The sequence below is a fragment of the Pelodiscus sinensis genome, chromosome 27 (assembly GCF_049634645.1).
Source record: "Pelodiscus sinensis isolate JC-2024 chromosome 27, ASM4963464v1, whole genome shotgun sequence".
Classification (NCBI taxonomy): Eukaryota; Metazoa; Chordata; order Testudines; family Trionychidae; genus Pelodiscus; species Pelodiscus sinensis.
The window spans coordinates 17,823,069-17,891,497 of record NC_134737.1 but is presented as its reverse complement, the minus strand read 5'-3'; the positions used below and the strand labels follow the sequence as shown (position 1 = coordinate 17,891,497).

At 59.1% G+C, this 68,429-nt stretch overlaps 1 protein-coding gene across 1 annotated transcript; it reads left to right on the top strand.

Moving 5' to 3' along the window:
* The first annotated feature begins 16,211 nt into the window (after positions 1-16,211).
* Positions 16,212-63,505, top strand: KCNC4 (potassium voltage-gated channel subfamily C member 4). Its single transcript, XM_006132408.4, has 4 exons — positions 16,212-18,240; positions 32,446-33,382; positions 39,469-39,654; positions 62,791-63,505. Exons 1-4 carry the CDS (start codon positions 17,590-17,592, stop codon positions 62,808-62,810), a joined length of 1,794 nt encoding a protein of 597 aa, XP_006132470.1. The 5' UTR covers positions 16,212-17,589; the 3' UTR covers positions 62,811-63,505.
* Positions 63,506-68,429: the final 4,924 nt, after the last annotated feature.

Sequence of the window (68,429 nt, the reverse complement as noted above, 5' to 3'; positions counted from 1 at the left end):
CTAAATCCCAGCCCGTTGTCTAGGCTGCTTCCTCCATGATACCAGACAGAAACTAACTCACTTCCAGCCTTGCCCCCAGCCAGGGGCGGCATCCACCTTCCTTTGTTTCTCTCCCTGGGGGGTAGCTGGTCAGACAGGTTGAGAGACCCTTTTTGCATAATGACTCATCCCCTGCCCTGCTGGGCCATGCTGCAGCCAGCAGCCAGTGGAGGTCACCCACAGCCCACTGCCCAGCATAGCAACCAGCAAGGTACCCCCACTACTTCACAGGCTGCAGCATAACCTCCCTGTGATGTGGCATTTGCCCCACACTGGCCCTACAAGGGTTAAATCCAGACTATAGGGATGCTGAGTAATGGGCAGCCCCAGGTGAAGCTGCAGATAATTAAGGACCAGCTGGGGCTTTTGCAGGGGTGGAAAACTCTCTGGCTACGTCTACATTGGCAAGATTTTGCACAAATACTTTTAACATAAGAGTTTTTGTGTTAAATATTTGCGCAAGAGAGCATCTGCACGGGCATGTGCCTTTGCGCAAGAGCATCCGTGCCAGTGTAGACGCTCTCTTGCGCAAGAAAGCTCCGATGGCCATTTTAAGCATCAGGCTTCCTTGCGCAAGAAATTGATGTTGCCTGTCTACACTGGCCTCTTGCATAAGAACAGTTGCGCACGAGGGCTTATCCCTGAGTGGGAGTGTCAGAGTATTTGTGCAAGAAGCCCTGATTTCACACATTAGAACGTCAGTGCTCTTGCGCAAGTACTCGTGGCCAGTGTAGACAGGTGGCAAGATTTTGCGCACGGCCTGAGGGTGCTGGGGCTGCAGGAGACAAATGAGGGGTCACCAATTAAAATTAATAGGTAGCAGGTTTAAAACAAGCAAGAGGAAGGATTTCTTCATGCAGCACAGTCAACCTGTGGAACTCCTCGCCATAGGAGGTTGCAAAGACCAGGACTTTAACAGGGCTAAAAAAAAAGCTAGATAGATTCATGGAGGTTAGGTCCTTCAGTGGCTGTTAGCCAGGCTGGGCAGGGAGGGTGTCTGTTTGTCAGAGGCTGGGAAGGGGTGACAGGGGAGGGATCCCGTGAGGATTCCCTGTTGTGTTCACTCCCTCTGGGGCACCTGGCAATGGCCACTGTGGGCAGACAGGACGCTGGGCTGGATGGACCGTTGGTCTGGCCCGTCTGGCCGCTCTTGTGTTCTCAAGGCAGCAGGTTCCCAGCACTTGCCAATGCTGAATGGCTGTCAGGTGGCAGTGTGCCTGGGGAGGGGCTAGATGATGCCTGGCAGTGGGCCACTGAGTCCAGGGGGGAAATTGGGGGTTCCCCGGGAGGACCCAGAATGCAGGGCACTGCCACAGGGCAGTACTAGGAGGAAGGGACAGGCAGAGGCTGGGACACAGGCCAGCAGGGGGCGCTCTGAGGTGGGGCTGTCTCACACCCCTACTCAGGGTGAAAATCACGGGGGTGCCCCCCGAAATGAGTTCGCTTGAGTGCGGGGCATTGTCTTTGTTAAGGACGGTTCCGCTGACAGCCCAGCCGCGGCGGCTCGTGCTCCAACAGGCCGTGAATACCGCGGCGGGGCGGCTGCGTTCTGGTTTGGCGTCTCCCCGACGCCCTGCTCCCGCCCCGGCTCACTTCGGTTTGCGCTGTTCACGCTCCGGTCCGTGTGTGAGTCTGTCTGTCTGTCCAGCTGTTTGCTCCAGACCCCTGCTACCTGGGAAGCGCTGGGACCGCCCAATTCAGGATGCAGCTTCCTCTGCTCCTAGCTCAGCGCAGGCCAGGTCAGGACAAGGGCCGTGCTGGGAATGGGCTTGCTCCTCCTCAGAACCATAGAGAAGAGGCAGAATCGCTGTGCAGGTGAAAGGGCCCAGCTGGGGATGCCCCTCCCCACTGCAGGACCGCCCCAGCCCAGAGCCGCCCACCCCCGGCACCTTTTAGGAAAGGGGGGGCAGCCCCCCACTTACTTGTAAGGTGGCATTGCGGCTGCTCCCTTGTCAGGGAGCCACGGGAAAGTGCCAGTTTGCTCCATTCCCCAGTTTGGCTGGGGAGTGCAGGTGGCAGATGAACTTGGACCTGCCCCAGTCGGGGAACATGCACCCCCCCAGCTGGAGCTGCAGCGGCCATGGGGAGGCGCTTCTCGCCTGGCCCCGAGCTGCCGTGGGGTGGGGCTGGGGTTGTCCCCGCCCCGGGGCAGCCTGCACCCCTCGTTGCCACAGCAATGATTCAGACGAAGATGGAGTTCAGGACCCGAGCCATGCCGGGGAAATCTTCTGCGCTTCCATAAGCAGCAAGTCGCTGAGGAGTTGTCAGTAATGAGCCGTGCAGCCTAGTGCTCCTGTTCTTCCCCCTCGAGCCCGGGCTTACCACTGCCCTGTCCTAAACGTGTTTTCCCCAGGAAATTGCCAGCGCTGCTGGCCAACGGGGTGGGGGACAGTCACAGCTCCGTACAAGCAATACCCACTTGCTCCAGGGCAGGACGCTCTGGAGCCCAGGGCTGTGCGTGTGTGTGGCGGGATCCCTCTTCTCTGCAGTAGGGTTCGTTCCTGCATAGACTGGGGTCGGGAATGATGCAAAGGGTCTCGGACCTTGAGGGAAACATTGAAATCCAGCCAGTGTCCCCTGTCAGCCAAGCACTGGGGCAGCCACCCACGAGAGATTCCAGATTAGCAGAGTGCCCAGTCAGCAGCATGGCTTTCTACTGGTGGTGCACATCTGCACATGCATCAGTGCATGTCACAACATTTATTCCACACACGCAATGGAAAAAATTAGTGGGAACGTTGGCACTGCTCCCAGCCACCCCCCCACACACACTTTTTTCATGACACTTTAGGCTTTGACCTAGCCACAGTAGCTTGCTCAGCTCTGAGAGCGTCTGTGTCTGGAACCTGGGTGTGTCTGGGGTTGCTATACCCACTGCTTAGACTCCGTCAGCCTGCCCTACACCTGCACCTCCCACGCCACTGACCATCCACTGCAGGAGTTCCCCACCTGCCTGCCGTGGACCCCCAACAATTCGGCCATGAGGAAAACAAAGTGCACACCTTTCTGCTCTGCCCTGCGTCAGGTATGGCTGGCTGCTCCCAGCTGGCCTGCCCAGAGGGCCTGAAAGTGGCTGTTTAATGGCGCCAGCCCCAGAGCTGGGAGGAAACGCAGGGAGCTGCTCTATTTCCACCAGGAGGGCCCCTCCCGCTCAGATCTCCCTTGCTTGGCAGGGAAGCCAGTGGGTTAGGGTGGCCGGAGGCTGTCTTGTCTGCCCTCGACTCTGGGCTCAGGGTCGCAGGGGCTGCCTGGCTGGGGCATGGGCGGTGCAGAGCAGGGGACTTTAGAGCCACAGGACTTAGTCCGAGGCGTCTCCCTGCCCTGGGGAAGCTGAAGGCAGAACAATCCAGGCAAAGTTCGCGTGGGGGAGAGGAGCCTCCGAACATTTTCCTCCAGCCCCAGTGCTCTAGCATGGGAGTATCAGGATTCAGCCAGAGTTGATCCTTCAAGCTAAACCAAGCCACAAGGGGGCGCACGCTCCCTCCAGTAGACCTAGGAGTTGGACCCGCTGCAACCCCTCCCCCCAACCTCTCTGCAAGGTGCAGTCTGCCTTTGAACTCGCACACTACCGCCTGGCGCGGGCAGCCTAGGAGACGCTTAACGCCCGGAGTGGCTCTGGCGCTGAACCCCAAGTCAGAGGCCGTTAGGCGCCTAACCTTCCGCCTTGGGCCCAAACACTTCATCACAGCGTCCCTGCATCGGCTACTGCAAACCAGCACCGCGCCATCATCCGTGGGGGACTTGGCCCTGCCTACATGCAGGCATTAAAATGCAGCCACTTCTAGGGCGAAGCGTGGCTGCCACGTGACAGCGCACAGCAACAAGGCAAAGGCGATGAAGACTCCTGCACTGCCAGCCTTAGGGCAGGCAGGGAGAGGCCAGGAAGACGACGCTGGTGGAAACCGCAGGCAGAATTTAGGTCAGGGGCATATACGTCCCCTGGGTGAAATCTGGCCAGGACCCCAGACCTAGTCCTGATAGTTGCTCCTGGGGCAAGATCCCTGGGAGGTTTTGGACCCCCAGATACAACCCCAGAGGCACCGGAGCCCTTTGTAATGGAATCAGAGCAATTTGGATTTGAAAAGGTCAGCCAGTGAGACACCCTGGGCCTGCGTTCCTCTTTGTTCACAGTGCCGCAAAGTTGCTGCAAACCCTTCCCAGTCACAGGAGTTCCTCCTGGTTTTCACCCTCAGGATCAGCCCCATCTGTCATGGGGTAGAAATGTGAGATGCCGAGGGCCAGAGCCACAGAGGGGTTAAACTGGGGCCATTTCAGTGGCATGTAGCTGGGGCGTTTGGGACGTGCTTACTGGAGCGGTAGAACTGTTGGGGTATGTCTACACTACAATGTTAGTTCGAACTAACGGACGTTAGTTCAAACTAACATTCATAGGCGCTACACTAGCGCTCTGCTAGTTCGAATTTGAATCGAACTAGCGGAGCGCTTAGTTCGAACTAGGAAAACCTCATTTTACGAGGACTAAGCCTAGTTCGAACTTACTAGTTCGAATTAAGGGGTGTGTAGCCCCTTAATTCGAACTAGTGGGAGGCTAGCCCTCCCCAGCTTTCCCTGGTGGCCACTCTGGCCAACACCAGGGAAACTCTATGCCCCCCTCCCGGCCCCGGACCCCTTAAAGGGGCACGGGCTGGCTACGGTGCCCGTGCCAGGTGCAAGCCTGCCAGCACCCAGCTAGCAGACCCTGCACCTGGCACGGCACAGAGCCACCCACCCGATGTCCCCCAGCCCACCCCCTCTTCCCGGGACCAGGCTGGCGGCTCCCGGGAGCTTGCCCTGGACCGCAAGAGGCGGGCACCTTCCAGGGCTAGTGCGGACATCGTGGACCTCGTCCACGATCTCCGCACTAGGCACAGGAAAGTGGCCGTCTAGGGCAGGAGAGCTGCCAACCTGGCCACCCAGGAGCAGGTGTGCATGAAAATCAAGGGGGTCCACTGAGACCCCCGACCCTGAGCCCTGAGCTTACAATGGCCGTCCTGGGTCAGACCAAAGGTCCATCTAGCCCAGTAGCCTGTCTGCCGACAGCGGCCAACCCTAGGGACCCTGGGGGGGATGGACCAAAGACAGTGACCAAGCCATTTGTCTCGTGCCATCCCTCTCCAGCCTTCCACAAACTTTGGGCAGGGACACCACTCCTACCCCCTGGCTAAGACCCAACCTCCATGGACCCAACCTCCATGACTTGATCTCACTTCCCTTTAAACTCTGTTCTAGTTCTAGCCTTCACAGCCTCCTGCAGCAAGGAGTTCCACAGGTTAACTATTTGCTTTGTGAAGAACAACTTTCTCTTACTAGTTTGAAGCCTGCTACCCATTCATTTCCTTTGGTGTCCTCTAGTCCTTCTTTATGGGAACTCAGGAAGAACTTTTCTCAATGCACCCTCTCCACCTGACTCCTGCTTTTAGAGACCTCTATCCTGTCCCCCCTCCGTCTCCTCTTTTCTAAGCTGAACAGTCCCAGTCTCTGTAGCCTCTCTTCATATGGGACCTGTTCCCAACCCCTGATCATGTTAGTTGCCCTCCCCTCTCCCAGCCTCTCTCTTCCCCTCTCCCACCTCCTTTTCCCAGTCTCCCCCAGTTTTGTTCAATAAAGACAGAGTCAATGTTGGAAGAAACGTTATCTTTAGTTTGTACATCAGGAAGGGGGGCTAGGGAAGGGTAAGTGGAAGGAGGTGAGGGAGGAATGGGGCACGAGCCCCCGATGGGGAGGACTGGGCTAGCTCTGCGGGCTTCTGGGGGTGGAAGCTCTCCTGCAGCCCCCCAATTGCCCCCTCTTCTCAGATGGCAGCCTGCGGCAAGTGCAGCCGGTCTGATGGCTGAGTGCTGTGATGTGCCCAGTGTGGGCACTCCGGGCACTCCAAGCCAGGACAGCTTTGCAAGCGGGGCACCCCTGAGAACTGTCTGTCCGGGGTGGGGGTCGGGTCCCTTTAAGCGCAGCCCTCGGCTAGCCTGAGGCAGCAGCTCCACGCTCTAAGTCCTCCTCTGATGCCCTGCCGGCACTGCTTCTGGCCATCCTTAAGCCCTGTTCAGGGTCCACTCAATGTGGACATGCTAGTTCGAATTAGCAAAACGCTAATTCGAACTAGTTTTTAGTTCTAGATGCGTTAGTTCGAATTAGCGCTGTAGTGTAGACGTACCCTTGGATGGAATCACCCAGACACCACTGAAATGCAGCCACCTCTGGGGAGGAAGACAGCAACAAGGCTTGCTGCAAACCAATGAGGCGGCTTGGAGAAGGCCACTGGGGAAAACTCCATTTTCTCGCTCTTGGATAGGCCCTCGGGGGCTGCTAAGCAGCACCGCTCCAGGAATTTCAGTGGCCTCGCTCCTGAGCCATAGTGCCGACCATACATAACTTCGCGCAGCCCTGGGGAGCGGAGAGCCCAGCCCTGGGCAGTGGGGACACACACCCACTGGGTGCTGCGGGCCCTGGTGGAAATGGAGGCCAAACCAGGCCAAGCTGCAGAACAAACTGTCGGTTACTGAGATGTCTTAGCCCCAGATTGGAGAAAACCCTCCATGGAAGTGACCTGTGAGTCTGTACCCGCTGGCCAGCACCACCCCCGGGCACCCCAGAGGCACAGTGCTCGTCTGGTTCCCACTCAGCTCAAGGGGACATTCAGTGCTGCAGGCCCGCACCGGTTGCAAATATCAACTGTCCTCCCCCATGCTGGCCAGTGAGTGGGAGGGGCCAGACCATGGCCCCTCTGTGCACCAGTGGGGCCAGCTCCCTGCCCAGGGCGAGAAGCACTCCAGAGGCAGCTGCTGCTGCCAGATCCCGTCTTGCGGCCTGAGAACTGGCTAAGAGACAGGAGACAAAGGGAAGGAATAAGTGGCCATGTTTCCAAGTGCAGAGAGGTAAGTGGGGTCCCCCAAGGGTCTGTCCTCGTGTGATGTAGTTGGGGATACCTTGCTGGTTGCTATGCTGGGCAGTGGGGTTGTGAGTGACCTCCACTGGCTGCTGTCTGCAGCACGGCCCAGCAGGGCAGGGGATGAGTCATTATGCAAGGGGGCTTTGAACCTGTCTGACCAGTGATCTCCCAGGGAAGAAGGGGAGTGGAGCCCTGGCTGGGGGCAGGGCTGGAAGTGAGTTAGTTAGGTTTCTGGCTGGTATCATGGAGGAAGAAGCCTAGGCAAAGGGCTGGGATTTAGGGGCCCAGGCTCCCCCATCTCAAGGGGGCTGAGGCCTCCTAGGCCTGCCCTGTAACCAGATTCCATCTGTGCTGTATCCTGGAGAAGCAATAAACTCCCTCTGTTCTACTGGCTGGTGGAGTCTGTCCGTGCCATTACGGGGGTGCAGGAGACAGTAAAACCCCAACACGCCGTCACACCTGGGACCCATCCTGTTCCACACATTCATACAGGATCTGGAGAAAGGGGTAAGCAGTGAGGTGGCAACATTAGTACATCATACTGAACTGCTCAAGGGAGTTCAAAGCAGAGCAGAGCTTAGAAATTAATGGAGATTGCCTATCTCCTAGAGCTGGAAGAGACCTTGAAAGGTCATCGAGTCCACTCCCCTGCCTTCTCAGCAGGACCAACTACCATCCCTGACAAATTTTTGCCCCAAATAGCCTCTGCAAGGATTGAACTCACAACCCTGGGTTTAGCAGGCCAATGCTCAAACCACTGAGCTAACCCTCCCAAGGCTCCCTCAAAACTAGGTGACTGGGCAACCAACAAATGAATTTTAATGTGGCCAAATACAGCGTCCTGCACATTGGAAAACTACACAGACACCACACTGGGACTAAGTTAGCGGTTACGGCGTCAGAGAGCGATCTGGGCGGGATCTCTGAAAACAGCCACTCGGTGGCAGCGGCCATCAAAAAAGCAAACAGCATGTGAGGAATCGTTCTAAAAGGCCATAAAGGGCCCCCCATCAGCGGGTGGGGCACCGCTGACTCCCTAGAGTGCCCACAAAGCATGAGGCACACGTCAGCCTCCTCGCTGGCCGAGCGACAGTTCGCGAAGCCCAGCCCGGGGTCAGGATGGGCGGACAGACAAGGGGTTAACACAGGCAGGGGCAGGGCGACACGTGTCTCACCCGGGGCTCTGGCCGGGTCCCAGTCGGGCAGGGGGTCGGGTCTCTTCCCTCTGGGAGAGCCGACAAGCACAGGGGGTTTGCCCCACAGGAGAACCTGCCACTCAAAGGGAGAGGTGGCAGGGGAGGAAGTGGGCCCTCCCAGCTCCTTGCAGCCACTAGGTCGGTGGGGGTCCAGGCCCCTACACACTGACGAGGTTGAGGGGCAGCGGGGTCCAGGCCCCAATGCGCTGCCCGCCCAACCTCCAGGGTCGGCTACCCTGGGCCGCTTTCCAGCCCTCTGCGGGCCCACCCGATCCCGGCGACGCTCTGGTGGGTCCGCGGGCGACAGCGGCTGGCAGGGTGTCCAGGGGCTCCGGTTCAGGCAGTGCTGTGGGTGGGCCAGCCCAGGCATCGGTGCACAGCAAGGGTCCCTGGCGTGGGCTCAGGTGGTGGCCAGGTCCTCAGCAATCCAGTCCAGTCCAGTCCAGTGCAGTGCAGTCCAGACCAGTCCAGTGCAGACCAGACCAGACCAGACCAGACCAGACCAGTGCAGTGCAGACCAGACCAGACCAGTGCAGTCCAGAACAGACCAGACCAGTGCAGTGCAGTGCAGACCAGACCAGTGCAGTGCAGACCAGACCAGTGCAGTGCAGTGCAGTCCAGTGCAGTGCAGACCAGTCCAGTGCAGTGCAGACCAGTGCAGACCAGTGCAGTGCAGTGCAGTCCAGTCCAGTGCAGACCAGTCCAGTGCAGTGCAGTGCAGTGTAGACCAGACCAGTGCAGTGCAGACCAGACCAGACCAGACCGGTCCAGTCCAGTCCAGTCCAGTCCTCTGGCCAGGGGCAGCACGGCCAGGCCTTTGATGCAGGAGCCAGAACCAGGCATCAGCTCCACTACCTGGCTCTGACTGAGCCCATGGCTCTTATAGTCCCAGACCCGCCCTCTGGCTTCCTGTGGGTCGGGCTTGGTGGGGCTGGACCGGCCCACCAAGGGGTCATAGAGGGTGCTGCCTCTCCTGGGTCAGTGGGCAGCCATGTTGCTGTCCCAAGCTCATTACAAAGGGATAGAGAATAAGACAGAGAATATCATATTGCCTCTGTATAAATCCATGGTACACCCACATCTGGAATACTGTGTACAGATGTGGTCACCTCATCTCAAAAAAGGTATCTTGGCCTTGGAAAAGGTTCAGAAAAGGGCAACTAAAATGCTGAGGGGTTTGTAACGGGTCCCATGTGAAGAGAGATTTGGACTTTTCAGCATAGAAAAGAGGAGACTAATGGGGGGATCTGACAGGTCAATAAAATCGTGAGTGATGTAGAGAAAGTGAACAAGGAAAAGTTATTTACTTATTCCCATAACACAAACTAGGGGTCACCAAATGAAATGAGCAGATTTAAAACAACCAAACCGAAGTTTTTCTTCACACAGCACACGGCCAACCTGTGGAACTCCTTGCCAGAGGAGGTTGTGAAGGCTCGAATTTTAACAGGGCTCAAAAAAGAAATAGACACATTCATGGAGGTTAGGCCCATCCATGGCTGTTAACCAGGGTAGGAAGGGTGTCCCTGGCCTCTGTTTGTCAGAGGCTGGAAATGGATGACAGGGAGGAATCACTGGATGATTCCCTGTTCTGCTCCCTCCCTCTGGGGCACCTGGCCCTGGCCACTGAGGGCAGACAGGACACTGGGCTGGAGGGGCTGTTGGTCTGACCCAGCCTGGTGACTCTCATGCTCTTTTTAGGGGTGATATTTGTTTCTCCCAATCCAAAGAGCTCAGGGTCAGTCATCACCCGCTGCGGGACCTTCCCCACTCCCCCCAGCCTTTCCCAGGGGCATGCTCCGTAGCCTGTGAGCTGAGCACTCTGACCTCGGGGTTGTCAGCTGGCCGCATTGCACGGGAGACATAATCAGCAGCACGGAGGGGTGACCCCAGCTCTCTCTAGGGCCATGCCAGCTTGCGATATTGTCCCTCTCCAAGCCCTGCTGTTGCCCCAGGAAAGCACAAGGGATGGAGGACGGAGCAGCGTTCCGGGAGCGCCTCTGCATGACCCCGGCGCCTCCTCTCTGATTCAGCGTCGTTTGTGCCGCAGCAGCAAGCGGCTTCCACGGCTGTAATTGAGTGAGGCGATGAAGAGCCGCCTTGACCCGTGTGGCGGAAAGAGCGGAGCGAGGTTCTATTAGCAGAGGCTCCAGTTGAAGGGGACTGATAAGGGGAAGCAATTAAATTAGAGGCCTGGGCATTGGAAATGGGGCTGCGACAGCACTGGGAAGATACAGGTGCCCTGCACCGCCAGCCCCGGGCTCTGCCAGCAGAGGTGCCTCCCAGCAGGACTGGCCCACGAGCAGCGCCCGGGACAGGAGTCTCCCCGTGCTAGGTGCTGCACAGACAGCAGCGAGACGCGCGTCTGGCCCCGAGCGCTCCTGGAGAGGACCGGGCAAGGTGGGGGATTCTCCCTGCAGTACAGCCAGGGGCACGCAGGAAGTGACTTGCCCAAGTTCTCAGCTCGGGGAAGGCAGGGGATTCGTGAGTGAGCCGCCGCTTTCTCAGAGTCCGATGGAACAGCAGAGTGTGCCGAGAGCCCCTTTGTTCGCTGTGCCGCAGAGAGGAAAACAGCTTACTACTGCTGCCAGCTAGTGGAGTCACCTTGGCTCACGTGGCAGAGCCGGGCACTGGGCAGCAGGTCCTGGACCACCCGCACTGCGGGGCGCTTACATTGCAAAGGGTTTGGGCAGCATCTCTTTGGGATGAAGGGATTCCAGAGCCTCTCGGACCCACCAGGGGGCAGAGTGTTCCCATGCAGCTCTGCATGCCGGACCCCCACTTCTGCTGTTTAACCCCTATGCTCTCTGCCCATCCCCCCAGTGTACCACCCCCACCCCGCTTCCTCAGCCCTGCCTCCCTCAGACCCCCACCCGTCCGGGCTCCTCTCCCATTCTACTGCCTCTGTGTCTGTCCCCCTGCCTGCTCTGTCTGGCATCCTTCCCGGCCTGCTTCTCTTCCTCACTCACTGCCGCTCCTAGCTCCTTGCCCCAGTCCCGCTCCAGTCCCCTTCCCCGGCAAGGGACCCAGGACGCCTGGCTTCTGTTTCCAACTCTGCTACGCTGGGCTTGTCTTTCCCCTCCCCCCGGCCCTGTCCTATGTCAACTGTAACCTCTTTGGGGGTGGGCCCTGTCTCTTCCTGTGTTTGTACAGCACCGCACACAATAACTATCCCTCCCTTTTACGCATCGGTTCGCCAAGTGCTGTACAGAGGAAATCAGCATCAGTGGCCCCGTTTTATAGATGGGGAAACTGAGGCACGGAACGATGAAGTGAGTTGCCCCAGGGCACACCATGACAGAGCAAGGAATAGCGCTCAGGTCTTCTAAAGTCCAGTTCAGTGCTCTACCCACTAGGAAACACTACCTCCTGGCTCTCAGGAGTTGCTAGCTGTGACAGCGCGTCGGGGAACCCCCCAATCCTGCACCCCCATCTGCAGCAAGGTGAGACTCTGCCAGCCAGAAGAACAGAGAGGTTTATTGCTTCACCAGGATACAGCACAGCATAGACATGATGTGGTTACAGGAGTCAGGGCCAGGCAGCCTCAGTTGGGGTGAGGGTCCACAGGCCCCTGATCCCCCAGTACTCAGCTTAGTCGCTTCTCTTCATGTCATCCCAGCCAAAAATTGCCCAGCTCCCAGGCCCTGCCCCCCAGCCAGGTGGCCGTCTCCGCCTCCCCTCCTGTGTTTCTCCCCTGGGAAGCCCCTTGTTATCTGCTCAGGCTGGGACTAGGTGTCTGGGCCAATCCCGTGTGGATGAGTCAGTGCGAATCACAGCCCAGCGCAGGGGACCCCGGGTCACAGAGCAGACCCCCCCCATGTCACACTGGCTACTGCCCTTGCATAAATGATACTCAGCCATGTGCTTGGGTCATTCCTGAGGGGTGTAAACAGGGTGAGCTGCCCAGGCGTGCTGGCTAGAGGTCAGTCTGTGTGGGGACAGGTGTAGGGGTTACAGCATCCACTCACTCCAGTGGCCTGTTACAAAAGCCATTTGTGCAAGCTTGACTCTGGCTGGGTGTTTGGCTTTTAAGGCCCTCGGAGGGGTTGGCTGCAGGGGTTGGAAGGCCTCTGTGCAAAACTCGCCCTGGAGCCGAGCTGGGAGCCCCTGACTGACTTAGGAGCCCAGCTGGGGCAGGGTGGGGGCATGGCCGAGAGGAGACAGAGCGTTAGAGCTGCCGGGTGTGTCCAGTCAGGTCCAGTTCCCAGAGCCGTGCCCGTGGTGCGAGAATCTTGGCTGTCACAGAAAGGCTGAAGCTGGTTCCCATGGTGACGGAAAACACCCTGGAGCGGTGACCAGAGCCCAGGGCTAAGCGAAAGGGCCCTGCAGTGTCTTGGCTCTGAGCCAGCTTGATTGTACTAAAACCTGTGATTTTGGGGCTTATGAGAGTGGTGGCCTGGCATGATTGGCCGGACTGGTCAGGCCAAAGGTCCCTCTTGTCCGGCATCCTGTCTGCCCACAGTGGCCAGCGCCAGGCACGGCCTTTGAACGTGGGGGGCCGGGCACTGGCGAGGCAGCTCTGCAGGGTTAGCAATGGAGGCCACCACACGGAGGCCCACGGAAGTCTTGTCCAGTGGCCTCAACAGGGACCTGCTGGCGCCACTTGTTGTGGAAGAGGAAGGGCATTTCCACCAGGCCAGAAGGGTTCCTGGGTTTCTGCCCCCATGCTGTGCCAGGGGCCCTCCTCCGAAAGCAGGCACGAGACACCCTCCCGGGGACTGGCCAGGGCAGGAGAGCCTGGGCCAGCCCCTTCCGGCTCCTTGGAGAGGGAGCAGCAGAGGCAGGGTAATTCGAGAAGGGTCCGAAGGGGGAAGTCACAAGGCCAGAGGAAATCTCTGTGCCGGTGAAAGAGGCAGCTCCAGATGAACTGTCCCCAGGCTCCAAAATGTTCCCACCCGGGCTGTTCCTTCGGCGCAGGTAGCACCCAGCTCCCGAGTGCGACTGCTGCCGCTAATTAGACCTGGTCCTGTCTAGCGCCCTCGTCAACAGAGCCCAGTCTCAACTTGCCCATTGGGTTCCCTGGGGCGGGGCTGGAATCTCCATCCCTGGAGGTATTGAAGTCCTGGCTCGACACAGCCCTGGCTGGGCTGATTGAGTTGGGTTGGTCCTGCTCTGGGCAGGGGCTGGACTCGGTGCCTGCCCTGCGGTTCTGTGATTCTACGATTGCACAGGTGGGGAAACGGAGGCTGGGGGAGGGAACACTGCTTGCCAAGGCCGCACGGGTCTCTGCTTTAGCCACCGTCCGTTCTCAAAGAAGCAGGGAGTCGCTGTGAATGGAACCCTAGTCAGGGGCTGAGTCTGAGAACCCTACATTGTCTCTGTGGTTCTCTCCACCTCGCAGGCTTCACAAGGGAGACCCGTCACTACAGCAACATCAGTGCCTCTTGTGTTGAGCCACAGCAGATATCTGGGTTCAGAGGAGAAATCAGTGATATGGTCGCAAGCAGCGTACAAGCAACGGTCTCTTTCAAGAATCTCAGCCTGCCCGCTGATACCCAGTTCCCAGGGAAAGCTCAGTCCTGAGAAATTACTCTTCTTAGGCCTTGTCTACACTGGCATGTTTTGGTGTGTGACTTTTGTCAGGAAAAACACCCAATTTTGGTGACAAAATATCTTCCATCCCCATGAGATACTTTTGTCTTTCCCCCCTCTCTTTATTGTCAACAGAGCCAAATGTGGACGCTGATGTTTGTTTTGTCAAGAGAACTGGCTTCCACCAGTACTCCACAATGCCTGCCCAATGACTCTGCTCAGTGATTTGTGATCTCTGCTGCCCTGCAGGCATGCGCCCCCCCCCCCCTTCCAAGCTCTGGGAAGTATGTAACAGCTGAATGAGCAGCTCCCTTTGGGGAACAAACAAAGAACTAATCATTGGAATGCTTCTGGTCTCCCTTGCTAGGAACCCAGCGGCAGGCAGAGGGCTGCTGCAGGGGGTGGGGATAGGCTGCTGTGACATCCCTCAGCACTGAGAGCTCCCAGAGCTACTCATGATGCTGCTGCCAGCAGCTGAGGAGGCTGTGGGAGAACTTGGAGGGAATCCCAAGAAGCGCAGGGATCAGCTCTGCCTTCTCTCAGCAGTGCCCTGGGGGGATGAATCTGTCGCCAGGGGAGCGAGCCATGTGGCCCTGAAATGTCGACAATGGGAGGCAGAAAAAACAGTTTGACCGGTTTTCACTTTTGGCGACTTTCGCATGTCGGCAGCACTATCATCCCCAAACCTGGCCCGTGTAGCATGGCCTCAGAGAGACAGACAGCAGGCTTTCCTGGGACCTGCAAGCGCTGTCCTGAGGCAAAACTGCATCACAGAAATGAATTGCAAAAGAGCATGTCTTCAAAGACGGAGCACTTGCTCCTACATTGATGCACGAGGGAGGCTCTTCTAACAGGGCCACCTAGAGACGACTGCAATAGATGTTACTTCTTTACGGCCCAACAATCCATCCCACTGCAACAGCAGTCGGAAGCTGTGGACACAGGATGGGAATGCTTGAATGTAAACTGGACAGCCGAGTTAACACACCTCCCCTGCTCTGTGGGGTTTAGTTTTATGTCTCATCTGTCAGATGAATGACACTCCTTCCTTCCTCCCTCCCTCCCTACCTCCAGAAGTAGATTAAACTGAGTTCTATGTAAGTGAGGGCACCTCTGGGGAGGCAGTATACACCTTCTGTCTTTCTGCATCCACATTAAAGATCTGATGGTGTTTTTGGACAGAGGACAGGTTGCCCGGGGTGTCCCTGGCCAAAAGTTCCCTCCCTCCCCCATGAAGTGAGACAATTTTCTGGCCTGCTGCTTCGCTGCACCCCAGAGGTGGCTGCACTCTAATAGTGCTGAATGAGTATGGATTGCTCTGTGCATTAAGATCTCTTGGGATGACAAGCACTTTATAAATGTAAAATATTGTCATTTTGGGTCCTGTCCCACTGCGCTCACTTTTCCTGCATTCGGGCCAAATGTCCATTAAGGATGGCCGGGTCCAGGCCCGTTATGATGCATGAATGGGGGAGAGAGTTTGCTTTTCCATAGCAGCTTTCTCCGTCCAAGCAGCTGCAGGCCAGCCCCTCGGCTGATGTAAATCGGGGTGGCTCCCTGGACTGTTACAACGCTATGGTGATTTACACCTGCTACAGCTCTGCCCCCCAAAGGTTAGTAGGTGACCCCTGGAGAGTGTGGGGGATGGTATGGGGGGCTCAGTGGATACGCCCATTGAGGGGAGTACCCGACCCATAATTGGGCCCCTTTCCCTCAAGCCTCAGAGCCAAAGGATGCTCCTCCTTTGGGGGGTGAGCAAGGGGCCTCCTAGCCTTGCAGGAAGTAGCTGTACGAGGGGTGGGGATGCTGCAAAGGGCAAAGGTGGGAGAAGCAGCCTGGCCATGCCCATGCTCAGCCAGCCAGGGCCTCAGGCCACAGGGAGTGAGGGCAGACGGCACCTCCCCCATGCTCGGTGTGGCGAGCGGCTGCCCCTTCCCTCGCCCAGGCAATGGTCCCGCAGGGCTCCCTGCAGCCATCGGGCCCAGGCACTCTGGAGGCAAAGCCCCACTGGGGCAGGTCGTGGGGCCCCTCTGGGGGAGAGATCCCGGAGCCCAAAGGGGAGCCTGGCTGGGGAGGGGACCTTGGTGAGCCAGAGGGACACTCCAGGCCTGCACCACTCGGGTCATGAACAACGTGCTCCCTCGGGGCCTTGCGGGGGGGGGGGGGCTGTTCTCTGGCCGGACAGTCGGGAGTGAGCAGCCAAAGGGAGGGTTTGCTCAGCTCCCCTCCAGCAGCCAGCTTGCCCCGGGGGCCGCATGTTCCCGAAAAGGCCTGTTGTTGGGTTGCCCACCACGGGGCGAGGCCCCCCCATTCTGGCAGGCGGCCGGCCCAGGCGCATGCAGAAACCTCCCCGAATGCCCCTGGCATGGCCCCTTGACGCTCCCGGGGAGGGCGAGCTGGCCCTGGGCCCGGCGGGCAGGACTGGGGTGCCCATGGTCTCGGGGTGGCCATGGGGAGCCGACGGGCAGGGAGAGGGTCTGGCCCCTTCTGTCTGCAGGTGGCCTCTGTTGATCTGGTCGTGGGCGGAGAACCCCCAGCTCCCTGCTGCTTGGTCCCCAGCCGGGCGGGGAGATCGGCGTTCCCCTCCCCGGAGCGCGGCCAGTGCTAGTCGCTGGGGCCAAAGGCGGCGTCTGGGCATGGAGCCAGGCCGGGCGAGCCCCAGCCCCGCTGCTCCCCAGCCAGCCGCTGCCAGGCGGCGCCGCAAGGGTTAAGCAGCTCGCAGGGGCTGAGCCAGCGCCGGCTGCCAAGGCAGGAGCCGCGTATAAAAGCAACAAGCGGCGGCGGCAGCTCCTCCAAGGCGCCCCGAAATATGGCTGAGCCGCTGTCTGGCCCCCGCCCCGCCGCCCTCTGAGCCGCCGCGCCCGGAGAAGCCGCAGCCCCGCGCCCTGCCCCGGGAAGCCAGCGCCCCCGGGTGATGCAAGAGGACACGCTGGGTGCCAGGAACCTGCCCGGCCCCGGATCGCTGCGCCCCGCGCCTCTCTCCAGCCCCGGCGGAAAGTGGCCGCGAGTTGGCAGCGAGCGATAAACAAGCGGCCCCGGAGCGCGGCCCCAGCCCTGCCCTGGCCCGGAGAGAGCGCGAGTCCCCGGACCCCTCCCCGGCGCCTGGGACTGACCCGGCTCGCAGCCCACCGGCCGGCCCGCCGCGCCCCGCTCGCCCGAGCGCACCTGGGGGACCAGCCCCGGCTCCCTCCTGCCTCCTCCCCCGCCCAGAGGCCGGTCCCGCTGCTCCGCTGCGCGGCGGATTCTATGGAGAGTCTGGAGGCAGGCGGAGCTGGACGCGAGGAACCCAAAGCCGGGCTCGGCGTGAAGCCCGCCTGCCTTGGAGCGGAGTGTAAACAGCGGGGAGCCAAGCCCTTCTGAGCCCAGCCTGAGCAGGCATCGCCCCGCTCATCCGGCCGGGGAGAGCGAGGAAGCGGTGTCGTCCCGGAGCAGAGACCGGAGTCACTCCCCTTACGGCGCTTCCAAAGTTTGGGGTCTGTTTTAACCCGGAGCCAAGCTCCCATCCGCGTCAGGGGCTGGCTTCTCGCTGCCGGCGAAGGGCGGCAGACGGACACTTTCCCCGGCTGCCGTGGGAACCTCTCGGCTCTGTCTTTGTGGCTCGTCCCCCCGGATCCAACAGCCAGAGATCCGTCCTCATCCAAGTGCCTTTGCCCCGCTTCCCAGCCCAGCTCTGCCGCTGGTCCTCCCTCCCCAGGAGGCATTTCCTTGTTGCTGCTTCCTGGTGTCTGGAGCAAGGGCGTGGGGCCTTCCTATTGCCCTGCTTCCCCCCAGAGCGCCCACCTGTGCCCAGTCCCCTCCTGCCCAGAGCCATCCATGAGGCAGCCCAAGGGCAGAGCTGTCTGAGCTTGGGGAGAGAGAAAGCAGAGCCCCCCACCGCCTCCCAGCTCCTCGCCAGAGGAAGGGTGTTTAGAGGGCATTTCCCATCCACCGAAATCTATGATCAGCTCGGTGTGTGTCTCATCCTACCGTGGACGCAAGTCTGGGAACAAACCACCCTCCAAAACATGTCTGAAGGAAGAGATGGCCAAAGGGGAAGAGTCGGACAAGATCACCATCAACGTCGGGGGCACCAGGCATGAGACCTACAAGAGCACCCTGCGGACCTTGCCCGGCACCCGCCTGGCGTGGCTGGCCGACCCCGATGCCCAGAGTAACTTTGACTTCGATGGCAAGAGCAACGAGTTCTTCTTCGACCGCCACCCGGGCATCTTCTCCTACGTGCTCAACTACTACCGCACGGGCAAGCTGCACTGCCCCGCCGACATCTGCGGGCCCCTCTTCGAGGAGGAGCTGACCTACTGGGGCATTGATGAGACCGACGTGGAGCCCTGCTGCTGGATGACCTACCGGCAGCACCGCGACGCGGAGGAGGCGCTGGACATCTTCGAGAGCCCCGAGCCCGGCGCGGGGCCTGGTGGCGAGGAGGCCGAGGAGGAAGGCGGCAGGGAGCTGGCCCTCCAGCGCCTGGGCATGGATGACAGGCCGCCAGGGGCGGCGGGGGCCACAGGAGGGGGTGGCTGCTGCCGCAACTGGCAGCCCAGGATGTGGGCGCTCTTCGAGGATCCCTACTCATCCAGAGCAGCAAGGGTGAGTTCGCAAGAGACACCCCAGGGGATGGGGCAGAGCGGGATCAGAGCAGGTGACATGCATTTGGTCCCCACTCATTGATCTACTCCATGGACTTGTTGGTTTGCCCCTTCATTCACCGGACCCCCCCCCCATGGATGCATTGGTGCCCCCTGTCATTCATTGGACTTCCTCCCCCCCATTGGTGCATTGGTTCAAACTTTCATTCATTGGACTACCCCCCCCCCCCATGGGTGCATTGGTTTGCCCTGTCATTCATCAGACCCCCCATTGGTGCATTGGTTTGCCCCATCATTTACTGGACACCCCCCATGGATGCATTGATTCCCCCCTTCATCTGCCCAACCCCCTGGGCGCATTAGTTCTCCTATTCATCTCCCCCTGAGCTGCCTTGTTGCCCTCCCCTTGGTTTCCTTGCCCAGGAGAAGTGCTGACTCTTCCTCCCCCCACCTCCATGTTCCATTCAAACTTCCCTGCTCCAGTTCTCTGCCGTGCGCCGGGGCATCGGCCACAGAACTAGCAGCAGCACTTGCCCCAGCAGCCCCGTCCTGGCCATCTCAGAGCTGGTGGGCACTGAGGGATCGTCAGGGTGAGTCTTTGCCAGCCCTGAGTCCTGGCAGAATTCCAGGCCATGCCAGAGGCTGCTGGGTTGTTTATCCAGTCCCCCTTGCCACGCTCCGAATCCACAGGCTGAGTGCAGTGTCTATCGTCGGGTTACAGCCGGGGTCTGGCCCTGGAGTGTTCCCACCCCTCCATGCCCACCGGCCTGGCCAGACTCACAACACGCCCCCGCCAAGCCTGGCTCGCACTCACATCTGTGCACAAGGAGGGGACTCATGCAAACACACCCACCCACACCCATCTGCACATAGTCAAACACACAGGCCATCCCCATACAAACTGCTCCCTCCCTCTGCCGCGCCATCGTCTGTAGCAATTAACACACATCCAGCCACACTGATAGACACCCCCATGTGCATTAGCACAGCCCCCTCTGTGTGTACACAGAACCACACCACATCCCACCCCATCCATAGAAACTCCCCTGCGCCCAGCGTCACCCTCACACGTGCCAGCCTGCGGCTCCCTTCACACACTCATCCCCAAGCCCACACACCACCAACACACACATGCCGCCACGCACAGCCGCATCCACCCGCAGCCACTCCTGTTCGCACCTCCAGTCCCCTGTTCACACCCAGTTCAGAAATACCAAGCGACTGACACGCCGGGGAGCTAAAAGAGATTTTGACATTTGGGAGGTGCAAAAAGAAACAACAACAAAAAATAGGCTCCAAGCTCCTGGCAGGAACCACACTCCCATCCAGAGCGAGGTGCTTGTCAAGAGTGTTTCCCTTCAACCGCAAGAGAAACCCAAGAGGCAGCTGAGGCAGAGGCTTAGGTAGCAACAGCCTTTCCAGAGAGTCCAGCTCCTCGGGAGCAAACCCGTCTGGTCTCAGGGCTCCCTGGTGCAGGAAGCGGCTCTCAACCAGACTCAGCTGAAAACAATTGCCCCCGGGACAAGGCTTCCAGTGGGGTGCTGCTGATGGCAAGGTGTATTTCGTGGTTGTTATGACTGCGCCGAGCCAGGGGTGTGACAGCAGGGCTCTGCCAGCGCCGGGAGCCTCAGGGATGTCTCGGTGGGAGCAGAGGCAGATGTCGCCCGTGCCATGGCTAGTCAGACAAGGGACTGTAAAAATGGCTCCTTCTAATCCTGGGTATGTGGCTTCAGTGACGGTGGGCCCTTTCGGTAATGCTTTCCAGTCCATTACCTCAAAGCGCCGGGTCGGAGTTTGGGACAGAAAACGATATTTTTTCAGGGAAACTGAGGCAGCGAGCAGCAACCTCACCTACTCCAGATCACTGCGAGCCAGGGCCAGAATACAGGCTCCTGTTCTGCAGCCGTGTCTGGGCCCCCCGGCCAGCACCTCAGAGTAATTGTGGGGGTGGTGAGAGGATCGGGAGAGGCCTGGGGCCGCACCCCAGCTGGCATGAGCGGTGGGGGTAGAAAGGCGCACTGGCCTGCGGCCGCCGGCGCCAGGGCTGCATTTCCAGCCCGGCTGTAGCTCAGTCACCTGTGCAGCGCCAGCTGTCGGGTGGTGGGTGAAGTTAGCGGAGCTCTGCCAGTTTACGCCAGCTGAGGCTCCAGATTGCTCTTTGGCACCTGGCAGGCGGGAGTGGGAGCATTTCAACATGGGCGTGGGGTCCGAAGCCCTTCTCGGGCCAGGCCTCGGCATTCCACCTGCTGGCCGACAGACACACGCTTCTGCCAGAGGCGCCAACTGCTGTGTGGGGGGTCCCCCCCTGCTCTGCCCCACAACACCATTTCCTCCAGCCCCAACTCCCCAGCACCTCCTGTAGGCTGCTGAACAGCTGTTTGAAGGAGGTGCTGGGAGAGGGGGAGGAGCCGAGCCATGGGGCTGCTGGGGGAGGGTTTCTATGTGGGGGGCCAAGCCCTGGAGCACCATGGAGCTGTCGCTTGCTGCTGTCTCCTGGCCTCCATGCTTGGGGAAGAAGGAACCTGAGTGGCCGTGGGGGGCCCTCTGACACCAGTGTTGACTTGGCCAGGAGTTTTGCAGCCCTTCACCCCGGGTGGGGCAGGAATCATCAGTGCTTGGCCTGAGCCTCCTCTTGCTCACCCGGGTGTGAGTGGGGAGTGACGCGCCTGCGGTCAGCGGTGTGACACCAGGGGAGCCGGAGAGGAGAATCGAGCCCCCCCCCCAACCCCGAAGAGCACCCGCCACTTTCCCGCAGCAGCATTACCGGGGTGGGTGAGACCAGAGTGTGGCCTGAGCTGCCTTCTCCGAGGGTGGAATTGGTTTGATTGGGCCAGGGGGAACTTCTGGAACCAGTCTGATTGGAGGTGACCCCCTGGAGCTACAGGGCCGTATGCTCAGCAGGTGTGAATCAGTGTAGTGCGACTGCAGCCTTCGCACTGTGGCTCTGGGCCCTTTGTCGGTGGGGAAGGGAGAGGAAGGATGATCTGTTATCCGCAGGCCTCGCCAGGGCAGCTCCTCAGTGAGTCTAAATGAGCATGGCTCTGCTGAAATCAATGGAGCTCTACTGATTTATGCCTGTCGTTAGGAGTAACCCTCCTGGCTCGTGCCTGGGAAAGTCTTTGCCCTGGCAAAGTGGGTGTAAAAACTTGACCAAGACAGAACCATAGAATCCTGAAACTGACAGAGACCAGGTCATCGAGTCTAGTCCCCGGCCAGAATAAACCATCCCTGACAGATTTAAGAGCAGGTTAGATGGACATATCTCCAGGAATGGGGATTCCACAACCCCAAGCAATTCATTCCAGTGTTTCACCACCCGGACAGGCAGGAAGTTTTTCCTAATGTCCAGCCTAAACCTCCTTGCTGCAGTTTAAGCCCATTGCTGCTTGTCCTGTCCTCAGGGATTAAGGAGAACTATTTTTCTCCCTCCCCTTGTAACACTCTTTTCAATACTTGAAAACTGCTCTGTCTTCTCCTTTCCAAACTAAACAAGGCCAATTCTTTCAGCCTTCCCTCACAGCTCATGTTCTCTGACCTTTCATCATTCTTGTTGCTCTTCTCGGGACCCTCAACCATTTCTCCACATCTTCTTTGAAATGCAGTGCCCAGAACTGGACACAATACTCCAACTGAGGCCTGACCAGCGCAGAGCAGAGCAGAAGAATGGCTTCTCGCATCTTGCTCACAGCACACCTGTTCATGCAGCCCAGAATCGTGTTGCTTTTTGTGCAACAGCATCTCGCTGTTGATTTGTATTTAGCTTGTGGTCACTATGACCCCTAGATTCCTTTCTGCGGTACTCCTTCCCAGACAGGTGGTGATGTTTTACACTGCGTGCTGGTGTAAATGGTGGCACAAGCGTAGTGGAGTTTGTCCCATTACCTAATGCTCATCTCACCCCCCTCCCCACCTTCCTGCTGTGGGAAAGGTATTATTGCCATGGCAACATTGGGGGAAACTGAGGCACTCTGGAATCACTAGGAGGACCAGTCAGCATCTCTGGGCTTCCTATTCTGTGCCCAGTTTCCAGCCCTCTCTCGATTGATGTAGCATCCTTCATCTTGAAGGATCCCAAAGGGTCTTACAAAAATGTGGATCAAATTCTGCTTTACTTAGGCCTGTGTAAATGCCAAATAATCCTAGTGGATTTCAAGCACTGTAGGTGGGAAGAATATGGCCTGTTATAGAAAATTGTCACCTACCACCAAAATGCAGCTACCTCTGTGGTAGAGCACGGCAGCACCTTACCAGCATGTAGTAATGTTCCCTGAAAGACGGGAGCAGGAAGTATCCAACAGCCACATGAAGCAGAAGAGAGAATGATAATGTTGCATTTGTTTTACAGTAGAGCCTAGAGGCCTTATGGTACCGGGAACGCTACAAATACTGTACAGCAAGACAATCCCTGCCTAGAGAACTTACGGTCTAAGGAGATACATCAAGTGAAGGAAGGATTACTATTCCCATTATGTCAAGCATCAGAGGGGTAGCTGTGTTAGTCTGAATCTGCAATAGTGGCGAGGAGTCCTGTGGCACCTTATAGACTAACTGAAGGGTTGGAGCTTAAGCTTTCATGGGCAAAGACCCACTTCGTCAGATGCATGTAGTGGAAATTTCCAGAGGCAGGTATAAATATGCAGGCCAGAATCAGGCTGGAGATGACCAGGTGGATCCAATTAGGGAGGATTAGGCCCACTTCTAGTAGCTGATCTGGAGGTGTGAATTCCAAGAGAGCAGACGTTGCTTTTGTAGTTAGTGAGCCATTCACAGTCTCTGTTTAATCCAGAGTTGATTGTGTCAAACTTGAAGATGAACTGTAGCTCAGCAGTTTCTCTTTGAAGTCTGGTCCTGAAGTTTTTTTGCTGCAGGATGGCTACCTTTAGATCTGCAATTGTGTGTCCAGGAACATTGAAGTGTTCTCCTACAGGTTTTTGTATGTTGCCATTCCTAATATCTGATTTGTGTCCATTGATTCTTTTACGCAGGGACTGTCCAGTCTGGCCGATGTATATAGCAGTGGGGCATTGTTGGCACATGATGGCATGTATTATGTTAGTGGATGTGCAGGAGAATGTACCAGTGACAGTGTGGCTGATCTGGTTAGGTCCTGTGATGGTGTTGCTGGTGTGTATATATGTGGGCGAAGTTGGCACCCAGGTTTGTTGCATGGATTGGTTCCCGAGTTCGAGTTATTATGGTGCGGTGTATAGTTGCTGGTGAGAATATGCTTCAGGTTGGTGGGTTGTCTGTGGGCAAGGACTGGCCTGCCTCCCAAGGCCTGTGAAAGCGAGGGATCATTGTCCAGGAGGGTTGTAGATCACTAATGATGCGTTGGAGAGGTTTTAGCTGAGAACTGTAGTGGTGTTCTGTTGGTTTCTTTCTTGGGCTTGTCCCATAGCAGGAGGCTTCTGGGTACATGTCTGGCTCTGTCAATCTGTCTCCTCACTTCCTCGTGTGGGTATCGTAGTTTACAGAATGCTTGTTGAAGATCTTGTAGGTGTAAGTCTCTGTTTGAGGGGTTGGAGCATATGCAATTGTACCTCAGTGCTTGGCTGTAAACAATGGATCGTGTGATGTTTCCGGGATGGAAGCTGGAGGCATGCAGGTAAGCATAGCGGTCGGTAGGCTTTCGGTATAGGGTGGTGTTTGTGACTGTCACTTATTTGCACCGTGGTGTCCAGGAAATGGACCTCCCGTGTAGATTGGTCCATGCTGAGGTTGATGGTGGGGTGGAAGCTGTTGAAATAGTGGTGAAATTCTTCCAGAGTCTCCTTCCCATGGGTCCAGATGATGAAGGTGTCATTGATGTAGCGTAGGTAGAGAAGGGGTGTGAGGAAGCGTTGTTCCAGGTCAGCCATAAAGGATATTGTAAATATTCCCATTGTAAAGGAGCTGAGGTAGAGAGAGATTAAGTGATTTGCCTAATGCCATGTAGGGAGTCGGTGGCAAAGCCAGCAAGCTAGGCCAGATGTTTTGAATTACTGGCTAGTGACTTATTCTATGTCTACACAGCAGTGTTATTTCAACATAATGGCGAGCTGGAGGACTTCTCACTCCAACTCCCGTCACCTTCATTTCACGAGTAAGGGAAGGTGGAGGAGCGCTCTTCCTTCGACTTCCTGCTGTGCAGACAGCACCAAAAGCCGAGAGAAGCTATTTCGACTTCTGCTGCACAACTGATGTAGCTGAAGCTGGGTCGCTTACTTTGACTTTTGCCCTGCTGAGAGGCAGAATTTTCCAATGGTTAAAGCAGTGGCATCGGACTTGGGAGAGCTGGGTTCAAGACTCTCCTCTGCCCTGCATTTAGCCTCTCTCTTGGTCTCAGTCCCCCTCCCGTACAATGGGGGGATGACTTGCCCACCCTGACAGGGGTCTGACTTGCGAGCCACTCAGCCACGCTGGGAACTGGGGCTATGGAAGCAGGGCGGCAGGGTCGCTCGGAGACTGTCCTCCCCGTGAGGATCTGCCGAGTCAGCCTGTGCCCGGGCTGGCGTTGCCCTGGCAAGGGAGAGGCATTCCCAAAGCGACCGTGCGGCTCAGGAGCCTGATGTGAGCTGGACCCTGAGTAAATGGAGGGCGCTCGGGTGCTGGTGGGGAAGCGACGGGCGCTGCGTCCCGGCAGGCCGCCGAGTGCGCTGCCCGGAGCTGAGAAGTAGATTGCTCTCCCAGGTGCCAAGCAAAAAGTCAACAGGGCGGAGGGAGCGGATTCCAGCTACCTGTTGCCTAGCTACAGGCCCGTTTCCTGCTGACTCCAGTCGTGTGGCCCCCGTTCACCAGAAGCACAAAGTCCAGGGTGGCTCCCAGGGTCTGAGGAGCGGATGGCTTCCGTCGCCCGCCTGGCGCTGTGGCCACCCCGAGCCAGTGGCTGGCCTGGTGCCTCCGTTGCTAGCCTGGGTCGGCCTGGGAGACCGTTGCTGCATCGCACGGGCAGGCACATCTGCTGGCTGCTCCATTTCAGCCCATCCAGCCCTGCCTTGCACGTCCGTGTGATTCAATCCCACGCGTCGGTTTAACCGATCACTTAGGATTAGCCGGAGAAACCGGTGCTTTGGATTTGTGCCAGGCCAGCTGCTCTGGTGATGGCAGGGCAGAAGCCAGCGATTTAGTTCACCTGGGAGCTTGAGCCTTTCCAGCCCAATCGCAGCTTCTCTTGCTGGGAGGTGACGTGAAAGGAGGCTGCCGTTCCAGAGCGGGGGGTGGGTGGGGTTAGAGTTAAGGGGCTAGAGGAAGGCGCCTGATTCCCCTCTTGCCAGTGTGGGTGTAAATCTGGAGTCACTCCGCTGGGCCCACCTCTCGCCCCCGTGTAAACGTGCAGGAACTGGGCTGAGCCTGCCGCGCGCCCTCCTGCCCCAGACTCCGCGGGTGCCGCTGGGCTTGCACCAGCGCAGAACGGGCGACTCCGCCCTCCGCGTGCCAGAGCCCAGCTGTGGAGTGGAAGGCCCCCAGGTCACCCAAGCAGCAGCCCAGACTTGCGTGCTAGGAACAGGTGGGCTCTCCCCCTCCTTGTCCCAGGGCTCCTGTGGCCGGGGGAGCAAGGAGCCCTCTTCAGGGCTGGCTGGCTCAGGGCCTGGCAGTGGCTTCCAGGGCTGACTGCAGTCAACACGGAGAGTGGGGGGAGCGGCTGAGGAGGCCCTACAAGCCTCCCCCCCAGAGCGCCAAGTCAAACCCGGCCCGGGGCAGCACGCAGCAGCTGCTGCCGGGGCCGGCGGGCTGGCTGAGAGCCAAGGGGAACTGACTTGACTGGTGCCCCCGGGACTTTCACTGCCGCTAGCCCAGGGAGAGCCCGCGTGCTGCCCTCACCCTTCTCTGGGGCTGAGACCCCCGGCAGCCCGCCTGGCACCTCACTGACACCAAATCACCACGGCAACCAAGAAGCCTCCATCCTCTTGGTTGCCGCCTGATGCGCCCTCGCGTGTCCTGCTCCAGCCGCCGCTGAACAGCCCAACCCCAGGCCTGGCCCTTGGCTGTGCAAGGGCAGAGGGGGTCGCAAGGGAGAGAACAGGCAGTTTCCCTCCAGAGGCAGCGGAGACAGCGGCCTGGCCTCTTGCTAGGGGCGCCGCATCTCTGCCCCGGCCCGCCAGCCACGAAGGGACCCGGCTGAGTTCCTGGAGCATCCAAGAGCCTGGCTCATGCCGGGAGAGTGTAGCGCAGGGGCGCAGGCCTTGGCACCATGGCTGTGGTATGGCTCTTCACAGAGCTTGTGGGTTTGGGGTTTGCTGAGCATTTCATTCTCCCTGCACCCTGGAGCTGGGCCAGGGGCTCCGCCTCTGCTTGCAAGGCTCTCCCACACGTTCAGCCTCTCTTCCCGGTGGTACGATGGCCCTGGCCCCCAGACCCAAAGCTCGGCCCATGTGACAGCCTCAGGGCCATGCAGGGGCACTGGGTGAGCCCCCCAACATATTGGGGGGGAAGTGGCTTGGGAACCGCTGTTGTAATGCAGCTGCCCTGCCAGTGCTGCAAGACTGCCCCTTGGTTTGGTGTCTGCCTCCCTTCTGGGGAGAGACCCTGATCTTTAGCTGGGCAGAACGGCAGCACAACAGGGGCAGCTGGGATGGGGAGGGGAGGTCTGGGTATTCTACCAAGCTCCACCCACAATAAGCCCCGCCCACATTGCAATGCAAGACGCTGCTCACAGTAACGCATCCGGATGTTCTAAGGAATGAGCTGATGTCTTCCCTTGGGCCCCCTTGGTAGGACTTAGACTTCTAGGCTTCTTGGGCTCAGGGCCTTCTTGAGTGTTGGGAGGAAATCTCCCACGTGCCACCAGATCCACCTGTCATAGGTCCACCCCCAATGTGTTCTTTCCCCTCCTGCAGCAAGGGGGTTCAAAACCGTGTTGACATCTCAGTGATGCTCACTGGGCATCCTGAGCCAGCCTCCCAGCGTGGCTCAAAGGCAGCACAGAGCCTGCCTGGAACCGGGACAGTCAGTGGCAACCAGCCCCTTAGGGGCCCCTGCAAGGCATTCCAGTCTTAACCCTGGTGTGACGTAGTGGGGGTACCTTGCTGGTTGCTATGCTGGGCAGTGGGCTGTGGGTGACCACCACTGGTTGCTGGCTGCAGCAGGGCAGGGGATGAGTCATTATGCAAGGGGGCTTCGAACCTGTCTGACCAGTGATCTCCCAGGGAGCGGAACAATGGGAAGAAGGGGAGTGGAGCCCTGGCTGGGGGCAGGGCAGGAAGTGAGTGAGTGAGGTTTTCTGGCTGGTATCATGGAGGAAGCAGCCTAGGCAACGGGCTGGGATTTAGGGACCCAGGCTCCCCCATCTCAAGGGGGGCTGAGGCATCCTAGGCCTGCCCGATAACCAGATTCCATCTGTGCTGTGCTGTATCCTGGAGAAGCAATAAACTCCCTCTGTTCTACTGGCTGGTGGAGTCTGTTCGTGTCATTACGGGGGTGCAGGAGACGGGAAAACCCCAACGTGCCGTCACACCTTGACATCACCAATTCCATGTTTTGCCATCGGGAATGGTCCCGGGGCGTGAGCTCCCTTTGCTCACACTGGGGCCTTGGAACAGCAGGCTGAAAAAGGAGCCCTTGGGGAAACAGCCCCACCCACACTTTGACTAGACAAAAGTCAGAGCCCCGGTAAAGATTATGGTCAGACCCTCAGCCGGCGTGAATCTGGGGCAGCTCCACCAGATCCTACCAACTGGCTGCCTTCTACTTTTAGAGGCTAGTTATACCCACCAGAACTGATCCTCATCTCCCCTGGCTGGATCTCAAACTGTTGTTGTGCCAATGTCTGAATCTGGATGTCACTGCAGATTCCTGCTGGTGCAAGAGAGAAAGCAAAATCCCATTTGTTTTTAGTGGTCTCTAGGGCTTGATTCAGATCTAAGTCACACTGGTGTAAATCTGGAGTCAGCCTGTTTGAAGTCAATAATTCTGGCCTGTATCTTGTTCATTGCCTATTGACTTCAACAGAGCCACATCAGTTTTCCCCAGCTGAGGACTTACCCTGGTGGTGGGGTAAGAGCCGATTGAGGTCTGCCACCTTTTCCATCTCTCTTGCACCGTCTTCTCCTGTGCACTGTGGGACAGTACCTTTCCCTCCAGACTGTGTGTGCACGACACCCCTTGTGAGGTGAGGTCATTCGTTTCTAGCTGCTGCCTTTTCCTTTGGGAGCCCCGGCTGGCGCTCTGGGGTACAGATCTTTGCAGCCTTCCGCCGCCCTTAACACTCCGCCCTGCACTGGTGTGACTGGGCGTAGCTTGAAGGAAGTGGAGGCTGACTCGCTCCAGCTGGGGATCTGGCCTGTACATTGGAACCGATTTGCAGCACCACGTCCAGAGAAGGTCTGACGTACAAACTGGTCCAGTTTCCTGCATCAGAAGAGACGAGTACTTGGTCCAAGCCTGCTCCTCTTTCAGCAGCGGGAGTGTTGCTATCAGCGCCCATGGGAGCAGCATGGGGATTGTGATACTTGCCACCAGAGGCTGCATGTCGCTTCCATGCAGGTGAGGTCCGTGCCAAGCGGGAAGCCAGTATGTTCTGTCAAGAGCAGCACTGGGGAGGATCCAGCAAGCTTCCTCAGTGGGGCTTTCCTGCCCAGAGGTGGTTCAGGTGCTCTGGATAATGGGCTCACCATGAGTGCCTCCTGGCAGGAAGGGGGGGCTGAGCCTGGCTGGTCGGGGAAGGAACCCCATCCTTCCACTGAACTTTTGCTTCCCATTCAATTTTGAGCCCATGTGCAGTTGCCTGGGTGCTGGATGGACGAGAAGCCTCGCTTCTTGGAGTTATCGTGGACAGTTCTCTGAAAACTTCCACACAGAGTGCAGCGGCGGTCAAAAAGGCAAATAGGATGCTAGGAATTATTAGGAAAGGGATAGAAAATAAGACCCAGAATATCTTACTGCCCCTGTATAAAACTATGGTACGCCCACATCTTGAATACTGTCTACAGATGTGGTCTCCTCACCTCAAAAAAGATATTTTGGCCTTGGAAAGGGTTCAGAAAAGGGCAACTAAAATGATTAGGGGTTTGGAATGGGTCCCATATGAGGAGAGGTTAAAGCGACTGGGACTTTTCAGTTTAGAAAAGAGGAGACTGAGGGGGGATATGATAGAGATCTATAAAATCATGAGTGGTGTGGAGAGGGCTGATAAAGAAAAGTTATTTATTAGTTCCCATAATAGAAGAACTAGAGGACACCAAATGAAATTAATGGGTAGCAGATTTAAAACTAATAAAAGAAAGTTCTTCACACAGCGTGTAGTCAACCTGTGGAACTCCTTGCCAGAGGAGGCTGTGAAGGCTAGGACTATAACAGAGTTTAAAGAGAAGCTGGATAAATTCATGGAGGTTAGGTCCATAAAAAGCTATTAGCCAGGGGATAAAATGGTGTCCTTGGCCTCTGTCTGTCAGAGGCTGGAGAGGGATGGCAGGAGACAAATCGCTTGATCATTGTCTTCGGTCCACCCTCTCTGGGGCACCTGGTGCTGGCCGCTGTCGGCAGACAGGCTACTGGGCTAGATGGACCTTGGGTCTGACCCAGTACGGCCGTTCTCATGTTCTTATGTTCTTATGTTCCTGTCACGGTTACTAGAAGTGCTTTGCTAAGCATTGGAAACCAGCAGCAGAAGGGTTAAAGGGGGGAGAGGAAAGCCAGATTCTTCCTATGGGCTGCCCCAAGACTCCAGAGTCCTCCCAGGGCAAACATTGCTCTGGAACAATTGTAATTGGTGCCTGTTCTAGATGAGCATACCATTAATTCCCTGCCCCCAGTGCCAGCTGTTGCACAGGCTCCATCCTTTCCCAGCCCCCCTTCCCCGTTCAGAATGGGGGCTGGGGGGCAGCATCCTACATGGACACAAGGACCGGGAGCTGGGGAAAATTGCTATTAGAGAGACCTAGATTGGCACCATCTGAAAATCTGGCTGACAAATTTCAGAGGATTCTTACACGGGAGTTACAACCCCTGGGGGAGCCAAAAACGAATTTCTCTGTTCTAATGGAAACCCAGACAGATCCTTAACTGGGAGCTGTGAATAGCAGCATGATCAGTTACAGCAAGAGATGTGGCATTTGCATGCAGAGCAATTGAAGGCTTTTAATTGGTGCTGTTACGCCAGCCTTTCATGTGAATTCATAATGGACACTTAAACAAATCTGTTACTAGCGGCAGTTCCATCTCCTCCCCCCACAATGACTGTGGCATGATACACCCACTGGCATGTAGCTCTTGTACATGGTCCTGGCCTGCCCTGGAAACTAGGGTCTATCCCCCGGAAAGACACAGAGCATGGGGCTGGCATGTTTCCCAGCGCGCGGTCCTCAGCGCTCCTCTGTGGCCAGCTCTAGCCCTGGGAGAGGAACGGGATGTCCGGTTTTAGCTGGAGCTGTGTGGATTTCCATCAGCTGGAGAGCTGGCGCATCTTTCCTATGGCCGTTCTGCACTGCCCGTGTTAGCTGAGCCTTCCATCTGGGAGGGGCTCATCTGCCAGCGAGGGATAGTCCATTGGCCGGGGATGCAGGAGGCCATTATTTTAGCTCCAAGCTGCTGGGCTTCCTTCCCTCCGTGCCTCAGTTTCCCCATCTCTAAAATGCGGATGGTGATACTGCTCTTCCTCTGCAGACCGTTTTGAGATTGCTTCTGAGCTGTGTGTGAGAAGTGGTTTTACTGCGAGCAGGAACATCACATGGATTTCACTGACACTGCCAAATGGCCCCCTGACAGCTCACACCCTGGAGTCTCTTTGGGCTTGGGGCCAGGTATCACCCCTGGGCATAGGCTTCGGTGCAGATTTGGCGCCAGGGCTGGGTTTGGATGAGAGCACAGTGGGAGGGGGTCAAAGCCTCTCCAGGCTGGAATGCCAAACGCCCTCCATTCCCATTCAGACACCTGGAGGAAGTGGGCAGGACCCAGCTGGTCCCTGTGTTCTCAGTAGGGTGGAGGAGGGGATGCATGAGGGGCAAGCCCAGTGTTCTCATTGGGAGCTGCTGCAACCTGCCCTCCTGAATTTCTGCCGAGAGGCCTCCAGCCAGAAAGGTTCTGACTGAAGGGAGCTGCTGCCATTCATTAAACCCAACCGGGTGACCACCCTAGTGACTGAACCTGGGGTCTTCCAGCTTTATCGCCAGATCACTGTATGCCCGGGGAAGGAGACGTTATCACACTACACGCCAATTACTTGGGGGCTTATGATCTTACAGGGGTCTCATGAATTTTAATGTCTCATGTGGCGCTGTGAGCTCAGGTGGACCAAGAGAGACGCCGAGGACCAAACCTACCCAGACGACCTTAGCCCCAGAGACTAGCTGTAGGCTCAGGGTCTTCTTTTTTTATGGGTCGTGCTGGTGACATTTTGAAAGCCCTCGAGGCCTAAGTCCTATAAACTATGTCACCCCCCCACCAGCCACAGTGCCAGCTCCCCGTGGCTTCTTCCGCCCATCACTGCTCCTCCACCAGCATGCTCGGGCAGGGGTGGCTTTGTGACGTGCTGAACCTGGGAATGGCCCAAGAGCCACCAGGAAAGCCCCAATCTGATATGAAGAGGAGAGCTAGGAGCAAAATGCCCTGAAATTGGGATCATCTTCCTGGCCCTAGTGGCCTTGATCTTCAGCACCAGGCTGGGTTCGGAAGGGCAGCAGTTGCCATGGCAACAGGTACCGTGTCCTAGGTGTCACTGGTGGTGAGGTGTCCTCTCCTGGGCTGTGAGCTCTGGCAGGGCAAGCGTCCGAAGGGCGGCAGTTGCCATGGCGACAGGTACCCAGTGTCCTAGGTGTCACTTGTGGTGTGGTGTCCTCTCCTGGGCTGTGAGCTCTGGCAGGGCAAGCGTCCGAAGGGCGGCAGTTGCCATGGCGACAGGTACCCAGTGTCCTAGGTGTCACTGGTGGTGAGGTGTCCTCTCCTGGGCTGTGAGCTCTGGCAGGGCAAGCGTCCGAAGGGTGGCAGTTGCCATGGTGACAGATACCATGTCCTAGGTGTCACTGGTGGTGAGGTGTCCTCTCCTGGGCTGTGAGCTCTGGCAGGGCAAGCTTGCAGGCTCCGCTCGGGTGGGGAGACAAGAGCAGGGCTTGGGTCCGAGGGGTGTACAAAATACCACACCAGCAATGTCCTGCGCTTGAACCCCCACTCAGGTTTGGATGCGGCAGGTCTCTTTCCTCCTGCCCCCTTGTGGCGGGTGGTCCAACGGGGAAGGGCTCCCTTTCCTGTCTGCCCTGGGGGTGCCCCTAACCACTGGGTCCATTTCCTCCCGCAGGTCGTTGCCTTCACCTCGCTCTTCTTCATCCTGGTCTCCATCACAACGTTCTGCCTCGAGACGCACGAGGCCTTTAACAGACACGTCAAGGTGAACGAAACAGTGGTGGTTGGCAATACCACAACGGTCCTGGTGACGCACAAGGTGGAGACGGAGCCCGTCCTCACCTACATCGAGGGGGTGTGTGTCTTGTGGTTCACGCTGGAGTTCCTGGTGCGAATCATTTGCTGCCCGGATAAGCTGCTCTTCGTCAAGAACCTGCTCAACATCATTGACTTTGTGGCCATCTTGCCCTTCTACCTGGAGGTAGGCCTCAGCGGCCTGTCCTCCAAGGCCGCCCGGGATGTGCTGGGCTTCCTGAGGGTGGTCCGTTTCGTCCGGATTCTCCGGATCTTCAAGCTGACGCGGCACTTTGTGGGGCTCCGGGTGCTCGGCCACACGCTCCGGGCCAGCACCAACGAGTTCCTGCTCCTCATCATCTTCCTGGCCTTGGGGGTTTTGATCTTTGCCACCATGATCTACTACGCGGAGCGGATTGGGGCCAAGCCATCCGACCCCAGCGGCAGCGACCACACTCACTTTAAGAACATCCCCATTGGGTTCTGGTGGGCGGTGGTCACTATGACAACCCTGGGTTATGGTGACATGTATCCCAAGACTTGGTCAGGCATGCTGGTTGGGGCGCTGTGTGCCCTGGCCGGGGTACTCACTATCGCCATGCCGGTGCCTGTCATCGTCAACAACTTTGGGATGTACTACTCCCTCGCCATGGCCAAGCAGAAGCTGCCAAAGAAGAAGAAGAAGCATATTCCCCGCCCGGCTCCGCTGGACTCCCCCACCTACGGCAAGTCAGAGGACAACTCTCCCCGCAACAGCACACAGAGCGACACGTGCCCCCTGGCAGCAGAGGAGGTGGTGGTGGAGAGAAAGCGATCAGGTGAGATGCAAAAGCTCAGCTTCATGAGAGCTGGAGGGGGAGGAGGAAAAAGGACTGGGATGTAAATCCCACCTGGTGGAGACACACAGGTGGGGGGCAGGGTTAGCGGATGGCCGTGGTCAATAGAGATGCTCCAGAGTCGCGCTGGAGTGAGAGCAGGATTTGCCCGGTGCCATCACCTCCGGGCCAGACTGTCCCGGGGGCCGGCAGCTCTTGGCTCTGGAGTTTGGACTAGGGGACTCCAGACAGGCAGCTGGCTCAGGTGGCCTCCTCACTAGGGAAGCAGAATCCCTGGAACACAGCTAGGTACTGTGCTGCTTCCGCTCTCATGCAGCATAGAGCAGAGAGAACGCACCGGGGCTTCATCCCTCCTGCGGCCGCTGGGGTGACACAGGTAACCCCACAAGGCGGGGCTGGCTGATTGAAATGCCACCAGAGATGAGAAGCTGCCCCAGTATGGGAACCACGTTGCCTAGATCCAGGGACAGTGTAATTCTGCGCTGCGGGCTGGCATGGCGGTGCCACTGCCTAGTGTGTGAAATGCTCCCCACTGTTAACAGAATCCATCGGCAGCTTCTCTCCCTGCCACTGCGCTAACCTAGCCTGAGCGTGCTGGCTGCTAGCGAGCTCTGTGCGCTAACCTAGCCTGAGCGTGCCGGCTGCTAGCGAGCTCTGTGCGCTAACCTAGCCTGAGCGTGCCGGCTGCTAGTGAGCTCTGTGCGCTAACCTAGCCTGAGCGTGGTGGCTGCTAGCGAGCTCTGTGCGCTAACCTAGCCTGAGCGTGCCGGCTGCTAGCGAGCTCTGTGCGCTAACCTAGCCTGAGCGTGCTGGCTGCTAGCGAGCTCTGTGCGCTAACCTAGCCTGAGCGTGCCGGCTGCTAGTGAGCTCTGTGCGCTAACCTAGCCTGAGCGTGGTGGCTGCTAGCGAGCTCTGTGCGCTAACCTAGCCTGAGAGTGCCGGCTGCTAGCGAGCTCTGTGCGCTAACCTAGCCTGAGCGTGCCGGCTGCTAGCGAGCTCTGTGCGCTAACCTAGCCTGAGCGTGCCGGCTGCTAGCGAGCTCTGTGCGCTAACCTAGCCTGAGCGTGCTGGCTGCTAGCGAGCTCTGTGCGCTAACCTAGCCTGAGCGTGCCGGCTGCTAGCGAGCTCTGTGCGCTAAACTAGCCTGAGAGTGCCGGCTGCTAGCGAGCTCTGTGCGCTAACCTAGCCTGAGAGTGCCGGCTGCTAGCGAGCTCTGTGCGCTAACCTAGCCTGAGCGTGCCGGCTGCTAGCGAGCTCTGTGCGCTAGCCTAGCCTGAGCGTGTCGGCTGCTAGCGAGCTCTGTGCGCTAGCCTAACCTGAGCGTGCCGGCTGCTAGCGAGCTCTGTGCGCTAGCCTAACCTGAGCGTGCCGGCTGCTAGCGAGCTCTGTGCGCTAACCTAGCCTGAGCGTGCCGGCTGCTAGCGAGCTCTGTGCGCTAACCTAGCCTGAGCGTGCCGGCTGCTAGCGAGCTCTGTGCGCTAACCTAGCCTGAGCGTGCCGGCTGCTAGCGAGCTCTGTGCGCTAACCTAGCCTGAGCGTGCCGGCTGCTAGCGAGCTCTGTGCGCTAACCTAGCCTGAGCGTGCCGGCTGCTAGCGAGCTCTGTGCGCTATCCTAGCCTGAGCGTGCCGGCTGATAGCGAGCTCTGTGCGCTAACCTAGCCTGAGCGTGCCGGCTGCTAGCAAGCTCTGTGCGCTAACCTAGCCTGAGCGTGCCGGCTGCTAGCGAGCTCTGTGCGCTAACCTAGCCTGAGCGTGCCGGCTGCTAGCGAGCTCTGTGCGCTAACCTAGCCTGAGCGTGCCGGCTGCTAGCGAGCTCTGTGCGCTATCCTAGCCTGAGCGTGCCGGCTGCTAGCGAGCTCTGTGCGCTAACCTAGCCTGAGCGTGCCGGCTGCTAGCGAGCTCTGTGCGCTATCCTAGCCTGAGCGTGCCGGCTGCTAGCGAGCTCTGTGCGCTATCCTAGCCTGAGCGTGCCGGCTGCTAGCGAGCTCTGTGCGCTAACCTAGCCTGAGCGTGCCGGCTGCTAGCGAGCTCTGTGCGCTAACCTAGCCTGAGCGTGCCGGCTGCTAGCGAGCTCTGTGCACTAACCTAGCCTGAGCGTGCCGGCTGTTAGCGAGGTCTGTGCGCTATCCTAGCCTGAGCGTGCCGGCTGCTAGCGAGCTCTGTGCACTATCCTAGCCTGAGAGTGCCTGATGCTAGCGAGCTCTGTGCGCTAACCTAGCCTGAGAGTGCCGGCTGCTAGCGAGCTCTGTGCGCTAACCTAGCCTGAGAGTGCCGGCTGCTAGCGAGCTCTGTGCGCTAACCTAGCCTGAGCGTGCCGGCTGCTAGCGAGCTCTGTGCGCTAACCTAGCCTGAGAGTGCCGGCTGCTAGCGAGCTCTGTGCGCTATCCTAGCCTGAGCGTGCCGGCTGCTAGCGAGCTCTGTGCGCTAACCTAGCCTGAGCGTGCCGGCTGCTAGCGAGCTCTGTGCGCTAACCTAGCCTGAGCGTGCCGGCTTCTAGCGAGCTCTGTGCGCTAACCTAGCCTGAGCGTGCCGGCTGCTAGCGAGCTCTGTGCGCTAACCTAGCCTGAGCGTGCCGGCTGCTAGCGAGCTCTGTGCGCTAACCTAGCCTGAGCGTGCCGGCTGCTAGCGAGCTCTGTGCGCTAACCTAGCCTGAGCGTGCCGGCTGCTAGCGAGCTCTGTGCGCTAACCTAGCCTGAGCGTGCCGGCTGCTAGCGAGCTCTGTGCGCTAACCTAGCCTGAGCGTGCCGGCTGCTAGCGAGCTCTGTGCGCTAACCTAGCCTGAGCGTGCCGGCTGCTAGCGAGCTCTGTGCGCTATCCTAGCCTGAGCGTGCCGGCTGCTAGCGAGCTCTGTGCGCTAACCTAGCCTGAGCGTGCCGGCTGCTAGCGAGCTCTGTGCGCTAAACTAGCCTGAGAGTGCCGGCTGCTAGCGAGCTCTGTGCGCTAACCTAGCCTGAGAGTGCCGGCTGCTAGCGAGCTCTGTGCGCTAACCTAGCCTGAGCGTGCCGGCTGCTAGCGAGCTCTGTGCGCTAACCTAGCCTGAGAGTGCCGGCTGCTAGCGAGCTCTGTGCGCTAACCTAGCCTGAGCGTGCCGGCTGCTAGCGAGCTCTGTGCGCTAACCTAGCCTGAACGTGCCGGCTGCTAGCGAGCTCTGTGCGCTAACCTAGCCTGAGCGTGCCGGCTGCTAGCGAGCTCTGTGCGCTAAACTAGCCTGAGCGTGCCGGCTGCTAGCGAGCTCTGTGCGCTAACCTAGCCTGAGCGTGCCGGCTGCTAGCGAGCTCTGTGCGCTAACCTAGCCTGAGCGTGCCGGCTGCTAGCGAGCTCTGTGCGCTAACCTAGCCTGAGCGTGCCGGCTGCTAGCGAGCTCTGTGCGCTAACCTAGCCTGAGCGTGCCGGCTGTTAGCGAGGTCTGTGCGCTATCCTAGCCTGAGCGTGCCGGCTGCTAGCGAGCTCTGTGCGCTAACCTAGCCTGAGCGTGCCGGCTGCTAGCGAGCTCTGTGCGCTAACCTAGCCTGAGCGTGCCGGCTGTTAGCGAGGTCTGTGCGCTATCCTAGCCTGAGCGTGCCGGCTGCTAGCGAGCTCTGTGCACTATCCTAGCCTGAGAGTGCCTGATGCTAGCGAGCTCTGTGCGCTAACCTAGCCTGAGCGTGTCAGCTGCTAGCGAGCTCTGTGCGCTAACCTAGCCTGAACGTGCCGGCTGCTAGCGAGCTCTGTGCGCTAACCTAGCCTGAGCGTGTCGGCTGCTAGTGAGCTCTGTGTACTAACACCTAGTTTGTCAATTGGCCTGGAGTCTCCTAGCACCGGCATGACTTTGCCGGTGGCTATCGAAAGCCCCCCTGCGACTGTAATCAGACAATTTAAGAAAGTGACATGGTGTCATGTTGTGGGGAAAAAATCTCTGGACTAGCTTCAATCCAAGCTGGGGACCCTAACAAGCGCACCAGAGCGGGATGGGTTACCCAATTTACACGTACCAGTCGAAACCAAGTCAAACCGAGAAAGGGCAAACAGCGTTTTTATGCTGTTGCCACAAAAGTCAAAATGGTTCAATGTGACTTTTTCTTGTTGAAAAATGTTGCAGTTGATGCTGATCCTGGCAAGCACGTTGGTTTGGGCAAAATGGTATTTTCCAATGGAAAACTGTTGTGTCGAAAATTTTCCCACCAGCTCCGCTTGTATCTAACGGAGCCATTTAACCCTTTGCGCTGCTTTCTCCAACCTTATTCGCGCCACACAGCTGCCAGCCCTGGGCATCCACGCGTCTTTGGTTCCCAGCCCGCCCCCAGGGGACGGATTAGGGAGTAATAGATGGAAATCGCTGGTGCGGTGTCTTCAGAGCAGAGCCTGTCACTGGAACCCCGGGGCTGCTGATTGCTCCTGATTTGTGCTGTATCTCTGGTGCCAGCGCCTGACAGCAGTTAAGAGCTGTGCGTTTGTTGCCTGGAGGTTGCCTCTCTCTGGGGTTTCTTGCTACAGGCTTCTGGCTGGCAGAGAAGGACTCTGTAGCCTCCACGGGGAGCCTGGCAGTGCAACAGTGCTTATGGCAGAGAAGAGAGTCCAGAAAAGAGACAGCCGTTCTCACTACACCCCTCCTTCCTGCCCTCCCGCAGAGCCCCGGGGCTCTGCTGCCCACCGGTGCAAATCAGAGCAGCAGGATCGACTTCACCCCGGCTGTGCCCAGTTGCATCAGCGGAGCCCAGCCCCTGAGGCGCATCTCCAGCTGTGAATGGCAAACAAGCTGCATTTAACGTGCACAAAGGGGTTGGCTTCGGTCCAGAGCAAGACCGGAAGAGCCGTCCTCAGATTGTGTTGGTGGCGTCCCCAGGCCATCCCGGTCGCTGGCCCAGATCCGTCTCGCTCCGCTCTCAGGGAGGGCAGATCCCAGCAGCTGGTGGGCTGGGTGAAAGCGCGTTGGCTGGGCCTCAGTCCAGTTCCCAAGCTGGTGTTTACACTGCCAAGTGAAGGGGTGATGGTCGCAGGAGAGCAGAGGTGGTGGGGTGGGCATGGCCCACAGGCTGGCTACCAGAGTGCGGACCCCAAACCCGTTCTCTGGTGACGAGCCCACGCCAACATGTCGACTCTGCTATTGCTACCTGTGCCGGCTAAGCCAAGGTAACACGGGTGCCAACCGGATGGACAATCACCCCCCATTGCAGCGTAGACGTACCCTCTGGCGCTAGCCTGCCGGGCACAACAGGCCTTCTTGCTGGCAATCTCGGCACAGAAAACAAGGACTGAGCGGGCTGTGGGGCTGGTGCTGTCAGCTGGCCATTGCGCTAGGGTTTGTGAGGGACGCCGGCCCTGCTGTTGCCCCTGGCATACGTGCCCCACGGAGGAGTCTGCCCCCTCCAGGCCTGTTCACCTGCGGTCTATCCCCAGTGCCAAATGCATACCATGTACAGGGCCAGCTGGTGCAAACTGCTGCAGCCCCACTGAAGTCAGAAGGGACCCCCGAGCAAGGATTGGGCCCCGCTCTGTTCTCTCCTGGGTGTGGGGCAGGGTTGGCGACAGGCCAGTGTTTTCTCCCAGAGCACCTGGGGCAGTTCCTGCTTTGCACCCCACATGGACCATTCTCGTTCTACGCTGACACTTGCCTGCCACCGGACCCAGCCCTCAGCCAGACCCCTGGGGCAGCTTGGGGCAGCGGTACAGGAGCTGGGGGCAGGCAGGTGGCTGTTGGCTGCAATTTGGAGCCACCTCAGGACTGGGATGGGGTTTGAGCCCCACGGCCAGGTCCTCGTCCGGTATAAACCAGCACCCCTCCGCTGGCGTCAAGAGACCCCAGAGCGACACGGTCCCATGCAGGCAGTGGAGCCGCTCTGTCTGCCGGGGCCTGGGCTGTTGTTTTGGGAAGGTCTGGGGAACAGGCCAGCAAGCCACGTGGCTGTTTGAGTGCCACGGCCACCCCGCGGGGCGGTTCCTGCCCTGAGGATGGCACGCCGACTTGTGCCCCTATGGGGGGAAGCCAGGCCTGTCACCCCCACGCCCACAGCGGCAGGAGCAGAGCAATTTGGATTGGGCTTGCCAGTCTCTCTGGAGAACTGATATTTGTTCCCCTCCCCCGCCGGAAGACTCCAAGCAGAACGGCGACGCCAGCACGGTGCTGTCGGACGAGGAGCAGCCCCTCTCGGCGGTGCATGAGGAGAAGCGGCCCATGAGGCGCTCCAGCACCAGGGACAAAACCAAGAAGGCGGCCACCTGCTTTCTGCTGAACGCCGGCGACTTCTCCTGCGCGGCCGACGGCAGCGTCCGGAAAGGTACAGGCGCGGCGGCCGGAGCGGACGGGGGGGAGATGGAGGAGAGGGACGAGGAGGGATGTGCAAGGGCTGATGGGGGGGCATTTCCCTGTCATTTCCCCATTCACCCCCTGGCAGCCCCCGTCTCCTGCCCTGTGCTTCCATCGGCCTACATGACCCTCTTCCACCTCCCCTGTCTGTCCCTGGGGTTGCTGCCTTCCCAGCCGCTCCACCTCGTGCTGCCTTGGTGCTTCTGGGCCAGCCAGGACCCCCTCTGGGCTTCCTTTCCCCACACGTCCCGGTGTTCTCTGGGTCCTTCTGCCCCGCCCACTTCTAGTGGCTTCCCTGGCCACAGCGCTGCCAGACCTGGTTCTTCCTTTCTGCCGCACCTCATCGTGTGTGTGCACGGGGTGCGCAAGCCACCTGCTCAGCACAGCCCGGTTACGCTCCTTTGCATGGAGACTCAGGCCTGCTGGACCTGCCTCCCCGCCAGCGGGGCTACCCACGTGTGAAACTGCCCAGCCGCCAGGATCTGCTCTCCTCTTCCCAGCTGTTGACTTTTGTGCCGGCTTCCTTCGCCCCTCCACCTCTGCCCTTGTCCGTCCCTTTCCTGCCTGACCATTCCAGTGCCGCTCATGGTGCCGAGAACTCAGCGTTTCAGCGAGCGCGGGCAGAAATGTTTTCGAGCACAGATGTGGGGGAGGGGCAGGGCTTGGCCAAAATGCTGCCAGTTTGCCACTGAAAAACCAGAAATTAGAACCGGGACGCTCTGGGGGGAACTGTTTGGTTTTCTATAAACATTTGGAGTACGTCTGGGTTTCCAGCCCATCAGTCGTACCAAGCCGGTGCCTGAACGCTGACACTGGGGGCAATTTCAATTGTTCGGGGACAAAACAAAGCAAAAAAGGTTTGTGAGAAATTGTGAAACTTAAAAAAAAAAATATTCCAGCAACCCCCCCAACCCAACTGGCCTTTTCCAGCTGGCTCGGGGTGCAGCACTGAGCACTGGCCGAGGAGGTGCCAGTGGGGGCGTTGGGGGAGGTGACCGAGCAGCCCGAAGGGCTTGGCCCTGGCAGGTTTCACGGGTCTGCGGTTGTCACACCGGCTCCCCGCTCCTGCAGCCCACCAGGCGCTCGTTGCCAATGTTGTTGCTTCATAGACAAATTCTGCCAATGAAACCTGGGACAGTCAGTCAAGTGGGGCTGTCTCTGTCCTGTGCAATGAGCTCCGGAAGAAACCTGCTGGCTCCGTGCTCCTCTGTGTGGCCAGCCCCAAGCTCTGCGCCGCGGCCTTGCTCCTCAGACCTGCCCCGTTCGCTCTCGGCTGCGGTCACACGAGCCAGCCCGAGGGAGCTGGGAGCTGGGCAGGGGTCGGGCTGTCGTACCCACCCTCGGGGGAGGTGAGTCCCTCGCAGCCCAGCACGGCCTAGGCGGTCCAGCTCAGGCTGGCGGGAGGCTCTTGGCTCAGCCCTTGGAGCTGCCCCACTAGTGTCTCCTGGGGACGGGGGAGCCAGCCGTGAGCCGCCCCGCTGCTGCCCATCTCGTGCCCCGGAATAGCGAACCCACTGGCAAGAGCCCAGCCTCTGGCAAGAGTTAATGCGAGGTCCGGCTCCCGGCGCCCGTTTGCCGAGCGGGGACAGGCAGGGCTAGGCCCGCCCCCAGCTCAAGGCCCACCCCCTCAGCCAGCGGGCAGCTGCCGCGATGCTCAAGCCCCACAAGGGAGGGGGAGCCAGGAACCGGGGGGGGAGGCAGAGGCTGAGGCTCCGGGAACAGGGGGCACCAAGTGGAGAACCCTGGGGCGCAGCCACCTCTGCTGGGGGCAGCCAGTGAGCGCTGCCCAGAGGAGCTGGCGGGATGGAACAGAACCAGGCCCAGTGTTGTGGAGCTCTCCTGCAGCAGGGCGGGTAGGGGCCGGGGCCAGGAGGAGGCCCCATGACTTTGGGCATTGGTCAGGAAGGGCCAGGGCCGTGCAGCCCGAGCCTCAGTACAAGGTTAGCCTGGCACGCCTGTTCCAGCTTCCCCTGCCGTGGCCGTGGCTGATCCTTCGGAGCGGCGCCGTCTGGGCTCCAGGCCCTTGTCACTAGGCCAGGCCCCGGCTCCGGCTCCCTCCAAGCAGCTTTGCCCGGTCCAGCTGCACTTGGGCGAATCCACTGGTCCCTCTGCCGGCTGCTGCGGTTCCAGACCCAAACTCCCTGGCTCCTCCCTCGCTGCAGGCTGGGTGCTCTCAGTCCTGGCTGCGGCCATGGGAGCTGCGGCTCCTCCGCCCAGGTGGTCTCCCTGGAGGCTCTTTGTGCTGGGACTGGACGAGCTGGCAGAGCCGCAGACTCGGAGCAGCTCGGCTCCGCGGCCGGTGCTCGGGGAGATAGGCATGTCCGTGGTCCGTCCTCACGGGTGTGGGTTGGAAGCACAATGCAGATCCCTGCCCTAGGCCGGCTTCGGGCCTGGCCCCCGCATGCAGCAATGCTACAGTCTGAGCATGGTTTACTTCAGGAAGCTGGGAGAATATAATTCTCCTTCCCAGAATGCCCTTCTCCCTGGGCAAGCCCGTCCTAACACCAGTCAAGCGTTTCTCCCTCTGTCCTTCCGGCGGCAGGGCCCCCAGGCCTTTGTGCATCGTTCTGGGGGGGCTGAAACCTTCCCATCTGCACAAGTGGGGCCGTCACTCAGCACTGTCCTGCAACCTGGCTGCCTGTGTCCACTTGGCACATGGGTGTGTGCCCGTGTCCCTCTCCGTGTACCCTGTGTGAGGGTGCACTCCTGATGCATGCGTGTGTGGAGTGGCACACCCAGCGTGTGGGACTGTGGGCATGTGGGGGTGCACGCCCAGCGTGTGGGACTGTGGGCCTGTGGGGGCGCACACCCAGCATGTGGGCCTGTGGGGGTGCACACCCAGTGTGTGAGACTGTGGGGGCGCACACCCAGCGTGTGGGACTGTGGGGGCGCACACCCAGCGTGTGGGACTGTGGGCATGTGGGGGTGCGCACCCAGTGTGTGAGACTGTGGGGGTGCACACCCAGCGTGTGGGACTGTGGGCATGTGGGGGTGCACACCCAGTGTGTGAGACTGTGGGCATGTGGGGGTGCACACCCAGCATGTGGGGCTGTGGGCATGTGGGGGTGCACACCCAGTGTGTGAGACTGTGGGGGTGCACACCCAGCGTGTGGGACTGTGGGCATGTGGGGGTGCACACCCAGTGTGTGAGACTGTGGGGGTGCACACCCAGCGTGTGGGACTGTGGGCATGTGGGGGTGCACACTCAGTGTGTGAGACTGTGGGCATGTGGGGGTGCACACCCAGCATGTGGGGCTGTGGGCTTGTGGGGGAGCACACCCAGTGTGTGGGACTATGGGCGTGTGGGGGTGCACACCCGGCATGTGGGGCTGTGGACCTGTGGGGGCGCACACCCAGCATGTGGGCCTGTGGGGGCGCACACCCAGCGTGTGGGACTGTGGGCCTGTGGGGGCGCACACCCAGCGTGTGGGACTGTGGGCCTGTGGGGGCGCACACCCAGCATGTGGGCCTGTGGGGGTGCACACCCAGCGTGTGGGACTGTGGGCATGTGGGGGTGCACACCCAGCATGTGGGACTGTGGGCCTGTGGGGGCGCACACCCAGCATGTGGGCCTGTGGGGGCGCACACCCAGTGTGTGGGACTGTGGGCCTGTGGGGGCGCACACCCAGCATGTGGGCCTGTGGGGGTGCACACCCAGCGTGTGGGACTGTGGGCATGTGGGGGTGCACACCCAGCATGTGGGACTGTGGGCCTGTGGGGGCGCACACCCAGCATGTGGGCCTGTGGGGGTGCACACCCAGCGTGTGGGGCTGTGGGCATGTGGGGGCGCACACCCAGCGTGTGGGACTGTGGGCGTGTGGAGGTGCACACCCAGCGTGTGGGGCTGTGGGGGTGGGGGGTGCACACCCAGCGTGTGGGGCTGTGGGGGTGGGGGGTGCATCCCCAGCCTTTTGAATTGCTGAGTCCCAGGGGAACTGCCCCTTTGCCCTCCTCTCCCTGTGGGCCTGATCCCAGGGTGGCATTCGCCTTTGTGGCCACAGCCGGGCACTGGAAGCTCAGGTTGCGCGGACTGAAGGGGTGGGGAGGCCCTGCTCTTCCTCCTGCAGCCTTTGTTCCTACATTAACACATTTGCGTTCAGCTGCATTAAAACCTGCCTGGTTTGCTTGGGCCCAGTTTGCCAAGCGCCCGTGTCGCTCCGATCCCTTAGCTGTGTTCTCTACAAGCCTGACCAGTCGTGATCCCATAGGGCCGAGCGGGCTCCTCCTGGAAACGGAGCTGCCCAGCTGTGATTCCCCGTGTCCAGGTACCTGCTGAGGCCTAGCCGTGAGTTTTCCCCCGTTCAATGTGCGCCGTGCTAATTTTATAGGGTTCTTGTTTTGAATCAAAACGTCTTGCAACATCAAGTCAGATGCCTTACAGGAGTCGGACTCTCTTCTGTCGACGTCACTATCGTTATCGACCAAGCCTGAACTCTCATAAAAAATGGCCAGTTTGACGAGATCTGGTTTCCATGCGTCCATGCTGATTTGCATTAATTACCTCGCTTCATTTTGTGTACATCGAGTCCCACATCTGCTCTCCACTGTCGTGCCGGCTGTGGCTTTTGAGTAAGGGAATTCTCGTTGCAATGTTTAGGCCGTTCCGAGGTGCTTTTGCTCTGGCAGGAGGCGCTCTCTGGCGTATGTCACTCAGCTGTAAGTCCCCCCGTCTCCCTCCTGACCATTCCAGAGAGGTGTGTAAGACGCGGCTCCCCGGCTCCCCGCTGGGAGTTCTGGGCTGCAGCACCTCACCTAGTGCAGCATCGGGCACCCCCACAGCCAGCCATGGGTAAAATTCATCTCTGGTGCCAGCTCACTGTGCCTGGAGGCCTTGAGGGGCTGAGGGTTCCATGAGCCACACAGACCCTGTCCCCTTGAGGCTTTCGGGGGGCAGCAGGCAGGGCAGCCAGATCCCCAACTTCGCACTTGTGTGCCCCTGTGCTTACTTCCACATAGGCTGTGCTGAGGCTGCTCCATGTAAGCCCAGCATCCCTGTGGTAAGTCCTGCCAAGTGCAGTAAATGGTGCACGGTCCAGGAGTTGGCAAACCCTCTCCTTGTCGCTGCAGCCCCCGCCACCCAGTGCCAGTGCCAGTGCCAGTGCCAGTGCCGAGCTGCGTAGGGAACCCGCACCGGGAGGGACAGCCTGGCTTAGGGGCTTTCTATGCCGCAGGAAGGGTGGTTGAGACCTGGGGTGAGAACCTGTAACAGCCGCGGGGTTGGCGGTCCGTGAGTGTGCCCCGTGACGCAGTGGGCACCGACAGTGCTACGTGTGTTGGGGCGTCATTTCGGAGTGTGTGTGAGCCAGCGGCCTGTCACGGGGGTGCAGACCCCAGGTGGGTCTCACGACAGGCACGTGCACGGCCGGGTGAATGTTTGTGAGTGTGCTGCTGACTCCGTGGCACATGTGCCCGGGCAAGTGCCAGAGGACATGGGGGTGAGCCCATTCCTGTCTGTGTATTAGTGCGAGGGTGTCGCACGCCCAAGTGTCCGAGTGCCCCACCTGTGCGCGTTGGCGAGACCCTGGCCCTGTCTGCGTGACGAGGCCTTTCTGTTCCCCAGTCACTGCACACGTGTGCTCATGCATATGCCTGCGGGAGCAGGTGGCTGGACCCTGCCTTTGGCCTGGGAAGAGCCCATCCGGGTGCCCTGGCCGCCAGCCGCTCTGTTTGTAAAATGCCTCCCTGCAGCTCCTTGGCAACAAACTCTTTGAAACCAATTAGGGTGACCTTAGTTAGCATCTATAAGTGTTGCTGGGAAACCAGCCTCCCTAACGAGCAGCGCTGCTGACAATTAGCACAGCCAACCGGCCCCGCCCCCCGGGTCCGGGCAACTGTCCCCGGACAGCTGGCCCATGCAGGGTGCGGGGTCGGACGCTGGGGTGGCCCTGTTAGAAAACACCCATCCCCCGGACCAGCCTTGGGTTCCCCGCGCTCCCCGGGGTTTTAATGGTGGGGGAGGGGATCATTGTTTGGGGGGCAGAGGGAGTCTCCCAGCCTGGGGCCCCCTCACAGGGTGGCTGGTCCCTTCAGGTGCTCAGCCTGCCTGTGGTGAGATCAGGGCCCCACCCCAGGTGGGACAATTGACTCTGGGCCCGGCCCAGGGAGAGGGAGGGAGGAGGAGCCGGTCACAGGCTGGACCAGGCTGGGGGTGCCGGAGGCCTGGAGCGCTGCAGCTGCCCGGTTATGAGCCGCTCGGGGAAGTGGCGGGGGCGCCTGATTGAGCGGGGTGGGGCTGGAAGGAGCCCCCTGGTGTGAGGTGCTGCCCAGGCCGGGCAGGTCGGGGGCCCCGGGCCGGCGGGGATGTGCAGGCCACATGTCGCCAGGGGCAGAGGAGGGCTGTTTGACAAGGCTGCAGCCTGGCGGGGGTTTCTGAGGAGCCCGGTGAGGGAGGGAAATGGAAGCCGGGTGCTTCCTAGACACCCAAGGCCAAGAGGCGCTCCGGAGGCAGCAGCCCATCTGCAGGCCCTGGTCTAGAAGCACCTACGCAGGCTCTGACCCTTGGAGCATGCGCCTCTGTCCTGTCCTGGCCGCAGCTGCCGCGGCATCCCCAGGGGCCGTAGCTATTTCAGCAGGGCAGGGAGTGAGGATGGGTGTTGGGTGAGAGTCTGGCCAGGTGACAGCTGTGGTCCCGTCTGGCCTTGGGAGGCTGGGGGAGGCCGGAGCGTAAGGCGCGCTCTCGGGAAGGGCTGCGGGCGCAGTAGGGTGGCACCGCACCCTCCGCTTTGGGGCAGAATTGCAAATGTCTGCTCCGTGACTGGGCAGAGCCCTGATCTCTCATGCGGGCAGGGAGCTGACGTGAGGGCTTGTGACCAGTTAGGCAGCAGAACTAGTGGGTAAGGAGCAGCAGACAAGCCCCACGCTGACACGGGCTTGCCCACGCTTCTGGCTGAACGACCGCGAAGTGCACTGGGGACCCTGGATTTCTGGAAAAGAGCCACGAATTTTGAGCGCTTCCACTTGTGGGGCCGAGTGGCGTCCAGCTGAGCACGAAAAAATTGGGTGCCTGAAATCAGTGGCCACTTCACAGATAGTAGGGCCAGATCAGTCAGCCCCGTGGCCTCTTTGGAGGCATCTTGTAGTCTGAGAAAGGGCTGAGGCTGTTAGATTAGCTGTTGGGTGCTCTGGTTCACCCGGCTGTCCAACAGGCGGCTTCCTACAACGCCAGAGCCTCTTTCCTGCTGTGGGCTGAGACTGCTGTTGCTGCATCCTGGGGAACAAGGGGTAGCACCACTGACGTCAGAACAGGTGCTCAGGTCACAATCAGGCCCTTTGGGTTTACATGGGTCTGACCCTTCATGCAGGAGCATGGTGGGTCTACAAAGGGTCTTCACATTGACTGTTGCTTGGGGGTTGCTCTGCAGGAGTTGATTTCCTGCCCTTCCCTGGAAGTTCTCCATGTAACAATGAGGGAAACCTCCTAGCTAGCTTCTGCTTTCCAGGGACCCCCCATGCAGTGCTTGTAGGAGTGAGCTGTTGTCTTCGTGACTAGGGACAGCGAATGCAGAGCAGCTCCTGGCATGTTCCCAATGGGCATGTTGGACCCGCTTAGTTTAAGCATGCGCAATCTTGGGTTGTGTGGGCCCCTTGCTAATGTTCTTGGAGGTTGTGGTGTTGCTTGGCATGGACACGAGACATGCGTCCAGGAGTGAATCAGGCACCAGGATTTCCGCAGGGAAGACAGACACTCGAAAAGTAAAACCAATTTTAATAAGATTCACTCGATTTTCAATAATACGTTTTTTTTTCAATTTCACATTTTTTCCTTTGGAATTAAAAAAAATGTTTTTAATGAAAAAGAGACTTTTTATTTTGGTTGACATTTTCAGATTTTTCAATGGGGAACAAAACCACTTCGGATTTCAAAAGAAGGTTCGTTCATTTATTGACTTTGGCTTTCATTGAAACATTTCTGTGGGAATTTTTAGGACCTTTTTTTTTTAATTTCTCATGGGAAAACAACTGGCATTTTTTTTCAACCAGTCTTGCCTGGTATGTAAACATAGCAGCAGCAGGAACCAACCCTGCATCCAATTTAAAATGAGAGCTGAGGGAACACTTCATTACAAATCATGGGTGTGTTGAATTCAGCTTTGTTTATCTGCAGCCCACAAAATCCCTTGATTCATTTGTTATTCATAGTTATTTGTAAAACAACAAAAACAGTTTCCCCTGGGAACAACTCTGATCCAAACTTCCAAGGTGTTGGTTTGCTGTCTGAGTCAGAGGGCCTAGTTTCTGATGGGATGCTGTCAGTAATTAACCAAAGCAATGCATATTCGCTACTGACCCCTCCCCTGAATGCTTGGCTTTCAAATGAGCTTACATTCATCTGCGGTAAAGACCATCCACAGACAGCCCGGGGGAGAAAGTCCATTCTTAGGTCCAGGGTTATCTCTTGCCCGCAGGGAAAGTTCTCTCCTGAGCTGACTTTTTCCCCCTTCTAGGTTGATTAGGATTTTCACCCACACAGATGGGCCCTTTTCATGTTAGGTAGGTGGGCCGTGGTCTCTAGGGGACCATACTCAGGAAGGGAGCCTTTTAATTGGTGGAGCAATGGGCTCAAGTTGCAGTGGGGGAGGTCTGGGTTGGGTACTAGGACAAGCTATTTTCCTAGGCGGGTGGGAAGCGCTGGGCTGGGTTCCCTGGGAGGTGGTGGAAGCTCCATCCCTAGAGGTTTAAGTCCTAGCTTGATAAAGCCCTGGCTGGGCTGATTGAGTTGGGGTCCTGCTTTGGGCAGGGGGCTGGACCTGATGCCTCCTGAGGGCTCTGGGATCCGATCTGTTCCGGGCCTTTGTGCTAGCCACCTGGTTTGCTGGCCAGTGGCCACACTCGCTTCTCTGGAAGAGGAAAACTAGTATCTCCCACGGGCATTGGAAAACCTCCTGGGGCAGGTTTGCTGCTTTCCTCCAGTGCTTCCGTGCAGCCTAACTGGAGCAGGGCGAGGCTGCTCAGCATAGAACAGCCTCCCGGCCCCATGTCTCTCAGCATGGCCAGGAGAGCAAGTGCTCCGGGGTGGAAGAGAACGAGCCGCTGCGTCTGGTGAAGTCGCAGATTTAATGACCACCACAGAAATGGGGGGGAGTGAACTCTACGTCCCATGGCCGCCCTTAGCCATCCCCCCCCCCCCCCGCCAATAGGAGGCATTTCAGCTGGCTCTGGCCTGCTGCCTGAGGCCATTTGTCTGGCCAAACACTGGACCCGGTGCCGTGGGAGCCCCCAGCAGGAGCCTGGAGCTAGCACAGGGCAGGAGGATTTGGCTGCTGGGTGGATGCTTGCCCGAGCAGATTTCAGCTGGCAGTGAAATAGCACCGGGGTGTTCTGGCTCCGTCCGGAGCTTGGCGCTGAAGCCAAGGGGGCCTGAGCTGGGACGTCCTTCAAGGTGAGACCAGGGGCCCTGCACAGGCCGCGCCCCGCACCCTTGCTCTGCTGGCCAGGCCGGGAGCCCCTCGCTCCCCGGGGGGGACGGGAATTTGCCGACCACACAGCCGCTCACGAGTCAAAGGGGAAAGTGTTGGCAGGCCCGGGTCAGGCTGGCAGATGGCGGCGGGGAGACACTGAGAGCAGGAGGGAGAGGAGCCCGCTGGGTGTTTGTGAGGTGTCCCCATTGGGCAGCGGCTTTAGTAGCCTGCCAGTTCCAGTGCTTGCCCCAGGGCAGCAAAGCACTAGCCAGCAGTGGGAGGGGGCAGAGGCCACTGCGATGGCCTCTCTCGCTAGCAAAGCTGAGCTGGGTGGCTCGAGTTCAACGGGGAGCTGGGGGTGAGGGGTTACCCCACATCCATAAGGGCAATGCAACCAGGCCCTTGGCTCCGGCTGCATTTTTGGAGGTACCAGGATCCACGCTAGATGGGCAGTCAGGAGCCCCGGCTTCTGCTCCCAGCTTTACTGGCCATGTCTCTGCCCTGTGCCTCGGTTTCCCCTCTGTACAAGGGGGACACGAGACTGCCGTCCCTCAGCGCTGCGATGTGTGTGCCGAAGGCTGACGGGCCGGCTTGATGCTCTGCCGAGCTCCCAGGCGGGTGTGGAGGCAGAAAAGGTGGGTTTTCCCGAGCTGGCATTAGCACAGGGCAGTGGCTGTCTCCCCCCACAGGGCTTGTCTGTGGGCCACTGAATGAAGCAGGGGAAGAGGGCAGAGACTCTGCAAACTGCTCAGCCCCCACTGCAGCTGCAGGGTATTGGCGGGTTGATGTCAGGGCTGCTAGTGCAAAGGAAATAGTGCTGATGCGGCGCCCCCCCCCGCCCCGTTACCAGATCGGGAGCGGCCGTGCGGCAAGGCTGTGTCCGGCAGGGGTGTGGCGTGCTGGCAGCCGTCCCTCCCATGCACCCTGCCTTTCCTGGCTCGCAAGGAGAGGTCTCCTTAGACCCACACGCAGCAGGACTTGCTCGATGGCTGTAGCTGGAGCGAGAGCGCTTTTCCGGGGCGGCTGCACCCGGGACGCCCACCTAGGGTGGACAGAGCCTAAAGGAGAACACAGTCCGGAGGTCTCATCCCTTCCCCGTCTGGGTGCCGGCCCACGACTCATCAGCCACTTCTCCCCAAGGAGCTGGCCAGGCGTCTCCGTTCGTAATTAAGCCTTTTCATTTACCTGCCAATTCTGGTAATTTAGTAGGTTTGTGAGTCACAAAATGTTCTTGTTTAGCCCCTCGAATGGAGCCAAGGGGGAAGGGAAAAGGGCACCGCTCCTAGTGCCACTGACACCGCATCCTTGTCTGCTGTCAGCTGGCATCGGATGTCAGCCGCCTCTCCGGTCCTTACGTGCTCACGTCTGTTACCAGAGCCCCGAGGCCCCCCCACTGCGGACACCTGGGTGCTGTACCCACCTTTGCCGCACGGAGTAGCCTTACAAAGGACCTTTCCCCTTCTCGATGTGGAGAGACCTGGCGAGGGGGAAGGTCTGTGCAGAGCCCTGGGCAGCTTCATTCAGATCGTCCACAAGAACCGACATGAGCTCCACTGCCATTGCCGGAGCCCCGGAGAGGCACTTAAAGCCCGTTAGCACCGGTCCTGTGCTCTTCTCTTGCTGTCCTGGTGCATCAGGCCTCCGGGGTCCATTCCAATACATCTGACCAAGTGGCTGATGCCCTGATACATCTGTGACCTCTACGGTGCCACCGGACTCCTTGTTGTTTTTGCAGCTTCAGACTAACAGTGCGTCCCCTGCCCCCGCTGAGAGAGATTCAGAGGCCTTGCTGGTCAGCGCTGGCTGCTCCAGGAGATCGCTTCTTTCCCAACACGACGGCCTGCCATTTCCCTACAGGGTCCCATTACAACCGCTTGGATGCCCGCGGAGACTGGTGTGGATTCAGGGGGACTCCTGGCCAGTCCTGGAGGGTTGGGAACCCGACTATGGGGCCTGATTCCACCTGTTAGCGCGCGCTGTTCTTGTGTGGCCCCACGGGCGTGGGTCTGCTCCGGGCTGGAGGTGCCTTTTGGCCATCATGCCCCGTCCGTCCTGGATAGGGGCTGTGGTGGCAGCGAACCCCTAGTGCGTGGCTGCTCGGGAGCTCTGCGAAGCTCGGCGGGATGAAGTGCTGCTGCTGCTGACCCAACTGGGTTTGAACTGGTGATCTAGGGGTGACAAACCTCCCCCGCCTGTCACCAGCGCCTGGAGTGACCCAGAGGCTGCCCCTTGTGGCTCGCAGCTGCAGTTACATTGGGAAAGGCGCGGAGGCGGGATGACTGGGACCCGCACCAGCATGAGAACATTCCCACGCCATCCACATGGACACTGGCAGCAGCAGATGTTTGCGTCCAGGGTGATTTCTCAGACTCTCCCATTACCAGATCCATTAGCAGGTCCAGGCTGCTGCTAACGAGTACCCCCCCATGCGTGTGCACACACACAGACACACACACACACTGGGTGTGCCCTAGAAATGCTTGGCATTACTACAGCTCATGTGTGCGCTGCACTAAAATTCAATAAATACACGCTCCCACACGCATTGTGCACAGACGCAGCCCCGGTGCATGCACACTGACTGCATTGTGTGTGTGTGCACATTCATCCACACATTAACTGCGCACCCCAGGCCTGAGCGCTGCATGCAGATGATCCACACCCACGCAGTTCTTGTGCGGCACACACACGGTTACAGAGCACAAGGCCTGTCTTTGCACACACAATCGTAGAGCTGGAAAGGTCAAGTCCAGCCCCCTGCTCTAGGCAGGACCAATCCCAGCTAAATCACACATCCCCATATCTGCACACCACCTGGACCTCCATGGCCCAGCTGTCCCTCTGCTGTGGATTCAAGCTCTCCTTTTGAAACTTGGAAAGGCGTGAGAGGTGGCAGAAGAGAGATGCGGCCCAGCAGAGTGCAAGGGCGTAGGGGCTGGTAGTGATTGCACGAGGCTTGTGGGCAGGATTCCTGGGGCGTTCCCCACTGTGGTCTAGGATAAGTCTAGGATAGCTGCCGGTGGTCTAGGATAAGTCTGCTCCTTTCTCTGTCTTGTCTCTGTAGCTGGCAAGGCCTTTGGGGAAGAGGCTGTCTCTCGCTAGGTGTGTGCTCACGGGGGAGCCTGGACTTGGCTCTGTTGTAAGACAAGATTAATGAGCGTATGCAGCCAGCCACTCTCTTCTGTCCCGGCCCCAGGCGTGAGTCCATGTTACTGCCCCACTCTTAGTCTTCCCGGGGAAAAGCTCGACATCCACCACAGCTATTACCCATTTGGAGACTGGAAGCCAAATGATCCCTCCTCTCCATGGTGAGAAGTGCTTCAGTTAACCCCTAACGAGTGGAAAGTCTCTCTGTGTTGTGTATGATCACTGACACATCCAGGACCCCACCAGATGGTCCCCGGCACCAAAGAGTTGCCATGCTCACCTGTGAACCCTGCCCACTAGAAGCCTTGTGTTCCTTGGCCAGCTCCGCCACCGCCAGCAGTGTGACTCGCAGGGAGTCGCTCGCCTCTCGCGATCCGTTTTCCCCTCTGCCAACGAGGGACAGACTGGCAGAGGTGTTTGTGGAGCTCAGCCGAGGCTTGTGATCCCTGGAAGAAAGATTGGTGTCTGTGTCTCAGGGGCGCCCTGACCGGGTGGAGAGCACAGGAAGACCTAGCAGTCAGCTGGACAAGAAAAAGACCTGGCATGAAAATAATTGCGCTGCCCGGAAACCGCCTGCCCCTGGCTTCTCCGGCCCTGCCAGTAAAGCACCGCATGCCTGTTTAATGCCAATAAAACATGTCAGCCAGTGCCTGTGCAGTCAGACGAGGTGTAAGCTGCAGCCCTAGCAAACAGAGAAAGCTCTCGCCTCAGTTTTAGGCTGCTGGTAAATTAATACGTCCCTGCCCCCCCATCCTTACAGCCCACGGCTTCTTGTTGGTCTATGCACTTGCCTCCCAAGCAAGAGCCAAGGGGAAGCACTTTGCAACACATTCATACAAAGGCCCTGCTGCAATGACGCCACCTGTCCGGGTCACACATAGCTGCTCAGCAGACAGCACAACAGCGCTGGCTCTCTGCGGCCAGAAGAGAAGAACGACAACCCTGGGCCGGTGTCGCACGCAGCCGCCAGGGGATTCGCTGTTAGCCCCAGGACACAGAGGGCCAGGAGAGCTGCACACAGCCGCATCCCAAGGAGCATGGGTGCTTTAGAAAGGGACGGCAGGGGCATTTGGGTGGGGGCATTTCAGCTGCATCCACAGGCTATGTTAATGGGACCCATTGTAAATCCCAGCCATACCCAAGAGATGCTACTGGCAAGGCAGCCCGGAGCATGCCCCTGCAACGTGCCTGCGGGGGGCTGGCGGAGAGAGTGGCTTTGGGTGTGTCACTTGCTGCCGTCGGTTACTAAGAGAACATAAAAGGGATGATGGAAAATGGGCCCGGAAGGGGTCACGCTGCAGATCCAGAAAGAACAAACCCTCGAAGCCCCGGGCCTGGCAGAGGAAAGTCGGATCCTGAGCCTGGTAGGGAGAGAAGCTGCTTAGTTTCCTTTTCTGGGCTTTTCCTTCCACCCTGCTGAGAAGTGAGTCTCAGGGAGACCCGTGAACCGGCCTGCTGTGCCTCCCTCCCAGGGCTGGAGCACAGAAGCGGAAAAGAGCCTACTATAGCTGCCAAGAAGCATCTGGCTCCAGCGCCGGGGCCTGTGCCGTTAAGTGCTGCACATCCGGCATCCCGGCCTCGGGAAACCTCCCGACAAGGGCGGCTCCCCGGCACTCAGCAGGGCGCGGAAGCTTCCAGCTGCACCCCCCTCGCCGGCGCTTTCTGCAGCTGCTCTGCCCTCCGGAACCGAGCGGAGCGGGCGGGGCCGGGGCAGAGCTGTGGGATGGCCAGGCGGGATGCCATGGGGGCGGGGGGCGGTTTGATCCCCCCGTCAGTGCTGCTTGTTCAGCCCTGCGGGTCCGGGAACGACAGCCACAGCGCAGCCTGAGTGCGGGGAAGCCCCGCCTCCCGTGCCCGAGGCCCCGCCTCCCCTGGGAGCCAAGCCCCGCCTCCCGTGCCCGAGGCCCCGCCTCCCCTGGGAGCCAAGCCCCGCCTCCCGTGCCCGAGGCCCCGCCTCCCCTGGGAGCCAAGCCCCGCCTCCCGTGCCCGAGGCCCCGCCTCCCGTGGGAGCCAAGCCCCGCCTCCGGCCTGCCCGGCCCTGGAGCGCGCTGCCCAGCGCCCCCCACAAGCCTCCTGCGTCGGCGCGGTCCCGTCGGGTGCTCCCCGAGCTGCAGCGCGGGCGGGGCGTGTGGCCGGGGCGCCGAGTGCGGCTCCTGAGCCCGGCCACTAAACTCTTCTGAGTCCGTCGGCAGCGGTGAAAGGGGGGAGCTCGGTCAGGACCCGTGCACTGCCCGATGCTCGGGGGGGGGGGGCTCGGTCAGGACCCGTGCATTGCCCGATGTGGAGGGGCGGGGGGGGGAGCTCGGTCAGGACCCGTGCACTGCCCGATGCTCGGGGGGGGGGGGGGGGGCTCGGTCAGGACCCGTGCACTGCCCGATGCTCGGGGGGGGGGGGGCTCGGTCAGGACCCGTGCACTGCCCGATGCTCGGGGGGGGGGGGGGGGGGGGCTCGGTCAGGACCCGTGCACTGCCCGATGCTCGGGGGGGGGGGGGGGGGCTCGGTCAGGACCCGTGCACTGCCCGATGCTCGGGGGGGGGGGGGGGGCTCGGTCAGGACCCGTGCACTGCCCGATGCTCGGGGGGGGGGGGGGGCTCGGTCAGGACCCGTGCACTGCCCGATGCTCGGGGGGGGGGGGGGGGCTCGGTCAGGACCCGTGCACTGCCCGATGCTCGGGGGGGGGGGGGGGGGGCTCGGTCAGGACCCGTGCACTGCCCGGTGCTCGGGGGGGGGGGGGGCTCGGTCAGGACCCGTGCACTGCCCGATGCTCGGGGGGGGGGCTCGGTCAGGGCCCGTGCATTGCCCGGTGCTCGGGGGGGGGGGGGGGCTCGGTCAGGACCCGTGCACTGCCCGATGCTCGGGGGGGGGGCTCGGTCAGGACCCGTGCACTGCCCGATGCTCGGGGGGGGGGGGGGGGCTCGGTCAGGACCCGTGCACTGCCCGATGCTCGGGAGGGGGGGGCTCGGTCAGGACCCGTGCACTGCCCGATGCTCGGGGGGGGGGGGGGCTCGGTCAGGACCCGTGCATTGCTCGATGTGGAGGGACGGGGGGGGGAGCTCGGTCAGGACCCGTGCACTGCCCGATGTGGGGGGGGAGCTCGGTCAGGATCCGTGCACTGCCCGATGTGGGGGGGGAGCTCGGTCAGGACCCGTGCACTGCCCGATGTGGGGGGGGAGCTCGGTCAGGACCCGTGCATTGCTCGATGTGGGGGGGGAGCTCGGTCAGGACCCGTGCATTGCTCGATGTGGGGGGGGAGCTCGGTCAGGACCCGTGCATTTCCCGATGTGGGGGGGGAGCTCGGTCTGGACCCGTGCATTTCCCGATGTGGGGGGGGAGCTCGGTCTGGACCCGTGCATTGCCCGATGTGGAGGGGTGGGGGGGGAGCTCGGTCAGGACCCGTGCACTGCCCGATGTGGAGGGGTGGGGGGGGAGCTCGGTCTGGACCCGTGCATTGCCCGATGTGGAGGGGTGGGGGGGGAGCTCGGTCAGGACCCGTGCATTGTCCGATGTGGAGGGGTGGGGGGGGAGCTCGGTCAGGACCCGTGCACTGCCCGATGTGGAGGGGTGGGGGGGGGCTCGGTCAGGACCCGTGCACTGCCCGATGTGGAGGGGTGGGGGGGGAGCTCGGTCTGGACCCGTGCATTGCCCGATGTGGAGGGGTTGGGGGGGGAGCTCGGTCTGGACCCGTGCATTGCCCGATGTGGAGGGGTGGGGGGGGAGCTCGGTCAGGACCCGTGCATTGCCCGATGTGGAGGGGTGGGGGGGGAGCTCGGTCTGGACCCGTGCATTGCCCGATGTGGAGGGGTGGGGGGGGAGCTCGGTCAGGACCCGTGCATTGCCCGATGTGGAGGGGTTGGGGGGGGCTCGGTCTGGACCCGTGCATTTCCCGATGCGGAGGGGTGGGGGGGGGAGCTCGGTCTGGACCCGTGCATTTCCCGATGCGGAGGGGTGGGGGGGGAGCTCAGTCAGGACCCGTGCATTTCCCGATGCGGAGGGGTGGGGGGGGGAGCTCGGTCTGGACCCGTGCACTGCCCGATGCGGGGAGGGGAGGGGGAAGAGATCTGATCTCGGCCGCTATACTCACTGCCCAATGCCGCTGATCCTGTGCGAGCGGAGTGCACCACTGCATCACTGTCTGCGATAGGGCCAAGCGCAGCCCTTTGTTGTTTCTTGCTTGGGCGAATGTCTTGGGCACTGGGGAAGCTGTTGCAGAGGAACCCGGGGCAGCTGGACAGTGCAACTGTGAAGGTCACTGAAGCCGGGGCACACACAGCTGAGTGGTGCCCCGAGACATCAGGCCAGCAGGCAGAGGGTCCTCACCGCGCCGGAGGAGAGCAGAAAGCTTTCAAGCACCACCCCTCTCTGCACACGCAGGGCAGGCGCTGTCTGCGCAGGCGAGCGGGGTCCTGGCAGCCACTTCCAAGCCAAGGCCGATGTTCCCTCTCATCTTTTCCAGGCATGTGCAGAATAAACTGTGCACCAAGGCATGTGCAGATGTGCACCACATGCTTCCGACTAAGGGCGCTCTCCTAGTCAGCGGGAGGCACTGGACTCTCTCCTGGGAAGCCGCCCAAGCACCCAGCTTCCAGGGAACTCGGGCCAGACTTAGTCCTCTCCCCATCGGACAGGAATGGGTATTGCCAAGTGCTAGCATTGGGCAGGCAGCTGGCACCACCCTACCTGTGCTACCCTTCAACATGCCCCTTTTCCGCCCTGCCTGCCACCTGGAGACTTGCGCTGCTTCCTGTTTGATGCAGCCTCCTCTGAGACTGGGTGTCTCTCCCAGGGGCTATGCCCGGACACCAGACCATGCAGCTCCCACAGCGCCCGCCAGGCCTGGTGGCCCAGAGGTTCCCACGCAGCTTCACAAGCTTTGTGAACAGCCGTCAGCTTCTTTGGGAGAACGTGCTGGTTCCAGGTAAATGGATGGAGTCCCTAGCAGGGAGATAAATTGCCTCAGACTTGGGAGACCTGGTTCAGGTCCCTGCTCTGCCACAGAACTTCCTGTATGGCCCTGAGCAAGTCACTTAGCTTTCAGGGCCTCATTTCCCCCCATCTTTGCAATGGGCATGCCCTAGCTCATAGGATCCATACACTAAAGACTGAGGTGCTTAGCTACTTAGAATCAAAGAGCTGGAAGAGACCTCAGGAGTCATCAAGTCCAGCCCCCTGCTCTAGGCAGGACCAATCCCAACTAAATCGACCCAGCCAGGGCTTTGTCAAGCCGAGACTTAAACACCTCTAGGGATGGAGACTCCACTACTTCCCTAGGTAACCCATTCCAGAGCTTCACCACCCTCCTAGTGAAATAGTTTTTCCTAATATCCAACCTGGACCTCTCCCACCGCAACTTGAGACCATTGCTCCTTGTTCTACCATCTGTCACCACTGAGAACAGCCTCTCTCCATCCTCTTTGGAACCTCCCTTCAGGAAGCTGAAGGCTGCTCTCAAATCCCCCCTCACTCTTCGCTTCTGCAGACTAAACAGACCCAAGTCCCTCAGCCTCTCCTCATAAGTCATATGCTCCAGCCCCCTAATCATTTTGGTCGCCTCCGCTGGCCCCTCTCCAGTGCGTCCACATCCTTTCTGTAGTGGGGGGCCCAGAACTGGACACAATACTCCAGGGCTATGTCTACACTGGCACGATCTTGTGCCAGAGATATGCAAATGAGGCTAACTGTGGAATATCACCGAGCCTCATTTGCATATCTAATGAGCCGCCATTTTTGCAGAAGAGGCTCTTGCGCCAGAAGGAGTGTCTACACTGCCCCTTCTTGCGCAAGAAAACCCCTCTTGCACAATGCCCTTATTCCTGAAAATAATCAGCGTAGCTGCATTGTGCAAGAGGGTTTTTCTTGCGCAAGAAGGGGCATCGTAGACAGCTCCTTCTGGCAGAAGAGCCTCTTGCGCAAAATGGCGGCTCATTAGATATGCAAATGAGGCTCAGCGATATTCCACACTTAGCCTCATTTGCATATCTCTGGCACAAGATCGCGCCAGTGTAGACATAGCCCAGGTGTGGCCTCACCAGAGCCGAATAAAGGGGAATAATGACATCTCTGGATCTGCTGGCCATGCTCCTCCTAATGCAACCTAATATGCCATTAGCCCTCTTGGCTACAAGGGCGCCCTGTTGATTCATCTCCAGCTTCTCATCCACTGGAACCCCCAGGTCCTTTCTGCAGAACTGCTACTTAGCCAGTCGGTACCCAGCCTGTACCAATGCTTGGGATTCTTCTGTCCCAAGGGCAGGACTCTACACTTGTCCTTGTTGAACCTCATCAGATTTCTTGTGGCCCAATCCTCCAATCTGTCCAGGTCACTCTGGACCCTATCCCTGCCCTTCAGCGTATCTACCTCTGCCCCTAGCTTAGTGTCATCTGCAGACTTGCTGAGGGTGCAATCTATCCCCTCATCCAGGTCATTAATAAAGATATTGAACAAAATCGGTCCAAGAACCGAACCTTGGGGCACTCCGCTAGAAACCGACCGCCATCCTGACATGGAGCCGTTGATCACTACCCGTTGGGTCTGACAGTCTAGCCAGCTTTCTATCCATCTTACCGTCCATGTATCCAATCCATACTCCCCTAACATGCTGGCAAGAATATTGTGGGAGACCGTATCAAAAGCCTTGCTAAAGTCAAGGTCGATCACACCCACTGACACCCATGTCCACAGAGCCAGTTACCTCATCATAGAAGCTAATCAGATTGGTCAGGAACGACTTGCCCTTTGTGAATCCATGTTGACTATTCCTGATCACTTTTCCCTCTTCCAAGTGCTTCAAAATGGATTCCTTGAGGATCCCTTCCTTGATTTTTCTAGGGAAAAATCAGTAACTACTTCAGTCACTAGGACCATGGAATTGGGATGTAAAATTCTGGTGTGAATCAGTTAGCTGGTTTAACATTAGCTTTGATGTTTCCTGTTTAACCGGATAACCGACTCCGCCGGATTCCAGGTGGGGGACCACCCTTGCCCAGTTGGAGCAGCCCCCCAGGGCTCCCTCTCCCGGCCCCCTCAGATGCTCCTTGGTTCATAGATCCCACAGCTGAGGAAGGAATTGAGACTTTCTAGTCAGGCCTCTTGTACAAAGGCCAGAAAACTGCCTGCAAGAATTTCCAGGCCAGATAGGTCAAGCATCCAAAATTGCCCCTGATGGAAACTCTACCTGAGCCTTGGCAAAGTGTTCCAGTGCATAAGTACAGTCAGTGGGAAATGCAAGGGCCTTTTCCCCAATCCCAATCTGCCTAGCTTCAATTTCCAGCCATCAGATCACGTTAGACCTCTCTCAGGTCCGTGGCTTAATATTTTCCCATGTAGGTGTAACTGCCACTGGGCAGATTTGAACCTGGGACTTCAGCATAGGAGCCGCTGCCGTTTGCGCTATGAAGCTAGTTGGTGCTTAGCTCAGGTTGTAGAGGGAGGGCTCTTGAGCTTATGGTCTAGGTGCCCTGCATGGGCTGGTGACCCACACTAGGTGCGTGGGTTACACAGGTACTTGTCGATGGCAAGCAAAAGAGATTGAACTGGAGTCTCTCACTAGAAGCAGGGTCTCTATCCCGCCCATCGCTCTGTGGCTCCTCTCTGTGCCCTCTGCAGTGAACTGATCAACCTCCCCTCTGAACTGCGGGCATGAGAACTGGGCGCCCCCGAGCAGCCACACGAGCATGCAGCTGACAGGGAACTCTGCCGGTGATCTTCATTATTTCCCACGCTGCCGAGTTTTGGTCGCTGCAGACTCCATCCGTGCGAGTTCTCCCTTCTCTCCAGGACCACGGCAGAACTGTGACATGGGGGAGGGCCAAGACGCCCTCCCTGTGGGACCTGTGGAACCCACCCACGGTAATTCCCCCTTTGTGATTGCATGTTCGAGTCCATTTGGTATGAGCCGCACGTTTTAATCGAAATGCCGCGCGGTGCCAAGCGCAAGGCCCTGCAGAAGCCTGAGGCTATTGCAGCCGCACCCTCGCAGGAGAGCTTTGTTGATGCGATTACTGCTTAGTTTGACAAGGTCTGTTTTCTATGAACCCACGTGTGCTGGCGTTAATTGTATTGCATCACTCCCACTGACGGCAGGGAGCGTAGATCCTAGTCTTGTTACTGGCTCCCAACTCCTGGCTCCCCCAGACATCAGTAGGAGTTAGGTGCCTAAACAGCTGAGCCCGAGTGATTTGCCAAAGGTCATGCCGCGTCTGTGCAAAGCAGGGAACTGATCCCAGATCTCCTGGCTGACCTGCCCGCGGTGCCTCTCTCCCTGCCCGGCCTGCCGTCCGTGGCGCTGCGCCTCACCCATGCAGCCGGGCCAGGACAGGAATGAAAGAGGCCACAGCCACCTCCCTGCTGCTGAGGGGGGAGCCATGGGCCATCTTTGGTTCCCAGCGTGGATCTGCTCTGAGGCCGCGCAGCTGTTTGTCCCCTTTCCCAGCCAGGGCTTGCTCCTTGGGAACCAGCCCCCCTCTTATAAATGCCTGGATTTTACCCAGGCCCCTTTCTGTGCATTACTCTCCACCTTGTGAAGGGCTCATTCTTCACACCCTCGTGCACCCCAGCTGGATCCGAGCCACCCGAGATCCAGATTGGAGCTTGCCCACGGGCCTTTGTTCAGCCCCCGAGCTCTGAGAACACCGAGTTCATCTGGAGAACTCGGATCCCACCGCTGGGACCAAGTCAACCCTCCCCTGACTAGCTGGAGTTCCTGCGGGACCCAAGTGGTGTTTCCCCGGGCATCCATGCAACCCTTGCAGGGCCAAGTCGGTAAGGCCCAGATCCTCAAAGGGATTCAAGCGCCTGCCTTCCTGATCCGTGCCAGGGTCTGGGTGAAAGCGCTTCCATCGAGCAGCGAGCAGCCCCGTGGGCTCCAGGACGGGGCACGTGGGCAGGAAAAGCGCTGAGCTGGGCTGCAGCATCAGCCCTTCGGCGTGTAAATACCGAAGAGGGCGGCGGAGGCAGAGGACATGCGACAAATCTCCCCTCCCCCGACAGGCCATTGTGGGCAGCGGGGGACGTGGTGGGACTTCTGGGGATGAGTTCTGACCTGGCATGACTGCGTTTACCCCCCCCCCCCCTGCCTTCCCCGCACAAGAACCAGGTCTCTGGGGGAGAGAAAAGGCCTTTCCGGCCCGCAAGCTTGCCGGCGGGATGCTGGTCTTAGCTGCACCAAGGCAGTGCGGCCCTGCTGGCGGCCGGGCAGTTGCTGTCGCTTGCCCAGCGTACGGGAGAACAGGCCCCGTCTCAGGGTGGGTGTCCTAGGAGCAGGTCCCAACCGTGCCTGGAGTGTCGGGGGTGGTCTGTAGCAGCCAAGGGCCGGGCGGGTGGCAGGCTGCCCTCCCGGTGGCGTAGGAAGGGCCGTGTTCCTTGAGCGCCCTGCCAAGGAAACGGCCGAGCTCCGCGTCCCGCGAAGGCCCTGTCCCTGCGAGGCGCGGGCTCGCATACGCGCTGGTGCTCGCGTGCCAATCGTGAGGAGGCAGCCTGCGTCTCCGGCAGGATCCTTCCCCTAGTCGCCTCTCCTGAGCCCAGGCAATAGCCACGTCTTTTCTCAAGCCTCCCCCAGGCTCCCCGCACTGATCTCGCTAGGTAAGGCCCCCGGGGTGCCAGCTGTTTACCAGCTCCACGGAGCCTGGTGAGACTCCCGGGCAGCTGGGAGCTGCACCCAGCCTGAGGGATGATGCAAGGCGGCTCGGTCGAAACGTAGCCCGAGGCACGTGCCACTCCAGGCCTGGGCGCTTGGCTGCAGCGGGGCTCCAGGCATTCCCAGCCTGGGTCCGGGCACTCCTGGGAGCACGGCCAGGGTGTGAGAGGGTCCCAGCCGGGGGCTGCAGCCAGCTGTCAGCACCTCCCCTTGCGTCACGGCTTGCTGGGCAGGGCCCCCGCTGCGGTAACATGGACTGACGGGGGGAGGCTCAGTCATGGCTCTGCCCCATCCCAGCCAGGGGAAGGAGAGTCCAGCCCCCCGGCTCAGACACAGAGTGATGCCCCAGGGTGTCAGCCCTCCCCTTAGCCTGAGCCTGCGGCTCCCTCTGGCTCAGCCAAAGGGCCGTATGTTCTGCGGGGCGGCTCCCACCTGGGCCAGGAAGCTGCAGAAAGCGAGATGCCCTGCGCCCCAGCACCCGGCTCCTCTGGCGCTGCCTGGCTGAGCTCCCCACAGGGGACGCTGGGCCAATGCCTGTGGCCTATAAACACAGAGCTCCAAGGTGCCCCTAGCCCAGGTAGCCACCTTCCCTTAGACCGGGGTGGGGAGCCTAAGGCCCGGGGGCTGCCCCCGCAGCATTGGGGAGCCCCCGCTGTCCTCCCAGGAGGCTGGGGCACACCGGATCTCCTAGGCTGCCCCCAGCCCCGGGGCCGAGGGGGATGTGGGGAGTGTCTCTGCTTCTCGGGCAGGGCTGTGTCCACAAGGGCCTGTTGTTGGGGGGGGGGGTTGCTTCTCACCTGTGTGGCCCCGACTCAGCAGCCCCCTGGCCCGCTAGAGCTTGGCTGTGCCAGAGGGCCCCAGACACGAGGGCCGGGCCGGGCCTGCCCACCCCACCGGCTGCAGACGACTCTGACCTCCTTGTTCTTGCAGGGCTGTCGAATCCCCTGTGACTCCCTCGGACGCTGGGATCGCCTCCGACAAGCTGCCTGGGACAGAGGTGCCCCAGGCGGGCGGGCGGGCGGGGGAAGGCCCAGACCCTCCCTCGTGCTGTAACCTCGCTTGTTGTGCATGTGTCGTACGAGCGTCCGTCCGACGTGCTCCATGGCCCCGCCCCGCCCCCACACTGCCGACGCCCGTGCCGTACGACTGGTCCCGTGAGCCCCGCCCCTTCACGGCGTGATTGCTGTAGTGACTTAGACGGCGCCCGGATCTCACCGCAGATGACCATCGCTGGGCATTGGCTGCTCATCACTGACGCTCTACCGCAGGCTCCATCTGCCCGCCGACCGTGTCCATCCACCGAGCGGTAGCTGTGGACTATTTTTTTATGATTCTGATGATGATTATTTTTAGACTTGGTGCCGTTTGCTCCTCCAATGTACAGATTCCTTCTCCACTCGAGGCTGCTCCGGGGTTGGCTTGGGAGGGTCGAGGGGCATGGAGGGGGGGTCCAAGTTGCAATATAAGCATGGCCAATGGCTGGATGCCATGGCAGGGCCCAAGTGGACTGGCTGGCTGGCTGTGGCCAGCTTCTTTCGAATGCTGTTACATATCTTTGTGACCAAGGCAATACTGCTCCCATTCCCTGACATGCTGTACACATGCCTCTTCTGTCAAGCAGTACTAGAATTCCAATAAAGAGATCTGGGAGCTGACCTGTGGCTTTTGCGTGTGTCACTGCCTCTGCCGTTCCTTTGTGCGAGATCACTGCATCCCATCCAGTTAAACCCCCTGCACCTAACAATTGCAGCCAACACCCTGGATTGCATCCTGGGCCTGCTTTCGACTGGAGAGTCTCCCAGTTCGGTGTCCAGGTCCCTAGACTTTCTGGCAGGGTCACTGGATTCTGCCTGAGGACTCCTGGCTTCCCTAGGGCTCTTGGAACAGCGGACTGGAAATTTTAGGGCCACATCATTGAAATGACACCTGTTTTTATGTGTTCCTGCCTTTGAATGTGAATTTCCCTGCATGGCAGCATGGGATGATAGAAGCAGCACACCAGCTGGCTGTTACTATAAAGCTGATTAGCAGGGAACTAGTGAGCAATGTTGACATGTTACATGCCATCATTAGGTTTCAGAGTCAACACCCTCTTGCAATGAATGGAATCGTTCACATCTTGGCAACCTGTTATGTCAGGCTGACTGCAGATTCAGGAAGACAGTCCCATATTGTTTTACCTTAGGTTAATCTTTTCAATTGCTTTTTTGAATTCACAGTCATAAGGCCTAGAAATACAGGCTCAAATCCTCAGCTGATGTTAATTAATGTGGCTCCACTTGAGTCAAAGGAGCTGTACTGATTTGCACCAGGAAACAATCTAGCCCCTAATAATTTTAAACGACAGCTTAGGTTCTCCAGAACGGGGTTCAGCAGCAAATGGCAGTGTGCATGGGTGCCCTTGATTGCACTGTCTAGTGTTCCAGGTCACTGTTGTCATTAGTTTGGGGGATGTTAATTTAAGCTTAGAGAAATGCACACTGGGAATCTGAGAGCTTGAGCCCAGGCGGGGGCTGATTTCTGTGAATGCCGGTGAAGTGCAGTGATTAGAACTAGAGGTTTCAGCCCCTGAGGTTGGATCCCTGCGAAGGGCCCTGCCATAACGCTGGGGAGATAGCAAGAGCACACCGAGCCATCAGTGGATTGGTGGCTGATGGCCAAGCATCACTTAAAGCTCAGCCCTTTCTCCGAGACATGGAGCGGAGTTCTGTATTTCCCACTCTGATGAGATAAAGCCATTTGCAAGCCAGGCTGGCTGAGAGCCGCACCACCGGCTTCGTAATTATATTAAACCCCCTGGCCCAGATCCAGAATTGCTGCTGTTTCACTCTCAGATCAATGCTGAGCGGGCGGCTTCATGGTCTGGGGCCGGGAGCAGCGGGCAGTCACTTGGGACATGAGCCCCTCATGCCTGCGGGGCGCAGGACCACCCTGGCGCTTGCTGGCTGACCGGGCTGCCGGAGGAGTCCATGCCCAGGCCCCACCACCCGGAGTCCAACTCCTCAAGCCAGGGTGACCCTGCGGGCAGCAGCCCTGGGTGGTAGAACAGGAATCCCAGGCAGGCCCAGCCAGGCAAGCTCCAGTGGAGATGTTGAAGATGGACGAGTGTTTGCTGCAAACTGTCCAGGCAAATGCAGGCTCTCAGCACGCTGCTCAGACTGCAAGGGCCATGGGAGGGCTGGATGCTGGAGCCATGCTGGAGCCTGGAAGACAAGAGCAGGGACCCACCCCTACAGCTGCTCTAAGATCTCCCTGGGAGGCCAGTGCTGCTACTGCCCTTCTCCAGTTTAGCACCACTAGGGGGCACTGTCACTAGCTCCAAGCCAGAGCCCGAGGCCCTGGGGCATCAAAACTTTCCAACAGGTGGCTTGTCAATGAATCCTGTTGAAATGTCAACCAGAAAAGGAGCTGAACTCCCGGGAGTGTCCTGCTCTGCCCATTGGAATTCAAAAGTTTTCATTTAAAAAGGAGTTTTTTTGGGTCCAAAACCCAATTAATTGGGGGCAACGTTCAAACTGTCCCCTTGTCAGGACTCAGCCCCAGATCTGGTGGGTCTGAAATTCCCATTTCTAGCTGGCGTCGGGCTAGAAAGGCAGCCCCAGGGTGGAGCGTAATGAGGGAGGAATTTCCCGCTGGTGTCAATAGGCAGAGCCCCCGCTTGCGTGTCTCCTGTCAGCTGGAAGCTGAGCTGGATTCTGCCGCTTCCTGCAGCTCTGTTCATCCATTCCACCATCATCTGGGGCCTGGCCCAACGGCCTTGGGACTGCAGCAGGGAAGGGCAGATCTCTGCCTGGGGACCCCTCAGAGCAGAGCGGACACCCCTCGGGTGCAAGACAGGAGCTGTAGGGTGGGAGATGGCTTCACGCGATGTTCCCAAGAGAGGTGTTATGTCTCCTGAGCCTCAGGAGCTCCTGAATGCAGCCATCTCCTTTGGAGGTAAGAACCTCAGAACGGCCACCCTGGGTCAGACCAAAGGCCCATCCGGCCCAGTGTCCTGTCTGCCCACAGTGGCCAATGCCAGGTGCCCCAGAGGGAGTGAACAGAACAGGAAACCAGCAAGTGATCCCTCCCCTGTCACCCATTCCCAGCCCTGACAAACAGAGGCCAGGGACACCATTCCTATCCATATGGCTAGCAGCCATTGTAGGACCTAACCTCCATGAATGTATCTAATTCTTTCTTGAACCCTGTTAAAGTCCTGTTCTTCACAACATCCTCTGGCAAGGAGTTCCACAGGTTGCCTGTGTGACTTGTTCCAAAGTCAGCCAGCAGAGTCAAGCCCAAGGCTCCTGAGAGCTCTGCCCCTAGAAATACCCTTATGATTTAGAAAAGTGGGGTGACTGTCACTGTCCCCCGTTGCAAAGTGGAGAATGTCAGTCATGGAGGGACCTCAGCAGGGGTAACTCAGCAGCCAGTGGAGCGACACCAGTTTGCACCAGTGAGGGCTGGGACTGAAGAGTCCAGCCACCACACCAATGCAACCAAGGGGCTCAGGCCACTGTGGTCGGTGGAGCTGCTCCGGAGAGCCACTGGTGCACAGCGTGGAATTGCCCCCCCTTGCAGGTCACGCAGCGAGACCCAATCAAGCACAGCACCAGGCCCCCTCTACAGCCCCCTCTCTAAGGGGATGTCTACAACGTCAGCCTGAGCGACGCAACGTCAGCCGTGCTAACTACGGAGCTGAGTCCAGGGGGCTTCACTCGGCTTTCGGCGCAGCCACGCTGCAGGGAGCCCAAGGAAGAGCCCTCAGCTCCTCGTTACCGGCATGGACTGGAGCGCCCCTCGCACTTCCAATTGGCTCTTAACTAGCCCCGCTCATTCCACTGGAAAACCGACAGCGGCAGTTTGCTCTTCCCGCGTGGTGTAGCCAGGCCCTGTCGGTGCCGTCTCGCTGCCTCCCCTGCCGGTCGTGTGGGGAGTGGGGTGGCTCACTGAGCAGCACACGCCGCTGGCTCTGAGGACGGCACCTGTGGTGTGAACACAGCAGCACAGCTGGGCACTGGGGCCAAGGCCAAGCCAGGGAGCGGAGGAAGCGGAGAGGAGGGATGCCGGCAGGTGCCACCACGTCCCTCTCCCGCTGCGCCCTGGGGAGCCGCTGCTGACTCACAGGATTCGGAGGCCTTGCCTGGGTCCAGCTGGGAGCTGTGTGTATCCTGAAGCAGCTGCTGAATGCCAGTTGCTATAGAGCTGCTGTTACAGCCACGCCGAGTTGCTATAGAGTTGGGAACACTCCAGAGGAAGGGTCCCCTCCTGGGGAGGGGGAAGGATTTAACCTTTTCTGAGCTGGCCCAGGGCACAGAGCGATGAGCACTCAGGCTGCAAGCCCGGTGCCAGAGGGCGGGGAAAAGATGGATCTTTAACTAAGCTCAAAGGGGGCCAGGGAGGAGACTTCTGGCAAATAAAATAAATAGCCCATGCTGGGTAACGGCTTGGAAATGACACACACATTCCCCCTTGGGAAGGAAGCACATGGCTAGCTGTCCTCCCAGCTAGTTTGCATTTATGTTGAGCCATAGGTCTCAAGGTACTGTGCACATCTTAATTAGCCAGCCCGCACCATAGCCCTCAGGAGACAGGGCCTTGTGCCCATTTTACAGAAGAGGAAACTGAGGCACAGAGCGGTTGAAGACTGGCTTTTCAAAAGACGGCGTCACACAAGGTGAGTGCTGAGCTGGTCTGAAAATCTGGCCCGTGGGATCACAATGGGAGTTGCTGGGTGTTGAGTGACTCTGAAAATCCCAGCACAAGGAGGTCTGGGTGCTGGCAAATTGTAGAATCATAGAACCATAGAACTGGAAAAGACCTCAGGAGGTCATCAAGTCCAGCCCCCTGCTCTAGGCAGGACCAATCCCAACTAAATCAACCCGGCCAGGGCTTTGTCAAGCCGAGACTTAAACACCTCTAGGGATGGAGACTCCACTACTTCCCTAGGGAACCCATTCCAGAGCTTCACCACCCTCCTAGTGAAATAGTTTTTCCTAATATCCAACCTGGACCTCTCCCACCGCAACTTGAGACCATTGCTCCTTGTTCTGCCACCTGTCACTACTGAGAACAGCCTTTCTGCAGCCTCTTTGGAACCTCCCTTCAGGAAGTTGAAGGCTGCTATCAAATCCCCCCTCACTCTTCGCTTCTGCAGACTAAACAGACCCAACTCCCTCAGCCTCTCCTCATAAGTCATATGCTCCAGCCCCCTAATCATTTTGGTTGCCCTCCGCTGGACCCTCTCCAATGTGTCCACATCCTTTTTGTAGTGGGGGGCCCAGAACTGGACACAATACTCCAGATGCGGCCTCACCAAAGCCGAATAAAGGGGAATGATGACATCTCTGGATCTGCTGGCAATGCTCCTCTTAATGCAACCTAATACGCCATTAGCCTTCTTGGCTACAAGGGCGCCCTGTTGACTCATCTCCAGCTTCTCATTCACTGTAACCCCCAGGTCCTTTTCTGCAGAACTGCTACTTAACTGGTTGGTCCCCAGCTTGTAACTATGCTTGGGATTCTTCCGTCCCAAGTGCAGGACTCTACACTTGTCCTTGTTGAACCTCATCAGATTTCTTGTGGTC

What these genes read in the sequence shown, in the direction of transcription:
- KCNC4 (XM_006132408.4), top strand. Translation starts at nt 17,590, where the DNA reads ATGATCAGCTCGGTGTGTGTCTCATCCTACCGTGGACGCAAGTCTGGG. An exon ending in ACTCATCCAGAGCAGCAAGG is followed by an intron (nt 18,241 to 32,445) that starts GTGAGTTCGCAA and finishes TTCCTCCCGCAG; the next exon opens with GTCGTTGCCTTCACCTCGCT. An exon ending in CGACGGCAGCGTCCGGAAAG is followed by an intron (nt 39,655 to 62,790) that starts GTACAGGCGCGG and finishes TTGTTCTTGCAG; the next exon opens with GGCTGTCGAATCCCCTGTGA.